This window comes from Arvicola amphibius, chromosome 2, assembly GCF_903992535.2.
Source record: "Arvicola amphibius chromosome 2, mArvAmp1.2, whole genome shotgun sequence".
Classification (NCBI taxonomy): Eukaryota; Metazoa; Chordata; class Mammalia; order Rodentia; family Cricetidae; genus Arvicola; species Arvicola amphibius.
Genome location: NC_052048.2, coordinates 109,892,360 through 109,964,448, shown reverse-complemented (window position 1 = coordinate 109,964,448; position 72,089 = coordinate 109,892,360).

Here is a 72,089-nt window from a genome sequence, read left to right as displayed (position 1 = left end):
CTTTTTCAGCATCTAATGTGTTTATTTTTATAATCACAGCATCATGTAGTTTTTATTTTTTAGTTTGTTTATATGGTAGATAATGTTGACAGATTTTTGTATATTGAACCATCCCTGCATCTCTGGGATAAAGATGACTTGATCATGGTGGATTATGGTTCTGATGTGTTCTTGAATTTAATTTGCCAGTATTTTGTTGAGTATTTTTGCATCAATATTCATGAATCAGATTGGTCTATAATTCTCTTTCTTAGTAATGTCTTCATGTAGCTTGCGTATCATGGTAATTGTAGCTTCATAAAAAGAGTTTGGCAATGTTCCTTCTGTTTCTATTGTGTGTAATAATTTGAGGAGTACTGGAATTAGTTCTTTGAAAATCTTGTAGAATTCTAGGCTGAAACCATCTGGTCCTGGACATTTTTTGTTGGGAGACTTTTGATGTCTGTTTCTATTCCTTCAGCAGTTATAGGACTATTTAATTTGCTTTTCTGGCCTTGATTTAATTTTGGTAAGTGAGATTTATCCATAAAGTTGTCAATTTCTTTTAAGTTTTCCAATTTTGTGGAGTACAGGTGTTTTGAAATATGACTTGATGATTCTCTGTATTTCCTCCATTTGTGGTGTTATATCCCTTTTTCATTTTTGATTTTGTTATTTTAGGATATTCTCTCTCTGCCCTTTGGTTAGTTTGGTTAAAGGTTTGTCTATTTCATTGATTTTCTCAAAGAACCAAAGCTTTATATCATTGCTTCTTTGTATTGTTTTCTTTGTTTCTATTTTGTTAATTTTGACTCCCAGTTTGATTATTTTCACCATCTAATATTTTAGGTGAGTTTGCTTCTTTTTATTCTAAAGTTTTCAAGTGTTATGTTAATTCACTAGTGTTGGATTTTTTCTGGCTTTTTATCTAGGCATATAGTGTTTTGAATTTTCCTCTCAAATACTGTTTTCATCATGTCCCATAAATTTTGGTATGTTGTGTGGTAATTTTCACTGAATTTTAGGAAATCTGTAATTTCTCCCTTTATTTCTTCCTTGACCCATTGATGATTCAGGTGAGCAATGTTTAATTTCTATCTGTTTGTGGGCTTTCTGGAATTAGTATTGCTGTTGAATTTTAGCTTTAAGTGATAGTGATCTGTTAAAATATATGGAGTTATTCTATTTTTTAATCTGTAGTGGTTTGTTTTGTTATTGAGTTAGTGGTCAATTTTTGAGAAGGTTCCATGTGGTGCTGAAAAGAAGATATATGCTTTTCTGTTTGGATGGATTATTCTTTTTTTGTTTTTTTCGAGAAAGTGTTTCCCTGTAGTTTCTAGAGCCTGTCCTGGAACTAGCTCTTGTAGACCAGGCTGGCCTCAAACTCAGAGATCTGCCTGCCTCTGCCTCCCCACTGCTGGGGTTAAAGGCATGTGCCACCAACGCCCGGCATGGATGGATTATTCTATAGCTGTCTGATAAATTCATTTGAGACATAACATCTGTTAGTTCCTTTATTTGTCTGCTAATTTCTTTTTTTAATTTTTTTTGTTTTTGTTTTTGATTTTTTTATTTAATTTTTTTCTCATTTTTTTAATTAAAGATTTCCATCTCCTCCCCTCCTCCTCCCCCTACCTTCCCTTCCCTTCCACCCATACTCCCACTCCCTCCCTCTCCAGGTCAAAGAGCCATCAGGGTTCCCTTCACTATGTTAAGTCCAAGGTCCTCCCAACTCCCCCTAAGTCCAGGAAGGTGAGCAACCAAGCTGACAAGGCTCACAGTGAGCCCGTCCATGCTGTAGAGTTCATGTTCATTGCCATTGTCCTTGGTTTCTCAGTCCTCCTTCACCGTCAGCCACATTCAGAGAGTCCGGTTTTGTCTCCTATTCCATCAGTCCCATTCCAACTGGACTTGGTGGTCTCCCGTTAGTTCAGTCCCACCGTCTCAATGGGTGAACACACCCCTCATGGCCCTGACTTCCATGCTCATGATCTCCCTCCATTTGCTCCTCTTCAGGTCCTTGGGAGCTCAGTCCAGTGCTCCTATGTGGGGCTCTGTCATTTTCTCCATCCAATGCCAGGTGAAGGTTCTATGGTGATATGCAAGATATTCATGAGTATGGCAATAGGATCTGTACATTTATGGCTCCCTCTCCTCAGCTGCCCAAGGAACTAGCTGGGGGCATCTTCCTGGATACCTGGGAACCCCTCTAGAGTCAAGTCTCTGCCAACCCTAGAATGGCTCCCTTAATTAAGATATATAATTCCTTGTTCCCATATCCACCCTTCCTATATCCCAACCATCCTATTCCCCCAAGCTCTCCCCATCCTCCACTTCACACTTTTCTCTCCCCATCCTCCCATCCCCCATCACACCCCACCCCCAAGTTCCCATTTTTTGTCCGGCAATCTTGTCTACTTCCAATATCCAGGAGTATAACTATATGTTTTTCTTTGGATTAACCTTCTTATTTAGCTTCTCTAGGATCACGAATTATAGGCTTGATTTTCTTTATTTATGGCTAGAAACCAATTATGAGTGAGTACATCCCATGTTGATCTTTTTGGGCCTGGGTTACCTCACTCAGGATGGTGTTTTCTATTTCCATCCATTTGCATGCAAAATTCAGAGATGTCATTTTTTTTTAACCGCTGAGTAGTAGTCTAATATGTATATATTCCACACTTTCTTCATCCATTCTTCCACTGAAGGGCATCTAGGTTGTTTCCAGGTTCTGGCTATTACAAATAATGCTGCTATAAACATAGTTGAACAAATGCTTTTGTAATATGATTGGGCATCTCTTGGGTAAATTCCCAAGAGTGGGATTGCTGGGTCCTGGGGTAGGTTGATCCCAAATTTCCTGAGAAACCGCCACACTGCTTTCCAAAGTGGTTGCACAAGTTTTCCCACCAGCAATGGATGAGTGTACCCCTTATTCCACAACCTCTCCAGCAAAGGCTATCATTGGTGTTTTTGATTTTAGCCATTCTGACAGGTATAAGATGGTATCTCAAAGTTGTTTTGATTTGCATTTCCCTGATAGCTAAGGAGGCTGAGCATACCCTTAAGTGTCTTTTGGCTGTTCAAACTTCTTCTGTTGTGATTTCTCTGTTCAGATGAGTGCCCCATTTTTTATATGGGTTAATTAGCATTTTAAAGTCTAGTCTCTTGAGTTTCTTATATATTTTGGAGATCAGACCTTTGTCTGTTGCAGGGTTGGTGAAGATCTTTTCCCAGTCAGTAGGCTGCCTTTTTGTCTTAGTGACAGTGTCCTTTGCTTTACAGAAGCTGCTCAGCTTCAGGAGGTCCCATTTATTCAATGTTGCCCTTAATGTTTGTGCTGCTGGGGCTATACATAGGAAGCGTTCTCCTGTGCCCAAATGTTGTAAAGTACTTCCCACTTTCTCCTCTAATAGGTTCAGTGTGTTCAGATTGATATTGAGGTCTTTAATCCATTTGGACTTGAGTTTTGTGCATGGTGATAGACACGGATCTACTTTCATTCTTCTACAGGTTGACATCGAGTTCTGCCAGCACCATTTGTTGAAGATGCTTTCTTTCTTCCATTGTGTACTTTCAGCTCATTAATCAAAAATTAGGTGTTCATAGGTTTGTGGGTTAAGATCCGGGTCTTCTATTCGATTCCATTGGTCGACTTTTCTGTTTTTATGCCAGTACCAAGCTGTTTTCAATACTGTAGCTCTGTAATAGAGTTTGAAGTAAGGGATGGTAATGCCTCCAGAAGTACCTTTATTGTATAAGATTGTTTTGGCTATCCTAGGTTTCTTGTTCTTCCATATAAAGTTGATTATTGTCCTCTCAAGATCTGTGAAGAATTTTGATGGGACCTTTAAAGGGATTGCATTGAATCTATAGATTGCCTTTGGTAGAATTGCCATTTTTACTATGTTGATCCTCCCAATCCAAGAGCAAGGGAGATCTTTCCATTGTCTGGTATCCTCTTCAATTTCTTTCTTCAAGGACTTAAAGTTCTTGTCAAATAGATTTTTCACTTCCTTGGTTAGAGTTACCCCAAGATATTTTATGCTATTTGTGGCTATCGTGAAAGGTGATGCTTCTCTGATTTCCTTCTCTGCTTCCTTATCCTTTGTATATAGAAGGGCAACTGATTTTTTGGAGTTGATCTTGTATCCCGCCACAATACTAAAGGAGTTTATCAGCTGTAGGAGTTCTTTGGTGGAGTTTTTCGGGTCGCTTATGTACACTATCATATCATCTGCAAATAACGAAAGTTTAACTTCTTCCTTTCCTATTCGAATCCCCTTGATCCCCTTGTGTTGTCTTATTGCTATTGCTAGAACTTCAAGCACTATATTGAAGAGATAAGGAGAGAGTGGACAGCCTTGTCGTGTTCCTTAATTTAGTGGGATGGCCTTGAGTTTCTCTCCATTTAATTTGATGTTAGCTGTCAGCTTGCTGTAAATAGCCCTTATTATATTTAGCAATGACCCCTGTATCCCTAATCTCTCCAAGACCTTTATCATAAAGGGGTGTTGAATTTTGTCAAATGCTTTTTCAGCATCTAATGAGATGATCATATGGTTTTTATCCTTCAGTTTATTTATTTATATGATGGATTACATTGATAGATTTTCGTATGTTGAACCAGCCCTGCATCTCTGGGATGAAGCCTACTTGATCATAGTGGATAATTTTTCTAATGTGTTCTTGGATTCGGTTTGCCAGTATTTTATTGAGAATTTTTGCATCGATGTTCATGAGTGAGATTGGCCTGTAATTCTCTTTTCTGGTTGAGTCTTTGTATGATTTAGGTATCAGGATAATTGTAGCTTCATAAAAGGAATTTGGCAATGACTGTTCTGTTTCTATATTATGAAATACCTTAAGGAGTATAGGTATTAGGTCTTCTTGGAAGTTCTGGTACAATTCTGCATTGAAGCCATCTGGTCCTGTGCTTTTTTTGATAGGGAGGTTTCTGATAACAGTTTCCAATTCTTCGCGACTAACAGGACTATTTAGATTTTTCACCTGGTCCTGGTTTAACTTTGGTATATGGTACTTATCTAAAAAAGTGTCCATTTCTTTTACATTTTCCAATTTTGTGGCATACAGGCTTTTGTAGTAAGATCTAATAATTCTCTGAATTTTCTCTGTCTTGGTTATGTCCCCCTTTCATTTCTAATCTTATTAGTTTTTTTGTTCTCTCTCTGCCGCTTGATTAATTTGACTAGGGGTTTGTCAATCTTGTTGATTTTCTCCAAGAACCAGCTTTAGTTTCATTGATTCTTGGATTGTTTTCTGTGTTTCTATTTTGTTGATTTCTGCCCTCAGTTTGATAATTTCCAGTCTTCTACTCCTCCTAGGTGAGTCTGCTTCTTTCTTTTCTAGAGCTTTCAGGTGTGCTGTTAAGTCTCCAATGTGTGCTTTCTCCATTTTTTTAAGTGGGCACTTAGTGCTATGAATTTTCCTCTTAGCACTGCTTTCATAGTGTCCCACAGGTTTGAGTATGTTGTGTCTTTATTTTCATTAAATTCAAGAAAGACTTTAATTTCTTTCTTTATTTCTTCCTTGACCCAGGTGTGGGTCAGTAGTTGACTATTCAGTTTCCATGAGTTTGTAGGCTTCTGGGGTAGCATTGTTGTTGAATTCTAATTTTAATCCATGGTGATCCGATAGGATGCAGGTGGTTATTAATATTTTTTTGTAACTGTGGAAGTTTGCTTTGTTACCGAGTATGTGGTCAATTTTTGAAAAGGTTCCATGAGCCGCAGAGAAGAAGGTATATTCTTTCCTGTTTGGGTGGAATGTTCTATAGATGTCTGTTAAGTCCATTTGGTTCATTACCTCCATTAAGTCTCTTAATTCTCTGTTAGGTTTCTGTCGGATTGACCTGTCCATTGGTGAGAGAGGAGTGTTGAAGTCTCCCACAATCAGTGTGTTTGGTTTGATTGCTGCCTTGAGTTCTAGTAATGTTTCTTTTACATAAGTGGGTGCTTTTATATTAGGGGCATAGATATTCAGGATTGAGACTTCATTCTGATGGATTTTTCCTGTTATGAGTATAAAGTGTCCCTTTCCATCTTTTCTGATTGATTTTAGTTTAAAGTCAACTTTGTTAGAAATTAGTATGGCCACACCGGCTTGTTTCTTAGGACCATTTGCTTGATAAACCTTTTCCCAACCCTTTACTCTGAGTAGATGTCTGTCTTTGTGGTTGAGGTGTGTTTCTTGTAAACAGCAGAATGCTGGATCCTGTTTTCGTAACCAATCTCTTAGCCTGTGCCTTTTTATAGGTGAATTGAGTCCATTGATATTAAGTGATATTAATGACCAGTGGTTGCTAAGTCCGGTTGTCATTTTTTATTTGGTAGTAGAGATTGTGTGTTTCCTTTCTTTGAGATGTGCTGGTGAAGGGTTGCTAGATGTCTGAGTTATTTTGGGTAGTGCTGGACTCCTTTGTTTGTGAATTTCCTTCTATTACTTTCTGTAAGGCTGGATTTGTGGCTTCGTATTGTTTAAATTTGTTTTTATCTTGGAATATTTTGTTTTCTCCATTTATAGTGAACGAAAGCTTGGCTGGGTATAGTAATCTGGGCTTGCATCCATGGTTTCTTAGTTTCTGCAAAACATCTATACAGGACCTTCTGGCTTTCATGGTTTCCATGGAGAAGTCAGGTGTTAGTCTGATAGGTTTACATTTATAAGTTATTTGACCTTTTTCCTTTGCAGCTCTTAATATTCTTTCTTTATTCTGTATGTTTTGTGTTTTGATTATAATATGGCGAGGGGAATGATTTTTTTTTTTTTGATCCAGTCTATTTGGTGTTCTGTAAGCTTCTTGAACTTTAATAGGAATATCTTGCTTTAGGTTTGGGAAGTTTTCTTCTATAATTTTATTAAATATAATTTCTGGACCATTGAGCTGTAATTCTTCTCCTTCTTCTACACCTATTATTCTTAGGTTTGGTCTTTTTATTGTGTCCCAGATTTCCTGAATGTTTTATGATGAGAATTTGTTGGATTTGCTGTTTTCTTTGATCAGTGCATTTATTTTCTCTATGGTATCTTCAGAATCTGAGGTTCTTTCTTCTATCTCTTGTATTCTGTTGGTTATGCTTGTTTCTGTAGTCTCTGTTCGTTTACATAGATTTTCCATATCCAGCTGGCCCTCGGTTTGTGTTTTCTTCCTTGCTTCCATTTCAGTTTTCAAGTCTTGTACTGTTTCCATTATCTGTTTGATTGTTTTTTCTTGGTTTCCAAGGATATCATTTACGGATTTACTGAATTCTTTAAACTTTTTTTTATTCTTCTCATCCATTTCTTTAAGAGAGCTTTTCACCTCCTGTTTAAGGGACTCTATTACTTTCATAAAGTCAATTTTTTCTACTTCTTGATTAGTGTGTTCAAGTCCTCCTGTTGTAAGTTCGATGGGTTCTGGTGCGTTCATGTTGTTTTTCAAATTGTTGGAATTCTTGCATTATCGCCTGCCCATTTCTTCCTCTGAATAATCCCCTTTGGGTCTTCTTTTAGAAGTTCAATTCACCCCAATGCATTCAATTCACTTACCCCTATGAATGATGGATCTTCTGGTAGACAGTCAGGTCTCCTTGCTGGCCAAGTGGCTCGGTGACAAAGGGCCTACCCTGCTGCAGACAGGCTATTGAAACAGGGGACCTCCCACAGGCTTGGGTGCACTCAATTCCTGGTCCCAGGGCCCAAACAGGCTGAGCTGTGGGATTTTGTGGCCCCAAAGATGGGAGGATGAAGCTGGGGTTGGGGAGTTCTGGGTGCAAGCTGGGAAGGGACAGGAAGAGAGAGGCAGTATCCGGGGAGAATAACCCCTGCAGGAAGAGCAGGAAGTGTGTGGGGGGGTTTGGGGAATGTCGGTGGTCCCTCTCTCTGCTAATTTCTTGTCGGACCTACCTGTCCAGTCGTGAGAGTGGAGTGTTGAAGTATCCTACTATTATTGTGTGGTGTTTAATGTGTGATTTAAGCTTTAGGAGGGTTTCTTTACATATGAGAGTGCCCTTCTATTTGGGCCTAGATGTTCATTATTGATATTTCCTCTTGATGGATTTTTTTCTGTGACTAATTTGAAATGTCCTTCTTTGTCTCTTTTGATTGATTTTAGTTTGAAGTCTATATTGTTAGATATTAGAATAGCTAAAACAGCAATTTTAGATTACTTTATTGGAGTTCTTGTTTAGTTCTGTACTCCTTTTTTAAATTGGATTATTTGTTCTTTTGAAGAACAGTTTCTTAAATTCTTTGTATATTTTGGAGATTGGACTTGGTATTGCCATAAAAACAGACTGGAGGACTAGTGGAACTGAATCAAGGATTCCGATTAATCCACACCTTTGAACACCTGACTTTTTACAAAGAAGTAAACAACATCAAATGGAAAAAAGAAAGCATATTTAACAAATTGTGCTGGGATGACTGGATATCAACATGTAGAAGAACGAAAAGAGACCCATATCTCTCACTGTGCACAAAACTCAGGTCAAATGGACCAAAGACCTCAACATAAACCTAACCATACTGAACCTTTCATAAGAGAAAGTGGGAAGTACACTTGAACACATTGACACCTGAGATCACTTCCTAAATATAACCCCAGCAGTACAGACACTGAGAGAAACAACTGATAAATGGGATCTCTTGAAACCAAAAAGCTTCTATAAAGCAAAGTATATGGTCAACAAGGTAAAACAACAGCCTACAGAATGGCAAAATTTCTTATCTTTTCTACTTATCTTTTATTCGAATAAGTTGGTTGAGGCTTTCTGTGATTCTGTTGACTAAGCTTCTAGGTGCCAGTGAATCCAAAGCTCAGGTGGTTGTTCCTCGCGGGCAGTCAGTGCCACAGTTCTAGTTAACCCTTTGGTCAGTTTGCATTCCTGAAGATGGCTCAACTTTTCTCTGCTTCCTTTGAGTTTGCTGTTTCAGGCCTACTTTGGCCCAGGTTACCGGCTTAGACCTATTTCTCTAAATCCTGGTCTGGATCCTTTCCTGCACCGGTTTCTGGCTTGGAGTTGGTCCTGCAAAGGTCTCTGTCTCCAGCCTATTATTCCCTTGGCATTCCCATGCTCAGGTGCACCCAAACCCACAAAGTACCTGGCTCAGGCTAACTCCCTCAGAGTTCCCAGATTCACGATTGGACCCTCAGAGGTTTTTGGGTTCTGCCTATTTCCTTTCATGTCCCAGACCAATACCCAAGCCCATAGATGTCCTGGCTCAGGCCTACTCTCTCTGAGGTCCCAGACTTAAACTTGGACCCACAGAAATCTCTGGTTCCTGCCTACTCCCTTGGAGGTCCCAGATTCATAACCAGACTAGCAGAGGTCCTGGCTCAGGCCTTTTTCCTCGGAGGTCCTAAACTCATGCCCAGAACCACAGGGGTCCTGGATTAGGTCTATTCCCTTGAAGGTTCCAGATTCATATCTGGAACCACAGCAGTCTCTGACTCTGGCTCACACATCAGCAGTTACTCCCCTGTACTTGTTCCTGTGGAGTTTGCTATCTCAGGTCTGTCTGGACCAGGTTGCTGGCTCAATCCTGATCCACCAGTTTTCTGGGACTGGATCAGCTCTGGGTTTCCACTCTCATGGAGCTTGTTTTCTTAGGCTCAATCTGGTTTAGGTAACTGGTTCAGTTCCACTCCTGTGGAATTTGTTTCATTAATCCCATTCCACCCTAAGGTGGAGTTTATTGCCTCAGGCCTACTTTGGCCTAGAATACTGGCTTTAACCTGTTTCTGTAAATTCTGGTCTGGATCCACTCCTGCAGAGTGAGTTACCTGGATTAGAGTTGGTCCTACAAAATTCTCTGGCTCTGGTCTACTCCCTCAGAGTTCCCAGGCTTGGGTGCACCCAGATCTGCAGAGGATCTGGCCCAGGCTTACTCTCTCAGAGGTCCCAGAATCATGCTCAGACCTGCAAAGATTTCTGGTTCTTGCCTATTCCCTTTGATGTCCCAGACCAATTCCCAGGCCCACAGGCTCAGGGCTACTCTTTCTGAAGTTGCAGACTCATGCCTTGACACACAGAGATCTCTGGTTTCTCCAAAGTTTAACTATTACAGATGAATATCTACTAATTTCTATTTTTAAAATATACATTACATGTTTAAATGAGTTACACAAACACAATACCTTAAATAAGAGCAAAAATACATATACACAGTGTAAGAAAATCTACCTTAAATTTATATCAATAGACCAAGCTCCATACCAATGCAAAGTATTCATATCTACATCATATGTCTCTTATATTTTTTTAGAAATTTTCTGTGACAATCATTTATAACCAACCCTTTTAAAATAAAAATAAACATTTATAAACAATCATTTTGGGAATTTGGACATAGTTTTCTCCAAACTGCTTTCTGCTGTTTGATGGGAAAAGTATTTTTAGGTTGATGGAAACTTTTCAAGGGGTTTTGTTCCATCACACTGAATTAGTCTGAAAGAAATCCATTGGTTCCCATCATTGTGGAGGCAAATGCAGAACTTCTTTTACAAAGTAACGTATCCTTAGACTCAGATTTTGATGTCAAGATACCTTTAAAATATGGTGTAGCTTAGCTACCCTAAGAATAAAACGTCTCTCTGCTTTCAAGAAATTCAAAGAAAGCACAATAATATACCTAATCTATACTCTCTATGTATTTTCTGTCTTTATATGGCTTAACATGCATATATTTTATTATTCTTTTTTTAAGAATTTATACCATTATGTTAATTTATGATGGTTTCTACTCTTTCTATTCTATTTTCTAAGCCTATGTACATTTATCACAACACTGTGACCCATTAGAAGTTGTCTTCTTGTCTATTTAAAATTTTTTTCTGAGAAGGAGCATTTTTAACAAGGTAAACAGTGTGTTTGCAGTGGCTCTGGATGTTGGTTCCACCTCTCTCAGCCTTTTAACATGGCAGAGATACATTCATTGCCAGTTCTGGGGCTGCCAGGTGGGAGCCATGTTCATCACCTCAATTCTGGGATGCAGCATGCAACACATAAACCCTCTTTGTTTGAGTAAAATCCAAGTCTGCTGCACGGCCTTGAAGTTGCTCTGTGTAAGGTAGCAGGAATCTGCCCTGCTCTCCTCCCTGTGCATGCCTAACAGACCTGATCTGGCCCATTTCCCAGGCAGGAAGTGCTGAGTTGCTGACAAATTCTCGGTTACTTTCCTCCTAAACCCGAGAAGACAAATAAGCACTTGGAAAGAAGTGGGTAGCCAGCTAGATAGGTTAGCCCCACATTGAGTGCCAGATGTGGATACAAATGTTCTCCATTCTGATTTTCCTCCTGGATTGGTTTTTCTCCATCCACTGGATCCGGCTCACTAGTTCCTATAGTCGCTTGTCAAATAAACATTCTGAGGCTTAATATTAATTGCATACTCTTTGGCCTATTAGCTCAGGTCTCTTATTGACTAATTCTTACATCTTAAATTAACTCATTTCTATTATTTATATTTTACTACAGAGCTCATGGTTTGTTAGCTCTTGCTTCTTGGGAAGTTACATGGCATCTGTCTGACTCTATTTTCTTTTCTCATCTATCTCTACTTGGATTTTCCACCTTATTATATTTTGCACTGTCACAGGCCAAAGAAGCTTCTTTATTAACCTGCATTAATAAAAACATATTCACAGCATACAGAGGAGAATTCTATATCACTCTGCTCATTTCTGAAAAATGCTAACAATTTTGTTAACCACTTTAAATGGAATTTTCAAACATTTACTCTCTAATTAGACAAATACAAAGCATATAAATAATATCTTACCTGGTGCTCCAGCCTGAACCTGCTTTGGCAAGTCATGTATCTGTCTTTCTAACTAAAAGTTTCATCTGTCCCTCAGAGCTACAAGGTTTTTGAGTGCCTGGATATAATTTATGAAAGAAAAGGTCAAAAGATATTTAAATAATATCTCCTGATTCTGAACTGGAAATGGGGGAGAAATATGGAGATTCCACAACTTTTAAAAAGTTATAAACCAATGTGTTCATTGTAGCATTCATCAATTTGTAACCACTGCTGCAAGACGTGCAGAAATCAATTATTCCCTGGCTCTCTAAAGTACTCAAAGCTATCCCTGATATAAACTAAAAATCAATTTTCCTGCCTTATGGCTAATTCTAAATATGCTTTCTCTCAACACATTTTAAATAAATAAGGTTAGAATTTAACTTTTTCTTATACAGTAATTTTTAGATAATTTCTCAGCACATAAACTTTTAAAAATGTAAGTGAGAAATGAATTTTAGATTCTTGCACCTGGCATCCATCCTCCTTTCTCAGTAGTACAAATTGAACATTTTTGTCCTCTTTTGGTCTTATACAAAAGTGATTTATAATTGATAGATATAGTTATTAGACTGATGTCTTTCTTCATTAGACTGGTGTCAAATGCTGCACAGATGGATATTTGGTAGGTTGAACAATTTTGTAGAGTTTGGTTATCATAGTAACTGTCACCAAGTATGTGACCTGTAATAATGCTAGACAAAGGCATATAAAGATGGCATCAAACTATACTTTGCATATCTTGTATTTTCCTTTAGCTGTAATTTCTTGCTTTCCATTACAGTAACAGAGCACATAAAATCAAATGATAATAAGAAATCAAAATAACTGATGATACTCAAAGGAAACATGAAATTTTTCTTAGTGGACAATGACAAAATAAAACAGAAAATGTCTTTTTTAATACTAATTTTATTATAGATTTTGAAAGTCTCATTGTTTGATGATAAAAAAGAAAACTAAATTTTGTTGGAACGTGTTGATTAAGCCACCTCCTCAAGTTATGTTTCCATGTACTACAAGCTAGTTCTAACAAAGAGAATAAACTTTATAATAGAGCATTTTGACAGGGGACAACTTAATTAAGAAAACAATAATGAGTGAAAACAGCACGATACTTATTCGCTACTCAAGATAAGATATTTAATACTATTTTGATATAAATATTTTCTTTAACAAGAACCTAATGATAATTTGTGGGATTGTAGTATCCTGAAATATCTGGATTCACATTCTTAAATTTACTTGAGGTTAAAAAAGAAATTAAGAAAAGGAGGAAAGGGGACAGAGATAGTATCTTTGTTAGGGTTTCTATTGTGTGATGAAATACCATGACCAAAATTAAGTTGGGGAGGAGAATATGAGAATATTCCTTTGCTGAGGTCACAGAGAGGTATGCTTAAATGTTTTCTCCAAAAAACTTCATCAGCCTTATTTTTTTTTCTTTTTAACTGTGAACACAGCAGTCCATGGATGGCACCCCTCACAATGGGCCAAGCCTTTCCCCATTAATCACTATTTAAGAAAATGTTTTTACAGACCCAATCTTATTGACACATTTTCTTCATTGATGTTTCTCCTCTTTGATTTTAGTTTGTGTAAATTTGACATAAAACTATCCTGCATAAATAGGTAGATGATAAATATAGAAATAAATGCAAGCTTTCTCTCAAGCCTTTCTGTATGAGATTAAATTAGCATTGTTTATGAGCCAAGGTGCCTTCTTATTTCCTAGCCTCTCAGAAATATGGTTCATTACCTATAGAATGAAGATAATGGAATAGAGATGTAGCATAGGCGTAGAGCTCACAAACCCTTGGTTACATTCTTAGTATTACAAATATATATTATTAATAAAAATTTAGATAGTAACTATCCATTTTTACACTAAGAAATAACTATATTAGCATTCTGGGTGCTTAATATTAGATGATATATTCAGAGCCTGAAGTTCAGTGAAAATTTTCCATAAACCTGAAAATGTAATATAATCATTAATAGAACACTAGGAAGTTCATTATGGTGTCAAAAGCACAGGTAGATAGTATTTTTTAAAAAGGCATTAACAGATAGTAAGAAAAAATAGGGTAATGGTCAGTCCTATAATTGTAGAAATATTGAAGAATGAGAATTACAAATGTAAGGCCAGTCTGGGTTACAGAGTGAATATGTATGTATATATACAGTTCCTTTGAAGTATTGTAAGCCAGGTATAAACCATTTTTTTTCTTTTAAGACAGGGTTTCTCTGTAGTTTGGGGGCATGTCCTGGAACTAGCTCTTGTAGGCTAGGCTGATCTCAAATTCCTGCCTCTGCCTCTGCCTCTGCCTCCAAAGTGCTGGGATTGAAGTCAGGTGCTACCACTACTTGGCCACCATTTTAAAAGACGAATGTAATTTTTTCTTTGGGTAGAAAGTTTTGGAAGCATTCTTCAGATATCAGTGAGCACATACATCAACACCTGTTTGTCTGCTTTTTTGTTGGTTTTCTTGAGTTATTTTGAGAGATTTATTAATTTCTTCTTTTGTTTATTTTTTCTGTTTCTTTAAGACAATTTTTTATTTCCTCTTTAAATGTCTTCATTATACTATTATGTTTAAAATTGTTTTCTTCTGCTTCTACCAGGTTAGAATGATCAATTCTTCATGTTGTATGCCCATTTGGTTCTGGTTTTACTACGTTGCCTTTTAGGTTATTGAATAAATTCTTACTTTGGGCCTACTCATCTTTTCCTCCAATTGGTGCTGTCAGTGTCTTTGCCTGTTGGTTCAATCCTTGCAGTGACTATCGATGTCTTTAGGAACTATTCTTTGTATGCTCTGTACTGTTACTGTGTGTGTCTCAGGGTGCCACTGAGGTCTCTCTTGTCCCACTCTCTTGGCCTCTTCTCTTGTTCTTTTCTCTTGTTTTATACTCTTGGTTTGCTCTCTTGATTCACTCTCTTGGTCAAGTCTGTGCAGTCACATCCTGTGCTTCAGAGTTTCTTTCTTAATCCTCTCTGTGTAATTGCAGGCTCTTGGTCCTCTCTATGATTCTATAATTTTATTTGCTTTTTGGCATAACCATTGAAGGAAAAAATATTAAAATAAAATCCAAAGAGATGACATCTTAAAACCTTCTAGGAGGAAAACCTATATCTTATTGATTCTATATAATAAATTGTTTACAAATTATGATTCAATTTGTACAAATAAGACTGAGAATAAGAAATTTCTTGATAAATAGTACATTGTAACATAAAGCTTTTTATTTGAAAATAACATAAAATGAATACACTTATCAGATTCTCACTCAAATCAAAGATGAGAAACAAAGTTTTCCTTTTGTTTCTAGAGAATAATTTTTAAAAGTTTCCCCCAAAATATTTTAAGCTATAGATTTTATCATCATGTAAATAATAAACATTCCTTTCTTAACTGATATGCATAGAAACTGGATAATTTTTTTCAAGCATTGGTTTGTAGCCCCACTTGAACTTAATCATATTGTTATTCTGCCTATAAGTGCTACAAATAGAAGTAACTCCTTTACAGTTTCTAGAGTTGTTCTCAATATGGTGTACTATTTATGTATCATATCTTTTAATCACAAAGTATCAGAAGGATGAAGTAAGAAAACCAAATTATTCATTATATCAAATAAAAACAGCCTACTAGAATTTAATATAACTGAATTAAAACACTCTAGCCTCATAGCCAGAGATGGGTCATAACAGTGGGAGATGAGACAGTTACCAGAATACTCAAATAAATCATTTCTGGAATGATATTATTATACAGACTTTTGTCTATTCAGTTCAGGGACTAAGCTTATTGTAGGCTGTGCTCAAAAGTTCAGTTGTCATTAGTGATATTGGTTGGCTGAATAATTTTGCGTAACAAATTTTTGCTAGAAGTCTATGAGGTAGAAATGAAGACAAACTGTAGGGATGTGAATATGGGAAAGAATAAAATAAAACAGAAACATTGGCTTCATCTTTATCAGGAAGTTAATTAATTTTTTTCAGATAGTCCACAACATGTAAATATAAAATCAGCTAAAAGACTTGTTTCATTAAAAGATGAATTCTAATGCTCTATTTACACATACATTGAAGACCACCTATTTGTGGTTTCCTTTGCTGTCCTGGTGTCTTTTAGTAATAGTCATAGATAGTGTTCAACCTCTTTTTGGTCCTTGAGGACCTTTTTTCTTCTTTGTATGTGTCCTGCACGTTTACTCTTGTCATTTACTTTTCCACTTTGAACTGTGAATTTGTGAGACAACTTTAACAAAGGGAACACTATACACAAAGCAATATCTAAGCAATGGTAAATAGTAATACTTCTATCTTGTTATTGTTGTCTGTGCTAGTGTCCTAAAATCAAAACTCAAAACTCAGGAAACAGGTATGTTTTATGGTAGGCATAATTCCAAACACTTTTTAATTGTGATTAAAAGTTTATCAATTATAGTCAAGCAGCATCAAATATAAAGCCAGGAGAAAGTCCTGGATTCAGATTTTACTTGCAAGAGGAGACAATGTAAACAGGTATTAAGAGAGAGCTTCTTTTACTGGTTTACAAAAGAAGTATAGAGAATGCATCATTGTGTGAAGAATCTGCTTATACACTATAGCCCTGAACAGGAGTAGCCACTGCCCAGTCTCCTGGATCAGGGTAATCACAGAAGAAACCTCCTATAAAATGATAGTTTGGGAAAGGTTTGGGCAAAGAGAGATTTTTACACTTATCTTTTTCAGAACCTCTGTGTAATTTAATATAAATAAAAATAGAAAATAAACTAAATATACTACAGTCGACTAATAAAGTCCCTTGAAATCAGATTGGTTTATATTTAATTCTAAGAATATTTGTTTAAATTACTATGCATTCAAGATCATAGCTTTGCAGTTTGTTGTAGTTACCTAATCAGGAAATTTCTTCTGTGTTTATATGTAAAGCAGAGTTTTCCTAAAGAGTGATGTCAAGTTGCAATCCAGAAAACAAGCTTTAACGCAGCAATTGGGCACAAACAACACCTGTTTCCCTTTTCACCATTGTTCAATTATCACTTCTGCACAAAGGCCAATGTCATACGACTTATTGGATTTTTAGCATTGTGCTGTGATGCAAAAAGAGGCCTAGGGACCAAAAGCAATACTTCATTTTCCTTGAATTTAATTTATTTGTAAGAAAGACAATTTATGGTGAAGTAGGAGACAAATAGAATTTGCCAAAACCCCTGAAAACCTTGTAACTTCAGGAGGCCGTTTGTTTAAATGGGTGTAACCCATGCAGAATAGTTCCAAAAGGGTAGTTTAAAGATGACGGCAGAGTAGAACAAATAGAGCAGGCTACAGAATATGCAAAATGATGAGCCAATGGATCCATATATAATTTAGTAATATAATGACTAGCACTTAAAGGTATACTATTTTTATACATCATTAATAAATATAGCTGATCATTTGTCTATTGCATTTTAAAGTATAATTGCATTTATTCATACTAAATAAAATGATAAGTACTTTTTGCTAGGTGTCACATATTTATATGTCTAAACAATTGAGAATGGAAGGCTAAATTTTATGTTAATTCTAGAAAAATATTCAGACACTATGTAAGAAAATATTTTCATAGTACTACTGTTGTTCTTAGAAATTTTTCATGATTTCCTTTAAGTATTTTGGATTTTGTGTGAAAGTTCAACATTTCTGTTGTGACTAGGGATTTAAAACATATTCTTTCAAATTTCTAGGTTTTGTTTTTAACATTCAGGTACAGGAGACTTTTGATATTTACATTTTTACTTGTATGCGACAAGAGAATTTAAAATTAATGTATCAAAAAGGTTGCCTGCTAAGTAACCTAATTCTTTCAAGTTCTAATGTCTCTTAAAAAAAGAAAATATTTTCAAAGCTAAAATTGAATGTAGGGTAAATTTATTTTTATGCAGTTATTTTAGAGATGAAACAAATCTACCCAGTGGGATAAAGTAAGTTAATTAAAAATCACATATAATATTTAAATTTAAAAATTATGGTATGAATTTCTATGAATTTGTTTCATTTGTCACTAAATTTTACATCACAATAAATATATAAGTAAGCTTCTTGTCTTCTTCTTGTCTCTCATCAGTCACTGCCTGTGAATTCTTTCCATTAACAGAGCCTGACTGTTAAAATAGTAGTTTGGAAATGAATCACTAGTGATATTCAAGCCCTTGCAAATGTGGAGGTAGGGATAGGATTTTTATACAGATACCCCAAAACAGAATTTTTATATGGATCCAACGAAAAAGCAATCCAGTGGAAAACTACTCTTAAATCCATGCTTTCATGTACTCATTCATGTCATAAATTACATTCATGTTAACTTCAACTTTGATATCATCCCATTAACCTGAGCTACACAGCAATCTATTTGCTTTCCATTCTCTCACCTCTCATGAATTCCTACTTTCTTTTCTAGACAGCATTTCATCTAGCTATATCAAGAAGATAGTTAAGGAATGGAAAGCAGCTAAGTTACCCAGAAGGATGGAATAATCAATTCAAGGTAAGTACTCACTGTTCAGAAAATACATTTGTGGATGTCAGGAATGCTTTCCTTAGAAAGCATTGGAAAGAACTTGTTGGGAAATTCTAAATTCCTTCATGTCTGTGCTCTTGTTTGGAGACAAATGTATTATATGTCATAAAAACTAAGAAAAAGATATAAGGATGCATGTGCATTCATTAAGGGGAGCTAATTTGTCCTTTGTATAATGTGATGTTGGATTTCAAGAATGGAGTACCTCTTAAGTTTCCTGTTTTATATTTTGTTTCACAAAAAATTAGTTGAATAAATATGATTATACACATAATAAACACACATACAACATTCTTCTTCCCCACCACCACAGTGTGTGAAAGCTATCAATAAGGAACTTCTAAAGGCTTGAAGCTTCCCTTCCTCAATTTTGGATGGAACAAATTTTTCTTTAGGAAAAGTCAAGACCCATCATTAACAATATCATGTAATCAAAGGGCCATATTCTATTGGCCTCTATTTACCATGACTTTGCTTTTAATACTGTCCTTAGAATCTCTGAGTGCCATATTTAAGCTGGAAGCACAAAATAAAAGTTCTAATCTCTCTGTCCAAAATGCTTGTTTTTCTACAGTTCTCATTGATTCAAAGTACTCAGCTCTTCAAAATTTAAGTGATGAATATGTCCTTAGCTGCTGCATGTGACTTTTAATAGATATAAAGATTAAAGAAAAAAATATTTCTTAAAATTTTCTGAAAATAAATTGAACAACACCACAAATTTGTTTTATGTTTTTAAAGTTAAAGCACAATTGCTGTGAAACAATACTTTGTACCTTGTCACTCATATTGTTTTAATAAAATGATGATTGGCCAGTAACCAGGCTGGAAGTACAGGCAGGGTGACCAGGCAGGAAGTAGAGGCAGGGCAATGAGAACAGAAGAATTATGGGAAAAGGAATGATTCAGTCTGGAATTGTCACCCAGACACAGAGCAAGCAAGATGAGGATGTTTCACTGATAAAAGATACCAAGCTATCCCAACCAGTCAAACACATATGGAGATCCTGAGCCCTGGAGGGAAGGGGGAATGAAAGGGACAAAAGACACAAGAAATGGAGAGCAAGTCTGTATTTCTGATCAAGCTTCCAATTTTATTTTTTCTAGGGAACATTATATATAAACAGGCAGGGGGAGGATAGGCTGCTGGAATGCCAGGCGACTAGCAAAAATATATATGCTGGTTTAGCTTAGCAGCCCATAAAAAGAAATGTCTCTCTGTACTTTGCTCCCTCACAGTCAAAAAATTCAAAGAAGACACAATAATATACATAATCCATACTCTGTGAATTTTCTATTTTTTACTTGACTTATTTTTCTTTATTCCTTTTAATCTACGACGATCTGTACTCTGTCAATTTACAGAATTTACCTTTTTTAAACCATTAACTTTCTTTTAGGTCTTTCTATACTCTTTCTTTTCTCTCTACCAAACCTACATACATTTATCCAACACTGTGACCCATTTATAGTTGTTTTGTTTTATGTCTGAATATGTCATTATTTAATTATCTGTAATTCTTTACTATTCAGGAGTGCTTTTGATTTGTGCTTTCAAAATGTTAAGTGCTTAAGAATCTAAGCTGCAACATTACTAGGTCAAATATAGCACTTCCTGCTCTCTCCACACAGTCTAGCATGGCAGAACTGCTTGGGCCTCTGAGCCACACATACTGCCCCAGTTCCAGGCACAAAGTTGGTCCATGTTGCCATTAAGCAAACTGTAGCAGTCTCCTTACAAACCTAATTCAAATGCTCTGTAGCCAGACCTTCTGTCTGAAAGAGTCAGAGTTTGCACCTGCAGTAGCCCAGAAAGCTGGCATTTTAAAATGGTTGCACCTTTTTTTTTGCTACGGCTGAGTCAGGAAAATCTCTCTTAAAGGAGTTTTGGCATGCCATCAGCTACCACAAGAAGCTGTGTTAAACTCTGTGTTTTTATTTTTTTCTAGAACTATATTTTAAGCTCTCTTAGGTTTTACATGGATTTAGATAGCCACATGGGTGCCAATCTGTTGGAGGAGACAGCTCTCTTGTCACAGTCTTCCAGAACCAAAATAACCACACAGAACCTATATTATTTAAAATACAGTTTGGCCCATTAGCTCTACCTTCTTATTGTCTAACACTTATATTAATTTAACCCATTTCTATTAATCTGTATACCATCACGAGGTTGTGGCCTACCAGCAAAGTTCCTGCAAGTCTGGCTCTGGCAGTGGCTCCATAGTATCTTTCTCTGACTCTACCATCTTCCTCCCAAAAGTCCCTTTAGTTTTCCTCACCTAGCTCTGTTCCCCAACATCTCTGCTATAGGCCCAAAGTAGTTCCTTTATTAACCAATGAAAGCAACATATAGACAGGACATCCTATACCAGATAAAATCCAGAGAGGGGGGGACAGATGTTGGGTGTGGTAGTACACCACCTTTAATCTCAGCACTTGGGAGACAGAGGCAGGTAGATCTCTGTGAGTTCAAGAGTTCAAGGAGAGCTTGGTCTACAGAGTGAGTTTCAGGACAGCCAAAGATACACAGAGAAACCCTATCTCAGAAAAAATAATTAAAAATAAAAATAAAAGAAATAAAGTTTAAAATAAAGTCATATAAATATGAAAAATACAAAGACAATCTAGATAATGAATGATATTGTCTTGAATTGTTTGAGAGCTGAGGAAGGAGCAACAGCTGCTAAATGCCATTTGATTATAAATGCTGCAGGATTAATCCAACATATATATATATATTAAAAATGCCTTAACTTCAAAATTTAAGTCAAAAGATATGTTTCTTTGGATAAGAGGATTTGCTTTTGTTTTCACAGGGACGGAGGGGCTTTGGATTTATTCTGTGTTAATAAAAATCAGGTTTGATAAAGGAAGAACCCCTGAGAAATCTCTGATAGATGCAGATAGCCTAGATGTCTGTGTTCTACATTCAGAACAGAATCTAGACTGCTGGCTGAGATGATCAAGCCTTAAAGAATATTCCAGTCAGTACTTGGCCATAATTCTAACTTTTTTTAGGTCCCCATAAGATTCTCAATGCTCGAGTCAGCAGGAAGTATCCTGGAAAACTATGCCCACATTCCATTGATTATGAAAATTTATCTTTGTTTAGAATGTTGGTTATAAGTTTTTATGGATAATGGTCTTAAAAATATTAAACAATAGATATTAGATTCTAAGTTATTGTTTTGAAAAAAGGGGAGAGTGTTGTGGGATAATGATCTTATATCCTGTCACTTGCTTTAATAAAATACTGATTGGCTAGTAGACAGGCAGGAAGTATAGGTGGGGTGATCAGGCAGGATGTAGAAGTGGGGTAACAAGAACAGGAACATTCTAGGGAAAGGAAATACTTAATCTGCAGTCATCACCCAGACATAGAGAAAGAAAGATGAGAATGTTTTATTGATAAAAGTTACCAAACCACGTAGCTAATTCAGACAAGAATTTTGGGTTAATGTAGGATATAAGAGTTAATAAGAAGCCTGAGCTAATAGGCCAGTAAGTTTATAATTAATGTAGACCTCTGTGTGTTTCTTTGGGTCTGAACGACTTCAGTACTGGGTGGGACAGAAACCTCTGTCAACACATAAGCATCTCATTTCCTCCCTTCTCTTTCTTCCGGCTAATCATTCATGTCTCTTCTTAAGTTCCTCTCAAATTCATGGCTCTTCTTTAATTTTTATCCTTAAACACACACACACACACACACACACACACACACACATTCCAGCACACATACATACAAACAGACCGAGACATGAATAAATACATAAATAAAACCCACATTTCCTTTATTGTTATTTGTGTGTATATAGTTTCTGCACTGATGAATCAATTTGTAGAATCAATTGTGAGCTTCCCCCAAGGAAGACCATTTTCTCCTTCTCTCAGAATTCCTTAGTTGCCTGTAGCTCTTTGTTTATAGGGTGTTCCTCTGAAATTTCCCCTTCCCTGTGAGCATTCTTATTGTTGTTGTAATTCAAGTAGGTTTAGGCAGTCATGCTTTTGAGATATCATGGTGAAAGCTTCCTTGTAACTTCTAGAAGACACAATCTTGTGGCACCTTGCCTGATCCTTGAGGTCTTGTTTCATCAACATAGTATTTTTATTGATTCTTTTGGATTTTTACATAATACACCCAGACCACCCTCACTTCCATTCTCTCCCATCCTTGTTACACCCTCCAATTAACAATGTCCAATTTGTGTTATCTATATACTCACTGTAGCATGGTTAAACTCTCAGTGGCCTCTCCCTTAAATAGAATTGATTTCTTCCTGTACTTTACCAGCAATGGAAGCCATAAATTGTGGAGAGCTACATTCCTCAAACTTATCACATTTTTTAAGACTTATCTTCAACAGTTGCCTGTTTAGGCTATTATTTGGGGAGGGGGAAGGGAGTTTAGGTAAGGATAGTAGTTGTCATAAAATCCTTTCGTGTTCTTCTTGCTTAGCTGTGCACATGCAATCATCAATATCCCTCCAAAAGTAGCTTCTTTTGTCTTTAAAGTCAGTGGACGCACCAATCATGGGCTTCCACATGATTTCTAGTGACAGCACAAACCAGAAATATGACCTCTGTCTGTAGTAGGACCATGGACCCAGATGAGGCCCTCGTAGTCAGCTTGGACTATGGAAATGCCCGTGTCCTCAGGCAGTAGAACAAGCCACTCAGATCAATATGACCCACTGTGGCAGCATGGCCCATGGACATTTACATGGCTTCAGGTGTCAGCATAGACTATAGACAGTCACATGGCCTTTGGTGGTAACATGGACATGGGCATCAATGCAGGCCCTAGCTGCAATAGCACCACAGAGACAGACATGACCCTCAGCAGCAGAACAGACCTGGACATTACCACTGCCTCTATAGAATCTTCTGAGATGTTTCCTGAACCTTAGGTGCAGGAGTTGAATACCCATGCTTAATTAGCATGAATTCCTGAATGATATAATATTTGAAATGTCGTGAAATTTAAGAATACAAAATCACTCAAGCTCAGAACACTGTCTAGATTAGGAAAAATGTCTTTTATGACATTTTTAGGGGGATATTACAGGCTGTTTCAAAAAGTTACAGTCTATCATGAGTTCTCTCTATTCATCCCACAATCCACACTCTAACTCTGCCCTGACAATAGTGGATGGAAGTTCCTTTGTTCACTGCCTCAGGAATATCAATCTCATGAAGGAATTTATGAAGGAATTTTGGTTATTTTCTTGTGTCCTCTTTGCTCTGTGTGATTTCCTCGGGCTGTTTTCTTAACACAACTCAGGGCTACATGTCCAGGAATAACAAGACCCATAGAGGGGGCATGGTCCTCCCACATGAAGCAAGAAACATCAAGATGCTGCAAAAGGGTACAAATAAAAAAAAATCCCTCAGAATTCCAGTTCTTTTCATATAGCCTAGTTGCTGGAAAATGTCAAAATGTCTACAGACTATTTATGATATAAATGGAAAATCTCACCTACAGCCATATAAGGCTATGTGACATGTAGCTAATGAATAGTTTCTTAAGCCCCATCACAAGGAAAATATAGTTTTTTTCCCCTTATGAACAATTATTGTCAAGATCCATGACTTCAATAAATGAGAAAGACAAATCTCTCTATAGGGAAGTCCTACTCTCCTATTTAGTGTTTTAGCAACTTGATACAAGCTTGATATTCTTTTTGTTCATCTGCATAGAGAGAATTTCAATTGAGTTGAGACTATATCTCCATCACATTGTAGACAATTGTTAGGACATTTTTTGTTGTTATTCTTTAATGATCAATGTGACAAATGTACAGAACACTATGGTCATTGTCATCCCTAGGCAGGTAGTTGGTCAAGCCATGGAGAGAAGGGAAGACACAAGACAGAAAGCAACATTCTTCTGTTCTCTCTGCTTTAGCTCCTGCTTCTAGATTCCTGCCCTGACTTGCCTCAATAGTAGACTATGTGCTGTAAGAAGAAATAAACCTTTTCCTCCCTTGGTTGCTTTTTGTTCTTGGTGTTTCTCATAGCAACTGAGGGTAAATGAGGAAAATTATTATACAGTTTTTGAGTATTTTTCCTATTTTCTTCACCTCTCTTTGAAAAATCCTGGATGAAAATCACTCCCTCAGGGAGTCAGCTTTTAGAAGTAATTGTGTATTGTGGCAGAAGGTAGCATTAACTTAGGTCACACTCAATTTGAAATAAACACAGCACACAGGTGTATAGAGACTCACAGACAGAAATCAAAACTAGGGAAATTTCATCTCTTTCTGTTTTTAGGAGGAAATAAAAGGGCAGAGTGGTCACTTGAGACTGGGAACTTTTGTGATTTCTCTGTCTGATTAAACTTAAAGTGGTGTGTCACTGGGCCAAGGAGCTTAAGGGCAAATGAGAAACTCACTGTGCATTGTTACAGAACAGAGCTAAATCCCATCTCAAGAAACAGACTTGGGAACTTTCTAATAGAAGCCTGCTCAGCTGCAAACAACCCCTAAAATACAGAATAAACTCTTTTCAAATTGACAAAGCCTGGACAGTTTTCAATTACTTAGCTGTACATAAATCACATTTAGGTGCAAGAGCAGAAAATGAGGGAAAAATAAAACAAGATAGAATTGTACATATAAGGATGTTAAGGTTTGCTGGAACCATATGAAGAAAAAGAGTTCATTCGTTGCCTTCAAGCTACTATTTGGTAGGGTTACCTGTTAATCTGCAGAACAAAAGTTTGAAAGAAAAATTTTGAGACAGGAAGTAAAAAGAAATGAAAGGGAAAGAGAAAATAAACAGAAGCACTTTTAAAAAATTTCTCCTTCAACATGACCTCTTTTTATTTCCCTGCTTGAACTCCCTGGTTTTGGTAAAGTGAATCACCTGCAGTTTAATAGGCTTATGATTATCTAATTTTCTTCTGGGTCCTTGCCTAAGCTATTCTGTATATGGCACCCTTGCTTTTCCTCTTGAGAGGCTCATATTCCTTCTTTGCACCCTGAAGGTTATCTAATCTTGCTAATCTTGGAGAAGTGTTCCCTGATGTACCAAAATATTGATTCATAGGTCATGAAATGCACTAAATAAGAGATAACATTTTATTTTATTTTACATAACCTTCTATTTTCCTAGATTAGTTCATTGTGCAGAAGAATCATCGAATCATCACATATATTTGAACTGGTTAGTTCAATAAAAACTTTTTTCTTTCTTTCTTTTTTTTTTTTTTTTTTTTTTGAGACAGGGTTTCTCTATAGCTTTGAAACCTGTGCTGGAACTAGCTCTTGTAGCCCAGGCTGGCCTCGAACTCACAGAGATCTGCCTGCCTCTGTCCCCCGAATGCTGGTATTAAAGGCATGAACCACCACTGCCCAGCCAATAAAACCTTTTTCTAATTACCCTATATTAATTACTCATCTCATCATAATTACCCTCATAACGTAGGGAGAAATAACAAAAGTGTATCATAGCATCAGTGTAAACCTATTGCTAATAATTAAAAAATAATATACAGCTTCCACATACACTTAACAAAGATGGATTTGTTTTGTTCAAAGATGAGTAAATATAAAATAAATAAAACAGAAAGAGATACAATAGCAAAGACGATGTACACTGTTTTTCAGTAGCAGCAAGACAGTAGCTGACAAAATGAAGTAATCAATGAATGTTATTTAATTCTCGCAGCTCTGAACCAATCATATTGTCAAAACACCTTGTTCTACAATTCTGACAAATGCAATACTTATTTATTTCTGGAAACCTCATGTTTTACCCACTAATCAAAACTCAAACACATTTCATTAGCTATTTACTTCTAGGGAATTATCAAGGAGAGAGTCAATGCTGAACTCATTGAATATAAAATCACTTAAAATTGCAAATGTTTATGTTTAATGAAAAGAATTACCACTGAATAGATTTTTCAAATATTAAAAGTTATTTCCAGTTATTTTTAAAAGTTTCATTAGCCGGGCGATGGTGGCGCATGCCTTTAATCCCAGCACTCGGGAGGCAGAGGCAGGCAGATCTCTGAGTTTGAGGCCACCCTGGTCTACAAGAGCTAGTTCCAGGACAGGCTCTAAAAAAGCTGCAGAGAAACCCTGTCTCGAAAAACAAAACAAAACAAAACAAAACAAAACAAAACAAAAAGTTTCATTAATAAGTTTTATTCTTGGGATGTAGACTGCCTTTCCTTTGCGGTTACATACTAAGACACACATAAGATTAAAGGAAAATGGGTAAAAATTTATTTCAGACCTACAGCATTTCAGAAATTGTTTATTGTGATTAAAGAATCTCAGAAATTCTTGGGATCATTTGACTATAAGGGCATTATAGGTTTGTTCACAATATATTTACAATTGATCCTTTAACTGTAGGTTTATGAAATGACAGGTTAGTGTTCATATACAAACTGGTATTACTTAGTACTCAATGTGAGTAATGAGAGGCAGCAGGAACATTCAATCTGCTATGACACCTGAAAAATATATAAACAAACTTTAAGACACATTGATTCACATTTTGGGGGTAGGTAAACCATTAATAAATAATAGATTTTTTTTTTTTTTTGGTTTTTCGAGACAGGGTTTCTCTGTAGTTTCTAGAGCCTGTCCTGGAACTAGCTCTTGTAGACCAGGCTGGCCTCGAACTCACAGAGATCCGCCTGCCTCTGCCTCCCGAGTGCTGGGATTAAAGGCGTGCGCCACCACCGCCCGGCTTTAAATAATAGATTTGTAAGAAAAAAATTCCGTACCTAGGTGCTAGATAGAAGGAGATATGTCAATAGATTTCTAAATAGAATCTATGTTTTTAATGCTTTGCAAACAAATAAGTGCACTTATCATTATACTCTTTTAAATACTTGGTATTTGCACATGTGGTTATAAAATGCTATCATCATTGAACATTAACTACTCACATAAATCCAAAAATATGAATGCATATATATTTCAGACAAGCTATCACTATATGTCTTGGTTACTTGGAAATTTCTATGTAAACCAGGATCATGGAGATCTACCTACCTCAGCTTCCCAAGTATTACTATTAATGTTGTATACTACTGAGCTTGGAATATAGATTATATAGTTAAAATAACCAGTTCAGTGGACTTTTTCCATAATATTACTCAATAACTATTCTAGTAGTGGAAGGTTGATTTCCTCGCCTTGAATGTCATATCCCACTGATTAATTGGGAAGAAGCATACACAAAGTAGTTCAATGTTGAATATATGAAATGTCGTTTCTTTGTGGTTCGAAAGATATGATCATACTGTCTACAGATTGATGAACAGATTTAACTTCTGAGTCTAATTAAGAATTGGAACGATAGGGTATCAAAAATATCTTGAGAGTTGTGACTGGATTTTGATTTGTGATCCTCATTGCTAAATAAAGGCTACTGAGACATCTGCCCCTTACAACAACTATAGGTAGTCCCCTAAATACCCAAAATATTTTGCTTATTCTTCAATCTATACCTTTCTTTTCTGTAAAACTTTGTACTCTAAATAAATGTTTAATATTTTCATTAAACAATAAAGGCTATACTACATATGTCATTAAACTTCACTTTTAAGATCAGTTTAATTTTATTGGTGTGCTTCTATACATTCTTCAAAAACTAAGCATTAGTATTACAAAATTTCCAAGCTCTTATTTGGTAATATTTCAAAGTCACTGTAATTAAATTTCCCCACTAAATTTCTATTCATTTGTCTTTTTACTTACTTGTGAAAGGGCCACTTATATTAAATGCTGCATAAATCCCTGAATTTGAAAATATAATTTTGTAGGTCCTAAATCACGGGAATTTGGCCCTTCACTCAGTCAGTGTACCATGTCTGTGTCTAGGGAGATGGAGGGAAGAAATATCCTCTCTGCTGCAGAATGCACAGTACCTTTGACTCGAGACCACAATGTATGTTTATCTAAGGTGTCTGCTGTTTATGAATTAAATCCTCATCCATTCAAGTATCTTTCTTTCAGCTTTTCAAACTACTTGAGTTATTGACTTATGACATTTGAACAATGGCTGTAGTGTGGTAGTGGTGCAGCAATCTTTGGTGATTTCTGCTCATAAATTTACTTAATAACAGCTCAATCGCATTTTGTCTTTATGTAAATGGCTCTATTGACCTGTGTTCCTCTGAGCCAGTCATGTAATTCCTACCTACTAATCAAGATCAACCTCTGGTCTTTTCTCATACACTAAAAAATCTTACTCACAGATGTATCTTTATTCCAAAATTTTAAACTTGGAATAAAAATTGTTTTTTGTAGTTTCATTGCATTCAAAATAGGGAGGAGGCAAAAGAAAGGTCATCAAACTATGTACATCATAAAAAAGAGAAAGGACGATTACCAGGGTATAGGACAAAACAGCTACAGAGTACAGAAGTGGCAACAAGGGAAGGGAACAATCAGAACAAGCTGTTATGACACATATATAAAATTACTAAAAGTATTACTTACTTAAAATTAAACTAATTAAAAATTTTGAAATTGTATTCTCCATACTTATAATTTTTAATTACACTAAAAATTCCAGTTAGCCATCTGAATTATAGTCTATGAAGTTTACAAACCATGGTATCACAATGGACATAAGTATTGAATGTGTCTTTTGACTGAAAAATTTCATTGTCTTTAACATTTACACTGAAATTTCATTCTAACCAATTATTAACTCTATGATTCAACTCATATTGAATAAGGGTATATTATGTTAAACTGTCATACCCTAAACACTCTGAGCATATAAAATTATACAGAATGAGATTTCAAATTGCATCATTTCTCAACTGACAAGCAAAGATAAAATAAGTATTTGCATAGGACAATATATTTGATAAAGTATAATCTGCTACTTTACAGATAAATGTATATTAGAGTTTTTTCCTTTTTCCTATTTTATAGGAAATATTTAATTCCAAAGAGAGAAAAATTGGTGGAATATATTCTTTATACTGAGCTTCAGAAGATGAGTAAAATATTGACAGATGTTCACTGAAGAAAGGCTTCCTGAATCTGATGGAAATATGAGCAAAGATGTTACTATTCTATTTCCAGTAAAATGATTGGGATGCACTTCTGTCTTCAGTGGTCACTGCTGTCAAGTGGCTCCAAAAGCTTCTTAACCTTTTTTCAAATGCATCAATCATCAACAACACCAACGATGCAGAAACAGATTTTACTCACAGTATAACAAAGCCATGGCCTGCAGAGTCCCATGAGAAGAACCCACAGCTCAGTCTTCAGTTTTACTTATTTTTAAACCTGATACACATTTTCTAAAGAAAACGTTTGACCTGAAATGTCTCTACTGAAAATTGGAAATTAAATTATGAATATTTCTGAAGAAGCATAGAATTCTTTTTGTTTAAAATTATAAAATTAATAAAGACCTCTATTTGTCAATGTGAGACATTTTCCATCAGAGACATTTTGCAAGAATGGAGAAATCACATTAAGAGACAGTGTTTAACCTGTCAAAGTAGGTCATTTTGACAACATGGTATTAAGAGATTCTCTGTACTACCAAAACTAAGAAGTGCTGTGCTTGAAAGAATTTTATTTTGATTTAATATCACACTCTTCTATCTTGCTAACCAAAAATTTGCTTAATATTTCAATCATCCTTTTCATGGAATGGTGTATTCTAGAAAACAAAATTTTAACTATTGCACTGGTATCCTGCTTAAAAGCCCCAAGCGACTTGCTTTCAACAGATTTTACCTCAAATTACCTCCATAAGATGGTTTTCAAAGGACTCAACTTACAAGATTTTTTTTGAAAAATATGAAGATTTATTATAATAGTGAAATATTTGAAATATTTGAAACAAAAATAAAATGATAAGTAGATACTATTTAGAATCTTGTAATTACCCTAAATTGAAAATTATAAAATTGTCAAGTGTTGGAAGTAATAAGGACCAATGACAGTTTCCACACATAAAGTTTCTTGTTAAGGTTTCTATTGCTATGAAGAGGCATCATAACCATGGCAATTCTTTTAAAGCAAAATATTTAATTGATACTGTTTTACACCTCCAGAGGTTTAGTTCATTATATTCATGGTGGCATGCAGGCAGAGACATGGTTCTGGAGAAAGAACTGAGCATTCTATGTCTTGATCCTCAGGTGATAGAAAGTGAACTGTGCTATACTCGTGTGTAGCCTGAGCATAGTAGACCTCAAATCTCTCCCCTACAGTGACACACTTCTTCCAATAGGGTCACACTTAACTCCAACAAAGCCATATCTCCTACTAGTGCTACTCCCTATGGAGATCATTTTCTTTCAAACCACCGGATTAAACAACAGCATCATCAGTAGCTTTGTTCATAACAAAAACAAGAAACAAGACAAATGTCAAAAATATGAAAATACAACTTTCTTATATATATTATAATGCAATGTTATATATTCTTGAAAATGACTGACCTTCTTTTATGTAATCATGAGTGACTTTTAGTAACTTCAGTAGTGAAGAAATAATTTTAGGAGATATTGAAATATGGTAGCTTTTTAAAACCTAAACAAAACTACTATGTTCTCCTAAAATTGCCCAGAGCTACTGAACTTTCTGTTTGTTAAATAGAAACCCTTCTTTATATGACAAGAATTTATTTCATTGAAGATTGTTTTGCTGAGATTAAAAAATATAGACACTGACTACTAGTGATTGGATATCTTTTCCTTCAAATTCCAATTTAATTGGTCAAAATCCTATTTTCTAAGGACAAAATATTTAAAATGGACTTGTTGAAATGTACATGAGTCATGGGAGTAAGTTCCTCATGTTTGGAAAAATATCCAGATAAGAAGAGACAGGGGTTATTGCTTTTCTTTCTGCTTTTTGTCATGTGAGGACACACACACACACAAAATTGGGTAACTGGAACCAGAAGTCTGCACATGAGAGTTGTATGACAGGCTCTATTTCAAATTAATGAAGAAACCCATCAATGAAAATTTATGTTTCACTGTAAACTGTGACATTGATTAAATATTGCCTAGTTTTGAAATCTCAGAAAACAATTATATTCTCTACAGTCAAGACAATTTAATTAACCATTATTAGGAGAGCCTGTTGCTATGGATATTCAGAAATAGTTTTCAAAGAAAAAACATAATTGGCAATTTGTCTCAATATGAAATGTTTGGATTGTTATTTTTGCTGTATAATATTAAACTAAAATTAAATAAAATTAGTAATCTCCTTGAGATTAATTTATTTACTACAAAATATTTTAAAAAGAAAATCAAAGCATGAGTGTAAAAAATCATAGACTGACAATGAAACCTATTTAAACTGGTAAAATAATACACTACATACAAGATAATGGAGAGGATTACTTAAGGTCAATATAATGCTATTATTTACTACTCTTTTAAGCATTCCTGGAATTTTATAATATGTTTATTTTTATAAGGGACAGGATGGTATTAAAGTGAGAAAGGAAGTGAAAGGAAATGGAGATAAAAGTGTAAGGAGTGAAGAGGTGAGGAGGCAAGATGAGGGGAAGGAGAGAAGGATCAAAGACAAGTAAACTGCAAAAGACAAAATAATGTAATACATGTATATATGAACTCAGATCATGCATACACTTTTAATTATAGCTCTGAATACATAAACTTTTGTTTTGATTAGTTTTTAGATGTTATTTTCTTTGTATCATGAATATGTTTCTGTAGGTCCACTGCATCAGTATATAAAATTGAAAATTAAACTACAAGTCAGTTGATTAGAAATGTATTTTAAATATGTTAAAGTCCTAGCATAAAATATGCATTCAATAAAACAAGCCCTTACAAGATATATACATTGATAAGCCATATAATAGGGAAAAAAAGATGCATATGACCATGAATTCTGTGGCAATAAGCTCAATGAAAAAGAATAATCCTAGTTACATTATATTCACTTTAATCATTAGAAGTCTATAAGCAAGTAACATATGGCTACTTAAGAAGAAAGAGTGTTAAATTGGCTGAAGCATATTAGTGAATATAAAGGCTCTAAGTTCATTTTGCAGCAGGAGTTGGAGAATAAGGAAGATGTTTTAAAAAGGAGGTAAGGTGCTGCATTTGTCATTCATAGAAGGAATATAATGTCAGAGTTATTGAAGGTGTAATAAACAAGATGAGGACTTGATCCCAGAAAAAGACAGAAATCACTTTTATTGGTACTGATGCAAAAGTAAGGATTAGTAAAATCAGAGGAAAATTACTTGTATATGTGGCAATTTTTAAAACCATAGTTTTGTATAACAACATTATCTATTGTTACACCTTCTTTCAATAGAAAGTGTATATATATATATGTGTGTGTGTGTGTGTGTGTGTACATATATATGTATAAATCTTCATATTTTCAAAGCATCACAGTGTTAATTGTTTCATGAGCTATTGGTAGTTGAATAATGCATGTTAAAGAATCCCAAGCTTAGCCGGGCGGTGGTGGCGCACGCCTTTAATCCCAGCACTCGGGAGGCAGAGGCAGGCGGATCTCTGTGAGTTCGAGACCAGCCTGGTCTACAAGAGCTAGTTCCAGGACAGGCTCCAAAGCCACAGAGAAACCCTGTCTCGAAAAACCAAAAAAAAAAGAATCCCAATCTATGACAAGATAAACCAATTATATATGCTTTATTATAAGGGGAAAACTCACAACACAGGAATGATAAGTCCAACTACAGCTGTGAAACTTGGGAACCACAGAGAGTACAAACCCTAGGTCACCTGGCATTTTTCTCTGGGTGCCCAGAAGATCATGCCTTATCTTGGTCCCACCTCTTAAAAATCACTGGCTGACAGAGACTCCCCTTCACCTCTCCCTTTTCTAAAACTAAGATGGATCCAAGCCCAATACAAAACTATATACAATAAAAACAGATATCAAGTATAAAATTACAAACAACATAAACAATATTAAGCAAGGAATACATGAAAATGTTTTAATATTCTATTCTAAAGAGTCTAAGTCTTGCATTGGAAATAGCTTGGCTAAACCATAAGAGAATGGTAACTGTGATTATCTAATCTTCACCCCCATCAAAGGCCTGAGAAGGGAGAAATATTACTTGAGTAGTCAGGAGGAGCACTCAAACAGCTTCCAAAGCATAATCATACAGTATGTGATGAAGAGAACTGACTACCTGATTCCTCAAAGTCTCATTTGCATGAAGCAACCAACTTTGACTAACTAGAGTAACTGATAGACCATTTTTAGAGGCAAGAAAATTTTCAGAACTATCTTACCAAGTCTTGGCAAGATTTGTCAGTCTTTTTCCTTGTGCCCTGCTTATACAGTCCGGATACCATGTATTTTGTTAGTGGTTGAGGCATGGGCAGTTTCTTGCCCAAAAGCCAATTGTACCAAAAAGAGAACAAATACTAAGTGGAGTGTCTTTGGTTCTCAACCTTCTCTCAGGAATAGATTGGTGCTGTCAGGAGCAATCATGTCTCATGTCAACAGAACCCCAAATTATTTAAATGTCATTTTCTACATATCCTTGAAGTGGTTGAAGATTATCTGTCTACATAGAGTACAATCTCTATGTATCTAAACAACTGAAATGAATAACTATTGATCTATAATACTTAATACCTGTATAACTTAAAGACTAAGATTCATATCAGAATATTAAACAATCTGTAAACAACTGTGCAGTAAAGGAAGGAAATGACCTCAAAATGTAAGCAACATATAAGTATCTTTATCAGAAAGAGGATTATATAATGCAATATGAAAATATACACTAAAATTGTATCAATATACAAAATGTCTGACATAGAGGTAGAAACATGCATATAATCTGACAAAATAACTTTGCATAGGTGTACATATATTGTAAACAGAACTAACAAATATAATCTGAACTTAAATAAATATACAAGAAACTATACCAATGTAATTGTCCATAAATAATAGCTCACAAGTATTTATTCTATTACTTACTATTAGTAGTAGTAGTAGTATGAGTAATTTCACACTAATATACCACTTATCTCATTCTATTTTCCTCTTTTTTGGAAATCTCTGGGCCTAGATAGTATCCACCCAAATTCTGTACCCTACACAAGTAATAAACAACTCCTAAATAGTGTCCCTAACCCTAGGACAAATTTTGTTTGGAGAGGGTATGTCATCTTCTACAATTGCTTTCTGTAACATGAGGGCCTGCTTGTTGGGTTTTCTGTCCTGCCCAGTTACCACATCCGGAAAGCCCCAAAGAAATTACACAAAATTCTATATAAGTTATAAACTGATTGTCCCATTAGCTCAGGCTTCTTATTAACTGTTATAACTTACATTATCCAATTACTCTTATCTGTGTTAGCCACATGGCTCAGTACCTTTTTCAGTGGGACAGGTTACATCCTGCTTCTTCAGTGTCTGTACAGGAATGCAAGAAGAGCTTCCTTTATCCAGATTACTGCTGTTCTCATTGCCCTGCCTCTACTTCCTGTCTGTTTGTCCCATCTATACTTCCTGCGTAGCTACTGGCCAATCAGCATTTATTTAAAATAAAATTGACAGAATATAGACAATTTTTCCACACCACTTCCCACAAGCCATTCTGTAATATGAGGAGTGGGCTTGTTGGGATTTCTGTCCTGCCCAGTCGTTAGGTCCCAAAGAATCACACAGAAGGTATACATGAGTTATAACACTGACTGGCCCATTAGATCAGGCTTTGTATTAGCTCTTATAACTTATATTAACCCATTATTCTTATCTATGTTAGCCACATGGCTTAGTACCTTTTTTTTTGCCAGGGCAGGTCACTTTTTCCTTCTTCCATGTCTGGACAGGACTGTGGAGGGAAATTCCTGCTTCCCAAAATTCTTCTGTTTTCATTGCCCCACCTATACTTCCTGCCTGGCTCGTTTATTTAAAGTATAATTGACAGAATATAGAATTGTCTGGTACCAGCTTCCAGATGTTATGAGGGCATTGTTCTTTTTGTGGGATTCTGTAAAATAAAGTGATGGTTAAGTTTCAAGACTACTGTCTAGTATAATTTCTTATTTGGATTTCTGGCTAGAATATTGTGAGAATATGTACCATTTCAGCAGCTCATATCCCAAAACTGGTCTTATCGTAGCACTATCAGTGTCATGATATCATCTCAATCAGATGAAGTCATTGCTGTGGGGCTCCATTTGGAAACTTCAAATATTTCTTTAGTAAAAGGATCTGTAGGAAAGAAAATCTACTGTTTATTGTAAAAAGTATAAACATTATTCATATAGACATATATTGAATGAAAAATATGACATAGATAAAATAAGCATGCAGAAAGTAAAATTTTTAATAAAACATTTTTATTTATTAAAAATTTCCACCTTCTCCCCTCCTCCCATTTACCTTCCCTTCCCCCCTCTTGCTCCAGTCCTAAGAGAAGTCAGAGTGCCCTCCCCTGTGGAAAGTCCAAGGCCCTCCTCCCTCCATCCAGGTCTCAGAAGGTGTGCATCCAAACAGATTAGGCTTCTAAAAAGCCACTACATGCAGTAAAATCAAAACCTAGTGACATTATCATTGACTTCTCAGTCAGCCCTCATTGTCAGCCACATTCAGAGAGTCTGGTCTGATCACATGCTCTATCAGTGACAGTCCAGCTGGCCTTGGTGAGCTCCCATTAGAACGGTCACACCATCTCAGTGGGTGGATGCACCCCTCACAGTACTGACTTCCTTGCTCATGTTCTCCCTTCTTCTGCTCTTCATCTGGACCTTGGGAGCTCAGTCCAGTGCCCCAATGTTGGTCTATGTCTCTATCTTCGTCCATCACTGGATAAAGGTTCTATGGTAATATGCAAGATATTCATCAGTGTGGCTATGGGAGAAGGCCAGTTCAGGCACTCTCTCCTCCGCTGCCCAAAAACATAGCTGGGAACATCTCCTTGGACACCTGGGAACCCCTCTAGAGTCAAGTCTCTTGCCAACCCTAAAATGGCTTCCTTAATGTAGATATCTTATTCCCTGATCCCATATTAACCCTTCCTCCAACTCAACCATGCCAGTCCCCCAAGCTCTGTCCAATTATTCCCTGCTCCATTCTCTCTCCCCATTTCCCTTTTCCTCTACCCCCACCCCCATGCTCCCAACCTTTGCCTGGCAATCTTGTCTACTTCCAATATCCAGGAGGAGAAATATATGTTTTCCTTTGGGTTCACCTTCTTATTTAGCTTCTCTAGGATCACAAACTATAGGCTCCATGTCTTTTATTTATGGCTGGAATCCACTTATGAGTGAGTACATACCATATTCCTCCTTTTGGGCCTGGGTTACCTCACTCAGGATGGTGTTTTCTATTTCCATCCATTTGCATACAAAATTCAACATGTCATTGTTTTTTTTTACCGCTGAGTAGTACTCTAAAGTGTATATGTGCCACACCTTCTTTATCCATTCTTCTATTGAGGGGCATCTAGGTTGTTTCCAGGTTCTGGCTATAACAAATAGTGCTGCTAAGAACATAGTTGAACAAATGCTTTTGTAGTATGATTGGGCAACTTTTGGGTATATTCCCAAGAGAGCAATTGCTAGATCTTGAGGTAGGTTGACTACCCAGTTTCCTGAGAAACTACCACACTGATTTCCAAAGTGGTTGCACAAGTTTGCATTCCCACCAGCAATGGATGATTGTTCCCTTTACTCCACAACCTCTCCAGCAAAGGTTACATTGGTGGTTTTGATTTTAGCCATTCTGACACGTGTAAGATGGTATCTCAAAGCTGTTTTGATTTGCATTTCCCTGATTACTAGGGAAGTTAAACATGACCTTAAGTGTCTTTTGGCCATTTGAACATTTTCTGTTGAGAATTCTCTCTTCAGTTTAGTAACCCATTTTTAATTGGCTTATTCAGAAATTTAAAGTCTAGTTTCTTGAGTTCTTTATATAGTTTGGAGATCAGGCCTTTGTCTGATGCGGGGTTGGTGAAGAGCTTCTCCTATTCAGTAGGTTGCTTTTTTTCTTAATGACAGTGTCTTTTGCTTTACAGAAGCTTCTCAGTTTCAGGAGGACCCATTTATACATTGTTGCTCTTATTGTCTGTGCTACTAGAGTTATATGTAGAAAGTGGTCTCCTGTGCCCATGTATTGCAGACTACTTCCCACTTTCTCTTCTATGAGGTTCAGTATGATCAGATTTACATTGAGGTCTTTAATCCATTTGGACTCAAGTTTTTTGCATTGTGATGAATATAGATCTATTTTTCATTCTTCTACAGGTTGACATTCAATTATGCCAGCACCATTTGTTGAATATGTTTCTTTCTTGCATTGTATAATTTTAGCTCCTTTGTTGAAAATCAGGTGTTCATAGGTTTGTTGATTAATATCCGGGTCTTTGATTTAATTCCATTGGTCATCATCTCTATTTTTATGCCAATACCAAGCTGTTTTCAATACTGTAGCTCTGTAATAGAGTTTGAAGTCAGGAATGGTAATGCCTGCAGAAGTACTTTTATTGTATAGGATTGTTTTGACTATCCTGGTTTTTTTTCCATATGGAGTTGATTACTTTTCTCTCAAGGTCTGTGAAGAATTTTCTTGGGATTTTGAGTGGGATTGCATTAAATTTATAGATTGCTTTTGGTAGAATTGCCATGTTTCTATGTTGATCCTCCCAATCCAAGCGCATGGGAGATCCTTCCATTTTTTGGTATCCTCATCAATTTCTTTCTTCAAAGACTTAAAGTTCTTGTCAAATAGATCTTTCACTTCCTTCGTTAGAGTTACCCCAAAATACTTCATGCTCTTTGTGGCTATCATGAAAGGTAAAGTTTCTCTGATATCCCTCTCTGATTTCTTTTTCTTTGTGTATAGATGGGCAACTGATTTGTTTAGTTGATCTTGTATCCTTTCACATTACTAAAGGTGTTTATCAGCTGTAGGAGTTCTTTGGTAGAGTTTTTGTGGTCGCTTATGTACACTATCATATTATCGTCAAATAACAAAAGTTTCACTTTTTCCTTCCCAACTTGAATCCCCTTGATCTCCTTATGTTGTCTTATTGCTATTGCTAGAATTTCAATCATTATATTGAAGAGGTGTGGAGGGAGTGAACAGCTTTGTCTTGTTCCTGATTTTAGTGGAATGACTTTAAGTTTCTCTCCATTTAACCTGATGTTAGCTGTCAGTTTGCTGTATATTGCTTTTTATATTTAGGTATAAACCTTGTATCTCTAATATCTCCAAGACCTTTAGCAGAAAAAGGTGTTGAATTTTGTCAAATGCTTTTTTAGCATCTAATTAAATGATCATATTGTTTTTTTTTCTTTTTGTCCCTTACCATATGGATCCTAACATGAGACAGAAACTTTGATTTTTTTATTAAACAACACGATTGGATCTAGAGAAAGATAGCTATTGTCCTACTCCAAAGCCAAGCTTTACATATTTATAAATATGTATATACTTTGATCACCTGTTTTCATAAGTCATATTTCTTTTTTCTTGGCAATCCTTTCTGAATAGCTATCTTTTCCTCTTTCAGCATCAAAATTTCTAGGATCTATTGACTTTTTAAAGATGTGTATTTTCCTATAAAGAAAAGAACAGAACCCTGCCCACACACTATATGGTTTTCTTGCCACCTCTATTGTTGTCATCTTTGTTAATGAGCTGTCATTTCTAGCTCAAGAAGTTTCTCTTTTTTAAAATGAACCTTTATTAATTTTTATGGTATCCATAGCCTTTCTTCTCCTTTGGAAATAAGACTGAAATCCTTTCCCCAACTTAACACACCTCCTGATATCCATTTTGAGGTCACCATATCCTTGAAATACACTGGCTCATTTAATTCAGAAGTTTTTCTATTAACCAGTGTTTCTCTTCTCCCATTGTTACTTTCTTATTAGCACTAAGAAACTTCAAGGTTATTAAAGCAGTATGCAATCTATTTCTGGGAGTATTTTCCATCCTTTTCTCTTTTTTTCAGAATATCATTTATAGTACAATTTGACCTTTCTATAACTGCTTCACCAGTAGGATTGTTTGGTATACATGTAATATTGTTTATATTATAATAAGTAGAAAACCTGTTTCATTTTCTTAGATACATATGCTGGACAACTGACTGTCTTTATTTGCACAGGAATATCAATGATGGTTATAACTTCTAATAAATGCATGATTACTGAATCAGCCTTTTCTGATTTCTCAAGTGAGTTGCCCATTGAAAACCTGAAAAAGTGTTTATGGTGTTTTGCACATATTTTAATTTTCAAAATTCTGTAAAGTAGAACACATCACTCTGCCAGATATATTCCTTTGATTTCCCTTTGGGTTACTCCCTGCAGTTAACAGTATTTGGTTATAGTAAAAGCAAGTAGGACATCTCTTTATAATCTCCTTAGCTTGTTTATCATGTAATAGGAATCTCATTAAACCTTTGAATTGACATAATATTTTTCATAAAATCCAGAGACCTTTAGCACACTTCCAATCAATAATTGATCAGTTTCTGCATTACATTGTGCCATAGGATCTGGCATGGATCATATGGGATCTGATATGTTATGTATACAGGACAAAACCAATTCCTGATTATGCATTGAAGATATATGAATAATGAAGCCAGTTATGTATCCCCTGGTATAAATTCAGCAGTTTCAATATGCAAGACAACTCTTTTGGCATATTGTGAATCAGTAACTATATTGAGAGAATCTTTAAAATCCTTTAGTGCCATAAGAATAGCATATAACTCTGTCTTCTGGACAGAATTATAAGGTCTTTGTTTCAACTTGCTTAATTCTTCTGCTTTGTAACATGCCTTTCCTGATTTATTTGCATTAGTATAAAATATACAGGCTCTAGTTATTGGCACATAACATACAATTCGGGGAAGAATCCAAGAATATCTCTTTACAACATTAAGCCTAATACTTTTTGGATAATTGCTATTAATCTCTCCCAAAAACTTAGCACATGTTCTTTGCCATGGTTCATTGTCTTCCTATAACATTTTAATTTTATCAGTAGTAAAAGGCACTATAATTTTTGATGCATCTATACCTTCTAATTTATGATGTCTCAATTGTACTTTTATAATTCATTCAGAGAATTTTCTACATAAGTTTTTAAGTTTTTACTTGGTTTATGTGGTAAAAAGAGTCATTATTAGATAATAACTTCCCTCTGCATTAAACTTCCTGTAGGAGAAAATTCTGGAAGGAAATCTGACTAGAATACAAATAAGATTTAGATTCACCCTATCGATATGTGCTTCCTGTAATTTCTCCTCAATGATCATCAATTATTCTTTATTCTTTTTTTTTCCTTTTTTTTTTTGGTTCTTTCGAGACAGGGTTTCTCTGCAGCTTTTTTTTTAGAGCCTGTCCTGGAACTAGCTCTTGTAGACCAGGCTGGCCTCGAACTCACAGAGATCCGCTTGCCTCTGCCTCCCGAGTGCTGGGATTAAAGGCGTGCGCCACCACCGCCCGGCTCGTCATCAATTATTCTTTCACTTCAACTGTCCCAAAGAATTGACAGTCTACAATCCTATTATACCACAATTAACCATTGGAAATTGCTTCTCTTATCCAAGCTTCAGTACTATAGTCAAATGTCTCCATATTCATTGCATATAAGAGCCATTCATCTATTGATATTGATCTGCCCTTTAAAGGCCCAAGGTTCTTTTTGCATTCTAAGTTGGCATTTTCAAAAGGAGTACATCTAACTTCTGGGGCTGTTACTCCTACTTGTACAGCATTAGTTAATCTTTGTAAAAGTCAATGAAGGGTTATCTCTGAATGTATTTAACCATAATATATGATCCAATTCTCTATTCTGGTTCCTGAATACTGTCCCAAGAATTTGAAGCTTCTGTGCTACATAGGGACAAGGTGGGTGTGTTTGTCATAAAAAGCCATATCCTGAGGATCAGAGTAATGCCCTTCACCCAGAATTTGATCTTGGGAAATCTCAAGTCCTCTTGCTTTTCCTTATTTTTCTAAAATTTTTGCATATTTTCTTCAATAAAACTTCCAAAAAAGCTGAGGTCATTTTTTTAGGACTTCTGAGATTAATTGAAGCCAATTTTCTGGGGTTGCCTTATTGCTTGAAGCCCATGTTTTTACCATTTCCCTAATAAATGTTGAATGTAAGCCATAATTAATTATTGCGTTTTTAATTTGTATTAGATCACTCATTTGTATAGGTTCTCATGTATATTCTTCATAACCTTTGGGTACTTGGTGCCAGATGGTCTTTCCAAGGAGAACACTGAATAGGCAGTTAGAACTCTGGGTAAGCTATCCTAGAGTTTGGTATATACTGATGAGTCTAAATACAGTCTTTGTACATTTTGTCCCTGGTCATCAAATTTGATAAATTCCTCAATCTTTTCAAATCTTTTTACTACTGCCTTTTGTAAGTCTGGATCCCCTGTCCGGTGTTCCATTCTAATGCACTCATTGAGGATTCTAAGCTATGCAGTCTGTCCAGTAAAGATAATGTCTCATCTTTAGACATAATTTTATAGCATATATATTAGCTTTGTGAAGAGACATCCTATCAGTCAATCTATCATAACTGTTCAACAGATTCTGATTAATACATTAAACAACACTAATTCTCTCAGACTATGTCTCAGCACCCTCTACCATTGATTTTGTTTTATCTCTGAAATTGTTCATATCCTTCTTCAGAGTGATGATTTTCCCTTTTAGCTGTATCATTTAGAAAAGTGCTCCATTCTTGGCTATATTATCAAATCATTTTTAAGCAGAAAATATGGAAGGCAACCTAATCCTTAGAATCAAATATAGTGATGGAGAAGGTAAATCACATAAGCCTTGCATAATACCATCAATGGTATAAGTTAAAAAGATTTTGAACTCTTGTATCATTAAATTATTTGTCATCTTGCCCTTTTAAATTATAAATTATAAATTTGACATTATAAATCTCACCTGTACTAAGTTGGTGAAGGTGCAATAACTGTTACTGGCCTGTAGGTGTATCAGTTATAGCCTCATGACGAGCCTAAACAGTTTGAATTGATTTTTGCATGTTAGATACTGAAAAAATACACTTAAATTAAGCTCAAATATTAATGCAATCAAAATTATTTTGGAAGTTGGTGATCAGGATAAAGAGAAAAGACAGAGCCTTGAGTCAGTGCAAGTCACAGACTGTGCACTCCAAGGAGATTTCTGACTCGGTAAGCCAGACTAAAGAGGGGCTCTGAGATGCCTCCAAGGCTAGAGGCTGCTGCTTCAGGGTCTCAGTGGAACTGAACTAAACGAAGCCCGGCGACAACTGGCTGAAACTACAGGCGACAAGGGTCAATGTCCAAATACCCAAATACCAAAGTGCACCAGGAGAAGCCTGGTGGCAGGTGGCTGGAGCCTCGGGGGACCAGAATCCCCGAGTCCCACAATTTTGTACCAAATGTTGAATGACATGGGCTAAAGAATCCCAGGCTATGCCAAGATAGACCAATTATATATTCTTTATTATAAGGGGCAAACTCACAAGACAATAATGATAAGTCCAACCTCAGCTGTGAAGTGTGGGAACTACAGAGAGAGTGAACCCTGGGCCACTTGGCATTTTTCTCTGGGTACCCAAAGGTCAGCCCTAACCTGGTCCCACCTCTTAAAGATCATTAGCTGATAGAGATTCCCCCATCACTAAGTGTTAAAACTAAAGTGGTATTGCCTAATCCTCTTTCACATTTTATCTGTAATCTTTTTCCAGTAATTTCCAGGGGCGCCACAGAGGCTCCAAAATCATACAGGCTTCTTTTATCCTTTTTGGTTATACACTAGAACTAAATGAAAATATCCTATGGCTGAAGATATCACAAAGCTTGATTCTAGAATATAAGAAAGTCAAGGCAGACCTGACTGACTTGGATACATACTCCCTGATGGTTGGCATTCATAGTGCCAGAAAGTTCTATAAAAGCTTCTTCAGTGAGGTGGGGAGACATCAGTAGTCTCATGTATCTATAAACTATATAAATGATGGTATCAGTGTGACAGTCAATAAGGGCAGACTTGTGAATATAACTCAGCTGTTATGTGGGTATATAAACATTCTCTCAATGGATTTGTGGTTCAATCTACACAAGGAAGCCCATGTTTTGGTAACATAAACCCATTAAAAAGCCTCATTTATGGGGTGATAATAGACCTTAGGGGTGAAATTAATTATGCTATTTAGCTATACTGATAGTCAAATGTTATTGTCAATCAATCTCAGAGGCTTCTTTTCCCAAGGAATAACAGTGAATGCAGAGTCTCATTACTGCTCTAAGTTTCAATAATAACTATTGATTAATTACTATAGTAGAACAGTAAGGAAGATAAGTCATAGAAAATAGGACAAATCTCTAAACAATGCCTTCTTCTGGGCAAGATACATTTCAGTAATGAACACATATAAGCAGTAGCTACTTCCGCTGAATCTGCACAAGAATGGGTTGGTCAACAGTCAGGCAAAGTTTGAGGAGGGAATTAAGAGGTCCTACTCCTCACTAGTGAGCTATAGGCTATGGGTTGTTCCTGGGAGCTGGAGAGGCATTGCCATCACTTGTCTACCCACAGGTGAACTAATGAATCTCCAGTGAGTATTTCAAAGCTAATGTTCACAGACATGGCCCTGCTTAGATACAATGGGTCACTCACATAGAAGGCCATGACACTGAAAAATGGATTTGTAGAAGGAAGGAAGGGTTGTGGGAGTTACGGGGGATACAGAATGTAGAGAAGGATGCAGCCAGAATGCATTAAGGCAGTTATTAAAGTATCAGGGAATAAACAATAAAATAAACTAACACTCAAATATATGCAAAAATCTAAAATAAAGTGAAACAAATGTTAATCCAGTTTTTCCCTTTCTCATAGAAAGCAACTTTATCTTTTTCAAAGTTGAAAGTATAAATATGAAGCTAAACCTTTTTATTTCCTTGAGATCATTCCAAACAAGCACTTTGAAGATGCATGTTCAAACACAAATCAACTCAAAATAATAGAGAAAACCTTCTATTTGTTCTCACATTTTCACTCAATTACTGGTGAAGTGAGCAGGATTGTAAACGTCAATCATCTCTCTCTTTCATGGAAAGTAGGGTGAGTTTGCCTAACAATAGCTTAAACAGCAGTGAAAGAGTTGCATTCATGAAATTCTTTCTTTATACTATGACTTCTAGTCCATTTTACAAAATATGTTTTGTACTATTTGTTGTTTTTGGTTTTGGTTTTTCCAGACAGAGTTTCTCTGAGTAACCACCCTGACTGTCCTGGAAGTCTCTGTAGACCAGCCTAGCCTCGAACTCATAAAAATCCACTTGCCTCTGTCTCTTGATAACATACGCCAACTATGCCCAGTTTCCAATTTCTTTTTGAGGCAGATGGAATTGAGACAAATTTGGGCCTAAATGATTTACACCCTGATATCTGCTAACAAAACTGTCAAAATTTGTTTATAAATAATCTAAATTTCAATGAATAAAATGATGATGTTACAGTAGCATGTGGTTTGATGAAGTAAAATTTCATGCACCAAAGTGGTAGGGATAGGAAAGTAGATGATATGATTTAGGTGAAAAGCACAAATATACTTTCTTTTTAAAAATATTAGGCTAACAAGCTGGGCGGTGGTGGCACACACCTTTAATCCCAGCACTCGGGAGGCAGAGGCAGGCAGATCTCTGAGTTCGAGGCCAGTCTGGTCTACAAGAGCTAGTTCCAGGACAAGCTCTAGAAACTACAGGGAAACCCTGTCTCAAAAAAAAAAAAAAAAATAGGCTAGATCAGAAATTTCACCCGGGTTCAAACTAGTGTTTGAAGGACAAGAAACTTCTATTAACCACATTATTAGAGTTCAACATCATTAATGGGCATGTACCCTAAAGTACCAAAATTCTCTTAAAAAACCTAGAACTGGATTACAGGTCAAGGTTTAATATAAAATCAATCAGGAAATTTCTGAAGGTAGCAATTAAAAATAATACATCAACAAACATTATGGAGAACTAAGAATGCCTGACCCTGTTTCAATGATGTAATTCTTGTTCACTCTAGAATAATAACATGCATACTTAGCAACGTAAGTAATAGTAACAGTAATAAAATTTTAGCATTTGTGATATATTGTCCATACTATCACATTGACTGATGTATCACAAGAATGATGCTGTTACATGAAATAACCAGAAATAACAAGGTACACTTAGATTCAACTTAAATGTATTATTATTTTTTACATCATTGTCAAACATTTTATTCACAATAATGTTCAGTTCCAAGATATACATTTTTTTAAACTGTGGAAAGGGAAAAAATATGTCAAAAGTTAGAAGTTTAGCTATTTTAAAAATTTAAATGTGTTTAAATTATCCAGAAAAAATATTTTTACATAAATCACTAAGAAACAATTTGTAAAAAATATGTCCATATATTTATGTTTGATATCTTGTATTTATTGAATTATATAGGTTTGTTTAAGTTGTTTATCTGGTCCTGACTTAATTTTAGTAAGTGGTACCTTTTGGGAAAATTGTCAATTTCTTTTAGATTTTCCAGTATGGTGGAAAATAGGTTTTTAATGTATGTTCTTATGCTTTTCTATATTTCCTCAAGGTCTTTGCTTTATCTCTCTTTATGTACCTGATTTTATTAACTTAGATATTTTCTCTCCACATTTTAGTTTAAATAGGGTTTGCCTATGTTGCTGATTTTCTCAAAAACCAAAACCAAGCAAACAACAATTCTGTGTTCCTTTATTCTTTATATTGTTCTCTTTTTTCTCTTTAATATTTCATTCCAGTTTGATTATTATTTGCCATCTGCTCTTGGGTGTGCTTATTGCTTTTTATTCAAGACATTTCATGTTTGCTGATAAGTTGCTACTATGAGATTGTTCCAATTTTTTATGTAGGTACTCAGTGCTATCAACTTTCTTCTTAAATCACTTTCATTTTGTCTCATAAGTTTGTTTGTGTACTCATTTTCATTGAATACTACAAATACTTTCTTTTGTGATGCAGTTTTTCATTCAGTGGATAGTTGTGTAGTTTCCATGAGTTTTTAAACTTTTTGTGGTTGATGATATCCATCTTTAAATCTGTGGTGGTCTAATAAAATGCAGGGAGTTATTCCAATTATCTTATAATTGCTTTGTGTCCATGTGTGTGGTCATTTTTGTAAAAAATTCCACAAGGTATGAAGTAGAAGTTATATTCTTTTGTGTTTTGATGAAATGTACTGCAAATTTCTGTGATTTCCGTTTAGTTATGTCATCTGTTTTGCTCATCATTTCTGTGTAGTTTTTGTCCAGTGACCTGTCCATTGATGGGAGTAGGATATTCAAGTTTCTCACTATCAGTGTGATTTAAGCTATAATAGTGTTTTTTTTTTTTCACAAACTTAAGTGCTCTTGCATTTGGGGCATATATGGTAAGAATTGAAATGTCATGTTGGTGGATTTTCCTTTGATAAATATGTATTGTTCTTCCCTATATCTTTTGATCAGTTTTCAGGTGACGTCAATTTTGTAGTATATTAAAATGCTACACCATGTTGCTTCTTAGGTCTATTTGCTTGGGATATCTTTTTTCAACCCTTTACCCTGATGTGATGTCTATCCTTGATATTAAGGTATGTTTCTTGAATGAAACAGAAGGATGGGTCTTGTTATCACATGCATTGTCTTAGTCTGTTTCTTTTTATTGGGGGAATGGAGATCATTGATATTCAGACCTGTCAATGAGCAATGATTGATGTTTCTAGACATTTTGTTGCTGTTAGTGGTAGTGGTATATTTATGTGAGTATGGTTTGTATTTGTGCATGTGAGTGTGTGTATATGAGTGTGTTTGTGAACATGCTTCTGGCCTTTAAATTTTGCTGTTAGGATATTTTTGTTTTCATATATATATATATATATACATATATATATATAACATTAAAATTTTACTTTGTCATGGAATATATTTTTTCTCTACTTATTGTGCTTGAAACTTGCTTTGTATAGTAGTCTTTCATGGCATCTGTAGTCTATTAGAATTTACGGCACATTTTTCTGGCCCATCTGATTTTTAGGATCTCCACTGAGAAGTCAGGTTTTTCTTTTCTAATAGGTCTGTTTTCATGTTACTTGATCACCTGAAGCTTTTAATATTATTTTTTGTTATTTTGTGTGCTTAGATTTTTGATTATTATTGGAGGATGAAATTTTCTTTTCTGGTGTAATCTACTTACTGTTCTGCTTGCGCCTTATACCTTTGTAATCCTTTCCTTCTTTTGCTTAGGAAAATTTGCTTCTATGATTTTGTTGAAAATATTTCCTGTGTCTTTCAGTTGGGCTTTGTCTTCTCTATACCTATTAATCTAAGGTTTCTATATTTAATAATCCTTTAGATTTCATATATTTGAGTTAGGTATTTTCAGATTTAATATTTTTTTGACCAATGAATCCATTTCTCTTGTTTTATCTTCAATGCTTAAAATTCTTTCTTCCATCTCTTGTATTCTGTAGTTCCTGTTTGAATTTCTAAATTTTTCTTTTCCATAAGTGAGTCTGGATTATTATTGTTTTATTTATTTTTTGACTGTGAAAGAGTTATTATTCAACGTATATACTCTAAAGGTATCTTGATTTCAAAATTTGGGTCTAAGGATATTTTGCTTTAGAAAAAAGATTCATCTTCTGTTTCCACAAAGAATGAGTACCTGTGTATTGCTTCCAGACTAATATGGTTTTATGTACCAAGACTCCCTGAAAGAACACCTTGAAGAGCCCTCAAAAAATTACTTTACACAATAAACAGCAGGAAGCATTTTAAAGAGAACTATGCCCATATTCCAAAATATTGTTTATAAATGCTTGTTGATATTTAAAGGGGGAGATCTTATAGAGATTTGCATTGGTATGGATCTTGTTCTATGAATAAAAATGTAATGTCAATTTTGTTATATGTATATTTCTGTTCTCTATTAAGACATTATGTTCACTCAGTTCATTTCAAAATGTAATGTATAATTAAAAGTATAGGTTAATAGATAGTCATCTATAATAGTCAAATGTAGTCATGTTAGGTTTTGTAAATATACAGAGATATATTTCAGATAGATAGGTATTTTTCAAACCTTTCAAGAACTACAGAATATATCATTTAAAATGTTTTAAGAATTTAGGAATTATCATGAAAATGAGACAGCTGCTCCTGGCAGCATCGATCTACTTCAAGAGGAAGATGAGCAATAAAGAGGTTCCTTATGGAGTTTGCTAGCCATTTGAGCAAGAAACTATTCTTGCCTGGACTTCTTGATGAACTGGACATGTAGGACCCACAGTGAAATGACTGTTCAACTTCCTTAAAAGTGAAACAAGGTGAAACAATTTTTCAGGTTTCCTGCTTCATGAAAGAGTCTGCTAGACATTCTGCAGGACACACACACACAAAAAAAACTGCTGACAAACTGCCAACATAGGCGGCACAGTCTTTGAAATTTTTCTTCATGAAAAAAGTTTGCTGGATACTATGGGTTATAGTCTGAAGATGCATGCCCCAACAATACAAAGAACTTTGGGTGACTGTCCAGGAAGTGAGAAGTCTATATCAATTCTAGAGTTTTGAAAGTTGCTTACAATGTACTTCCATTTACTTTGGTAATATTATATTCTTCTGGAGTCTTTAATGGAGTTGAAGAATTGATACTGTTTTCCTTACTTATGATAAAAGCTAAAGTCGATATAAATATTGTAACTGTAATTCTTGCTTGATACCTGTTTTGTTATATGTAATGTTTTACTATGTTAGAGTTTAAACGTTCCTTTTTTATTTAAACAAAAAAGGGGAGGTGATATAGGATTTCCCTCTGTATGCTGTGTATATCATTGGTGAATATAGGGCATAACTTAGGTAGTCAAGGCCTACTAAACTGAGTGCTATGAGAAAGGAATTAGAGAGGAGCCATATAGCCCCACTGGAGACAGATGCTAGAACATTTTCTGGTAAGCCACAGCCTTGTGGTGATACACAGATTAATAGGGATACATTAAATTTAGATGTAAAAGCTAGCCAATAGTTATCTAGAATTAAGGGGTCAAGTAGTGATTTAAACAATATAGTTTCTGGGTGATTATTTTGGGGCTGAGGAGCTACAAACAAGCAGCCTATTAAAATACAGAATTCCTAAAGTTTGGGTTTCCTTATTTATTCTAATTCTAATATCAGATCTTGAACAGTTTTTTTATTTCCTTAAACTGTATTTGTATTTTCCTCAAATCTTTAAGTGATTTATTAATTTCCTCTTTAAGAAACTCTATCATTTTGATAAAGGCAGTTTGAATGTCTTTTTCTTATTCTTCAGCTATGTTTGAATATTCATGGCCTCCTTACTATAACATATTGGAGACATATTGCCCTGGCTGTCATTGGTTGCTTTTAAGCTTTCTTCATGGTATCTGGGTTTGGAATGTTTGTAGACCTAGGTTCTGAATTCTGGATTTGTCATTGTTGGGTTGGTGTTTTGTTCCTTGGTTCATGTTTCCTCTATGGACTTTATAAAAGTCTGATGTTTGTTTGTTGCCAGTTTTCCTGGCCTATTCAGTTAATGTTTTGACAGAGAATGGCTGCTTGACTTGCATGCTGGAATATTGGGGAAGGTTTTTGTCATCCTTTGGTGATGAGGTCAGAGAAAGAAGAGAGACTATAGCAGGTATCCTGCTACAGAAAGTAGTAAGTTTCCTGATACATGGGACTGGGGGGATTGGATCTCAGAAAAAGTAGTAAATCTCTGTGTCTGTCTTCAGCCTGTTTCCCAGTAAGGAGTGGACCTTAGTTTGACAGGGAGTGTCTAGTGCAATTGTGGTCTATAAATCAACAAGTAGGTGAAGGAAGGTTATAAGGAGATGGGCTTTAGGAGTCACAGAAGATGTATGAATGTGGATGGAAAGGCTGAAGCTAGACTTTTGTTGCTGGGCTATGGATGAAATTTGGTCTGGGAAACTGAGAAAAAGAAGAATTTCTGTAGGCATTATTCCTGTTTCTCTGGCAGGCATGTCCTGTGGTTTACCAGTGGATACCTGTTAGAATTGGGGGACTGTAATATGTTGATAAGTTAGTGGAGGGAATTTTGGAGGGAATGGACTTTGGAACCCACAGGAACTGTGTGTAGGGGTGAACCAATGCTGCATCTGATGTTCTTTTTCAGAGTTAAGGAAGAAACTGGGTACTAAGTTTGGAGAAGTAGAAATAAAGCTATATATATATATATTATACTTAATATTCAACACAAACACATAAGTTGCATTCTAATCTGCTAATTCAAAGTAAATAAGGGGTTAAAGATTACAAAATCCTATACCATCATACAGCTTCCAGTCTGTAAGGTCTGTTTTGAACTGCATCAGCAAATCTTGTGGTTGTGGTTTTGTTATTGTTCTTATCTAAGATGTTCATGATTCATGTAAAATGATGTTCTATGGACACATGCAAACAGGCAAACAAAAAGATTCCTCACTCTTTTTTCAACTATTGTAGTATCAGTATCATGAAGAGGTTCCATGAAGTCAGAATTTTATTTTTGTAGCACTTATATTCTATTCCATTATTTATATAATCTTAACACCTTTTTGTAGCATGGATAATATAAACCCAGTGACATATTTTGGGGTTCAAGCTTGATGTGGGATTTCCCTCTGTATGCTGTGTATACTATTCGTTAATAAAGAAGCTGCTTTGGGCCTATTGCAGTACAAAATAGGGCAAGGCATGAATTACAAGCAAATAGATAAGAAAATAGACTGAGTCAAAGATACACCATGTTGCCACTGGAGGAGAAAGATGCCCACATGCCAGTACCAGTAAACCACAAGACTCATTGTAAAATATAAAATAATATGAATGGTTTAATTTAAGACATAAGAGTTAGCTGATAAGATGTATGAGCTAATAGGTCAAGCAATATTGTGATAATACAGTTTCTCTGTGATTATTTTAGGACTGGACAGGTGGGAAATGAACAAGCAGCCTCTGCCTACAAAAGTTAAAGATCAGAGAAACAAAGCAATCAAGACATTAGAGAGCATTTATCTCCACGAAGTCTTCAGACTGAAAAAGTGAGTTTCTATCTCATTCCACCTTATATTCCTCTTTAGTGCTAGGATTAGTAGTGTGCACCACCACTGCCTGGCCTCTATGGCTAACTATTGTGGTTGCTGGGATTAAAGTATATACAACCAACTGCCTAGCCTATATGGCTGACTAGTGTGGTTGCTTTGACTTGCCCTTCAGGAGAGCTTTATTTATTAAATACAAATAAAATACCACATTTTTATTTTATTACACACTTCTGCTGTCATTTTTTTTCACAAGCCAAAGTATATTGGGTGTTTTCTAATCATTGTTACTAAAAATAGAGTAAGCCCATATTCAACAGGGAGTTAGACGTGGTATGTTAAATAGATGTTTCTATTAACTGCACAGTAAAATGGAGAGTTAATAATACAACGTGTGGACTTTCAATAGTGATGTTAACATATGCACACTAATTTAAAACAAACCCTAGTATGTCATTATGACCTAAAAGTAGGCAGTCAGTATTTGAGCTTAAATATGACTATTGAAATGGCTTCAACGGAAACCTCTGTAGAGACTTTGGTGTCTTTGATTTAAATCTAAAATAATGAAAGCCAAGTGCCTTACAAAGAGAGCCTGAAGATGAAATCACATATATTATGTTTAAAATGATAACTGCTGTATATCTTACCAAATTATTATACTTACTTTGATTTACCACCATTTTTACTGGCATGGAACTTAATAAAATATATTGGAAATATTTTTTTAAAGGTTACTTTGTGAGTTGGTCTATTGAGCCAAGTTTCTGGTCAATGGAAAGGACACTCCTAAAATAGTTCACACCATTGAATCTACAAGTTATAAAGCAAAGAATTTCACTTTTATACATGTTTAACCCACTCTGCCTTTTAGTGCCAGTATCTCCTAAGCTCATCTGGTAGGTGTCTTCAGAACTCTAAAAGTAATAAAAATATAATGAGTTCACCTGTTGGATAACTAATTTTTTTGCCATGAAAATATCAATGTGCTTTGGGAGGGTTCGTGAAAAAGAAAGGAAACTGATTCTACTCACATGTCAGGGTGTGCTGAAACTATTCACATAGCACAATTTAACAAAGTAACATTACTTTTTTGTTTTTTTTTTAAGTTATAAACTGATTGGCCTGGTAGCTCAGACTTCTTATTAACTCTTATAACTTATAATAGCTCATTATTCTAGTCTATGTTAGCCACATTGCTCAGTACCTTTTTCCTCAAGACAGTCACATCTTGCTTGCTCTGTGTCTAGACCATGACTGCTGATTGTTCTTCCCTCTTCCCAGCATTCTCATTTTCCTGCTTCTACTTCCTGCCTGGTAACCCCACCTATATGTCCTGCCTGGCTACTGGCCAATTAGCACTTTATTAATAATAATACAAATGACAGGTTCCACAGCACCCCCCTATTTTTTAAAACAAGAACTCTGAGTCAAATCTCCTTTGTTCAGCTTTTTTACTGACCATTATCCATAACAACTTGCAATCAAAATTATAAACAAAGGCAAACATTCATAATCCATTTTGGGAGGGGGGGAAGTGGGCATAGTTTTTCCAGGCTACTTCTTGCTGATTGGGGCCACTTATAATCTTTTGGGGACCTAAAGAATATTTTGAATTATGATTAAGTCCTGAAAGGAGTATCCTGTGATGCTTGATCATCTCAGGCATTAGTCTTGAATATGTTTTGGATGTAGAACTGAGACATCTGGGCCATCTGCTCCTATCAGAGATTTTTCAGGAGTCTTCCTTGATGAAACCTGTTTTTTTTTTCCCAGAATGAATCTATAGTCTCTCATTTCCTATGGAAACAAAAACAAAATCTATCTTTACTGTATATATCTCTCTTTTTTTTGACCATATGTGTCTTTAATTTGCTAAGCAGTACAGCTAAGATTAAAGTCATGGCTTTGATGGCTGGATTCAGCATTTTTAATGGTTAGGAAATAAATGTTAGAACAAAGAAAAGTGGAAAAGAAGTAAAGATTTAGCGAACAAGTTTGGCATACTTTTTTAAGGATTACATGTATTTGTATCTTATTTTTAAGAGAATTTTTATATTTTATAATTTTTCATAAATTTTATAAACATTTTATATTTAGAATAATTTCTGTATTGAATCTTTGGAAATTTCACATCATGCTTCCCAATTTTGACCACCTTAAAGTCTCTTTATATTGTCTTCTACCACCCACAGTTGCACCCAAAATGAAAATCTTAAAAAAAAATAAATCAAACCAAACAAAAAACTTAAAGAAAATCAAAAACAAAACAAAAACCTTCTTTCAATCTGATCCTCAATATTTTCTGCCTGTCCTTTAGCTCTTCACTCATCTTAGTGACATTGGGTGCGATGGTGTGTCACACAATTTACTCCTTAGACCAATCGGCTTCACTTGCAAGTGTTCATTGTAATGAGTCTCTAGTCTGGTTCAAGGCCGCTGGTTTCTGGTACATCACTGTCTTTTCACCCTCAATGAAGTACCTCTGGGACATTCCAAACCTACTGAGCCATGAAGATCCTACAGTTACTGTTCACAGGTCCAGTCCCTTCAGGAGCACCAGCAGATTCTACACGTGTTTTAAGTCTAAAATTTTTATACTATCATTTTGAAATATTTTTCTTCCCCCTCTCTTCCTCCCTCCCTCCCTCCCTCCCTCCCTCCATTCCTCCCTCCTCTCTCTCCCTCTCTCTCTCCCTCTCTCTCTCTCTCTCTCTCTCTCTCTCTCTCTCTCTCTCTCTCTGTGTGTGTGTGTGTTTGTGCAATTTTATTACAAGGTTACTCCAAACTTGGTTTTCCTACTCTGTGCCTAACATATTTATACAACAGTTGTATTGATTCATATTTATAGAAGTCTGTATTTTACATTATGATCTTTAAACACATCACAAAAATTATTTAAATCTTTGAAATATACTGATTTCATGATGAGTGAAGTTAGAATAAGTCTATGAGTGAAATATGCACTTTCTATTTTTGTCAATTATTTTTATCTTGAGAAGTCAGTGTTCATCCAGAGGTTACAAACAAAAATAAGATTAAAAAATCTGCAAAAGCATGTAGACATGACTATGGCTTACTGGGTAAAGTTCTGTCATTTGTCTCTTGTGGGGATACAGAGCTTTTTTCTGAATCTGCCTTCTTTCTCTCAGCATTCAGTTTAGTTTTCCCTGCCTATTTAAGCTCTGCCTTGCTATAGGCCAAAGAAGTTCCTTTATTCACTAACCAATAAAAACAGCACATACACAAAAGGACCTCTCACACCACTTCTCCTTTTCTATTTAAGTAAAAATGAAGGTTTTAAATTTAGCATAGTAAAATTGCGTATAACAAAAGAGGTGTCAAGCAAGAATTACAGTTACAATATTTATATCTACTTTATCTTTTATTACAACTAAGCAAAACTATAACTATGTATTCTTCAACTTCATCAAAGACCCCAGAAGGATATAATATTACCCAAGTAAATAAGAAGTGCATTATAAGCAACTTCCAAAACTCTAGACTTGACAGAGATATCTTATTGCCTGGACAGTCACCAAAAGTACTTCTGTATAGATGAAGCATCTGTCTTTAGCCAATAGGCCCATAATACCTGGCAAACTTTTCCATGAAGCAGGAAATTTCAAAGACAGTTCCAATTATATTGGCAGTGTGTCAATCACATTTTTCTCTATCTTGCAAAATATCTGACAGAGTCTTTTATGAAACAGGAACCCCAAAGGAAACCTTTAGGCCAGTTTAGCAGTCATTTCTCTGTGGCTCCTGCATGTCCAGTTCATCAAGCAGTCCAGGCAGAAAGAGTTTCTTACCAAAATGGCTAGCAACATCCATGACAAACCCCATTGTTGCCCATCATCCTCTGGAAGTAATTGGTACTTCCAGGAGAAGATCTGTCTCATTGTCATGAAAAGTTTTAAGTTCTTAAACATTTTAAATGCCATATTCTATAGTCTTTGAAAGGTTTTAAGGATGCCTATCTATCTGAAATACATCTTTGTACCAAGAAAATCTAACTAACATGACTACTAGTTTGACTATTATAGATGATTATCTATTAATCTATATTTCTTAATTATATATCATACTCTAAATGATATACACAGACAATACCCCAGTCAAGAGAAGAAATACACTAATAACAATATTGACCTTATATTTGTATCAATAGATCAAGATTCATTCCAATGCATATCCCCCTTTAAATGTAAATAAACATTTATAAATAATAGTTGGGAATATGGGCATGTTCTCTCCAAACTGCTTCCCACTTTTTATGGGGTAAAGTATTTTCTTTTGGGGCATTTTCACAGAGATCTTTCAGGTGGTTTTGGTTGATAAAACCCCATTAGTCTGTCAGGATTCCACAGATTCTTATCCTCTGTGGAAACAAAAGCAGAACTTCTTTTCCAAAACAACAAATCCTTAAACCCAAATTTTAAAGTCAAGATACCTTTAGAATAAATATGTTGTTTAGTTTAGCAGTCTGTACAATGAAATGTTTCTCTGTTTTTAGCTCCTTAACAATAAAAAATTAAAAAAAATAATAGACATAATCCAGACTCTGTGTATATTCCATTTTACATGGCTTATTTCTTTCGACTCTATTACTTTTTAATATTTATTTTATTATCTTTATTCCTTTGATCTATGACTGTCTTTAAAAACTTTCTTTTATTTATTTTTTTTTTTTTTTTTTTTTTTTTGATTTTTTGAGACAGGGTTTCTCTGTGGCTTTGGAGCCTGTCCTGGAACTAGCTCTTGTAGACCAGGCTGGTCTCGAACTCACAGAGATCCGCCTGCCTCTGCCTCCCGAGTGCTAGGATTAAAGGCGTGCGCCACCACCGCCCGGCTCTTTTATTTATTTTATCAAACCATTTATTTCCTTTTATAACTCTATAATCTTTTTTCTCTCTCCCAAGCCTATGTACATTTATCTAACACTATGACCATTTTAGAGGTCTTTTCAATATGAATTTGTCTTTATTGTGTATCTGTAATCCTTCACTGATGACGACTTTCTCTTAAAATGCTAAGTGTTTCTTGAAAACCTAAGTGGTAGCATTGCTAGGGCAAATACAGCCCTTCCTGCTTCCTCTGCCCAGTCCAACATGATGCAAGTCTGTTCACTACCTCTGAGACTGCTGGGTGGGAGCATTCTTACCACCTCAACTCTGAAAACCTGTTGTCCCATGTTGCCACCAAGTAACTTGCAGCATACTGCCAAGAAACCCTATTTAAATGCTTAGTCTCCTGAAAGAATCATGTCTTGTGCTGGTAGCATGGCCCAGATAGTCACAGTTTCAAAATTGTACCACTTATATTCTGCTACCACTGAATTAGTTAAATCTCTTTTAAAGAAGCTGCAGCACACTGCCAGCAAACAGATCCTATGTGAAAAAGATATGTGGGTAAACTTAGCTTTTTAGAGTGTGGAATTCCTTTCTAAGCCCTTTAAGATTTTATGTGGATTTAGCTAATACATGTTGGAGTGCCAATTTGTAGTGTCTAGTTTGCCCCAAAAATGTATGTTCAGGTACAGACCTGTAAATGACCAAAATATATCAACTAGATTCTAGACAATGACACATCCAGTAATTATTATACAGGTATATGCATCAAAGTGGGAGCAGAAGATGATGTCATCTACTTATATCTACACAATGAGGTCAGAAGTATACATAAGAATGTCATACTAATCATTACAGGTGACTTCAATGCAGGATTGGGATCAGAGAAAGCATAAACTGTAGTGTCATGGGAACATATGGATTTAGACAAAGGAATGAGTCATGAGTTGTCTTCTTCATAAACCTGAAACCTAGATAATGAAAGGTTTGTCACAATAGCAGCAGAATGTGTTTGAGATGGCATGTCTCAGGAAGATTCTAGGTGTCATATGCAGAGATAGATTGCTCAGTGGTGACATTAAGAAATCTCTCCATCTATAGGAGGAAGTAAACAATATGATACAGAAACAGTGCTTGAGATACTTCATCCATATTATGAGAAAGAATGATGGCAGATTCCTGAAGATAACACTGCTTGAAGGAGTGTATTGGGTAAGGCAAAGAGGAAACCCTAAAAATGCTGTAAAGGTAGAAGAAAGGAAGACTTTGGAATCATGTATATGATAACAATACAAGCATCAAGAATTGGACAGGATATGACCAACTGGATTACCCCATAAATGGGCTTCCCGTGAATGCTTAAGCATTACTGGGGCATAAATGATGATGATGATGATGATGATGATGATGATGATGATGATATTGTTTTTACCTTTAAGAGTTAAAATGATATATCAGATAATTTTGGGCTACTGTCAGATGTGGGGTTGTTTGTGTTTTCTCATCAGCCTTATTTTTGGATAACACTTATTCTTAATTATGTCTCTTTGTGATTAGGTCTAAATTCAGAGAGTATGGATTTAAAACTTTCTAAAATATCCTACTGATTAATTAATGAAAAGTTCATTTCTGGTACAGGTCTTTAGTATTTACAGTTTAAGAATACTAAAATGATACAAATCAGAATAATTGAAATGGCTACAGTCATATTTTACCCATATTTTATTTCTTTTTTTCCTTATTTTTTATTAAAAATGTCTATCTCCTCCCCTCCTTCTTCCCCTTCCCTCCCCTCCCTTCCACCCATACCCCCACTCCCTCCCTCTCCAAGCCAAAGAGCCATCAGGGTTCCCTTCACTATGTTAAGTCCAAGGTCCTCCCAGCTCCCCCTAAGTCCAGGAAGGTGACAAGTTGAAGAAGACAACTCATGACTCATTCCTTTGTCCAAACTGACAAGGGTCACACAGAGCCCATCCATGCCGTAGAGTCCAAGCCCATTGCCATTGTCCTTGGTTTCTCAGTCATCCTCCACCGCCAACCACATTCAGAGAGTCCAATTTGGTCGCATGTTTCATCAGTCCCATTCCAACTGGACTTGGTGATCTCCCGTTAGTTCTGTCCCACCGTCTCAGTGGGTGAACGCACCCTTCACGGTCCTGACTTTCTTGCTCATGTTCTCCCTCCTTCTGCTCCACATCAGTACCTTGGGAGCTCAGTCCGGTTCTCCAATATGGGGCTCTGACTCTATCTCCATCCATTGCCAGGTGAAGGTTCTATGGTGATATGCAAGATATTCATGAGTATGGCTATAGCATCTGGCCTTTTCCGGCTCCCTCTCCTCAGCTGCCCAAGGAACTAGCTGGGGGCATCTCCCTGGATACCTGGGATACCTCTAGAGTTGAGTCTCTTGACAACCCTAAGATGGCTCCCTTAATTAAGATATATGCTTCCCTGCTCCCATATCCACCCTTTCTGATCTCCTGAGTGACAGAAACTACTACCAAACTATCATTTAGCAGCCAAAAAGGCAGTAATTGTAATACTCATAATTTTCTCTATGTTTTCTACTCACTATAAATAATCAGTGAGCAAGCTAATACATAATAGCCAGTCTTGAAAGAATGCAAGGAAGAAACTGTTGCAAATGAGAAAAGATTTACTGTCAGCATCAATTGTTAATGAGACAGTTAATCACAGGTTTAAAAACTGAGATGGACTGTACGAATAAACTCTATGGGCAAGATGAAGCTGTGTAGCCCAAGTGATGGCTTTGCACACACAAATCCCTAGACTTGATTCATACCCTCAAATAAAAAGGGCATGGTCACAGATGTTTTAAATCCCAGATATTAGAAAGTAGAGGCAAAGGGTTATAATTTCAAGATTGTCTTATTTACAAAACAAGTGCAAGGCTAACATTAACTATATAATCGGTTTTTATTTTTCCTCTACAGACACTTAAAAACAGCAAACAAACCAATAAAAGTTTGCTTACTCCAACATGAGAGAGGTTTTATAGCCTTGGTGGATTACATAAGCAAAGCTTACCTTAGGTAGTGATATGGAGACTTGTGGTGGGAGTGGTGGAAAATGATCTACATTCTCACTGAATCATTCCTGCATGTGCTTTCTCTTTTAGTGTATTATTTGCTATTTATAAATAACTAAAATACATATGTGTTCTGTGACACTAATGAGCTTAGTGAGATGGTAACCCTCAAAGAAATGAACTCATGAGATGTTAGCCCTCAAAGAAAAAGAAATAGACACCCCACAGTGCCTAACCCATATACCTTACTTAGTTTATTGTCTCTGGATCAACAATGGAATACTATCCTGGACTTAAAGGATGCCTTTTTTCAGTCTTCTTTTGGCCCCCCAAAAGCCACCGTACTTTACCTTTGAAGGGCATGACCCAGAGATTGGGGTCAACAGTCAGCTGACCTGAACCAAATTACCACAAGAACTCCAAAACTCTCTCACCATCTGATGTCCATTGTTGAAGGAGGTTGATGACCTTCTGTTTGCAGTCAGAGATGGGGAGATCTGCTTAACTGGGACTGAATTGCTACTGTAATACCTGGGGAACATAGGGTACCATGCCTCAGTCAAGAAAGTCCAAACTTGCAAGCAGCTGGTAATGTACCTGGGGTCCATTCTGAAGAGAGGACACTGGTGGCTCTTAGATACATGAAAAGAGACAATTCTTAAGATCACAACCCCTGCCATAGCTAGAAAAGTCAAAGTTTCTAGGTATGGTGAGCTTTTGCCGCTTATGAATTCCAGCTTCAATGAACTGGTGAAATCCTGATATAAGACCACCAAGGAAGGACATGACATTTTATTGACAGAATACCGTCAGGAAGCTTTTGGCAAAGTCAAACAAATCCTTCTTTTGGCCCTAGTGCTGAACCTGCCAGATTCTACTAAGCATATTAACTTATTTGTGGATGAGCACAAAGAAAATCTAAAGGTGTCCTGATCCAGAACTTGAGTCCAGTAATGACCTGTAGTATTTCTGTAAAAGAAATTAGAGCCCATGGCAGCTGGATGGCCTCCCTTTCTCCACAAAATAGTGGCTGTGGCCTTATGCGTAAAAGATGCTGAGAAATTGACTTTGAGACAAAAATCTCACCATAATTGCCGCTCATGCTTTAGAAGGCATTAGTAAGTAGCCACTGACAGATGGCCAAGCAATGCCAGAATGATCCACTCTGTTACTCAACTTTGCCAGAATGTTTCAAATGGTCACAACTCTGAATACAGCCACCTTTCTATCTGACTCAGACCTGGAGGTGCCCTTATATGACTGCTCCAGAATCTTGGGGCAGGCACACAGTTTATGACCTAATCTGAGGAGCACTCCTATGTATAGGCTACCTGGTAAACTGACAGGAGAAGCTTTGTTCAGGATGGACAGTGACCTTCAAGTCACCATCTTGGAGGAAGTGTAGTATGGGCTGAACCAATGCCTATTGTCACCTTTGCTCAAAGTGCAGAATTGATGGCCTTGACAAAGGCCCTAGAACTGGGACAAGGATGGAAAATTAATATTTACACTGATAGCTGCTATGCATTTGCTACCACCCATGTACATGTGACAATGTATAAAGAGAGAGGATCATTGTTTGAAAAGAGAAAGATTATCAAAAATATAATAAATTCGGTCCATTCTCAAAACCCTTTGGAAACCCAAGAAAGTGGCCATCATACATTTTCCAGAGTGTCAGAAGGGGCATGGGCCTATTCCCAGGTTTAACAAATTTGGCAGATAAAACCTCCTAGGAGGTAGCAGAAAAGACCAGCCTGATCATGGCTTTGATCCTGGTAGATCAAGACACTCTGCCTTACCTGAAACTCCCAAATACACCCGAGAGGGCCTGGCCTGAATAAAGTCCCCACACACACCATGGTACAGTGCTTTGGAAGGTACAGTGCTTTGGAAGGATGGTGAAAATTAGCAGACAGCAAAATTATTCTACCTGATCGATCATCTGGGGCAAAAACTGTTTCAAAAGAGCCATTGCTTCTCTTACATGGGGATCTGCAGAATGCAGAACCTATTGAGGCACTCTGGAGTTAAAAATCAGAGATGGGCAGCAGAAAATTACAGACATAGTCTCTAAATGCAAGGCCTGTCATTTAAGACATGCTGTTGCTAATCCTAAAAATCCAGGGACCCAACTCATGAAAGCCTAGTGCAAATTATGAGGTACATTTTACTGTAGTTAAGCATAGAAAATATGGATATAAATATTTGCTAGGGTTTAAAGACATCTTCTCAGGCTGAACAAATGTATTCCTCACCAAATGTGAAATACTGCAGATGTTGGCGAAGAAACTCCTTGAAGACATTCTGCCTAGGTATGGATTTCCTACTATGACAGGATCAGACATTGGACTGACTTTTGTGTTCCAGGAGTGTTAAAGTTTAACCACTGTCCTGGGGAATGATTGGAATTACATTGTGCTTATAGACCCCAGAATTCAGGACAGGTAGAATTATGACCAGACCTCTAAAAGAGACCCTTACACAATTAGTCCTAGAGATTGGCATGGACTGGGTACTCCTCCTCCCTATTGCCTTGTTCAGGGTTAGAAATTCCCCCTATCAAATGGGACTGGCACCCTTTGAGATTATGTTTGGTGCCCTATTGTTATTATTCCCAGGCAGCAGATTGACCTCCTGGTGGAGATGGCTGTGCAGTGCAAGGGGCACATAAGCATGTATGACTAAAGCTTAGGGTCCTTTATGAATTTGGTGTCCCTCCCAAAGCCTACTGATTCCAACCAGGAAACTGGGTCTATGTTAGAAGACATCACCAAGGAACACTAGAACACAGGTGGAAGGGACTCTTTGTCATCCTGTTGACTATACCCACCACCATTAAGGTTGACAGCATAGCCACCTGGATCCACTACACCCATGACAGGCCTGCAGATCCCTTCAACTTTAGGGAAGACTACAGAGGAGAAGGATGGGAGGTTCCAAAAACCCAAGCAATCTGTTCAAACTCCAGGCTGGACAAATAAAAAGAGAGAAGTCATTATCTAAGGTGGCCCAATTTGGAACTTGGTTCCACAATATCACTGTGTATCTCTGCCAGATCTATTTCTCTTATGATTCAAATATGATTCAGAGTCCCCATTTACCCTACTATTCTGTAGATTTGCAGATAAGAGAATCATATTTCTATGTGCGTTCAAAACAAGCTGCTGATAGGGCCTGGAAGGATCATCTAAAATATGGGGGAGCAAATGATCACTTGTGCACCAGCTGGTTGTGTGTCTACTGGACATTTATGGTGGAACCCTCCCCATAAGACATATTTTATTTCCTTTAAAACTCTTACCCTTCCAACATGTACTAAAAAGCAGCCGTTGCCTGTGTAGTGCTCCCGGGAGCATTAATGTAACCTCATGAATATGACTTTTCCTTCTTTAGGATGAAAGAATGAAGTCAACTGGATATCAAAGGATACATTTGGGGATTACACATTACAATGAACGTCATGTTTTTGGAAGGAGACAAGACCCAGGGTGTTGTGCCCAAGTTGAGACCACCCCCCGAAAGACCTCCAGAATCGTCAAGTCAAGAATGCAAAAGCAAGGTTTATTCTTTCCAGCTTTCCCCATTACATGCAATGCAGTACAGTAGGGAAAGCTCCCATTCCTCATTTGGGCTTGACATATATAGGCAAAAACCACATGCCACGTTTACTCGGGGTCAAAGGGCTTGGTTTTGCTGAGTACAGGTTATAGACTCCTTCTACATACCTTCTTCCTCCTTTAAGCAGCTACTTCTACTTTTGTGAATTGCTCCCCTGTCCTTCCCCCACCCCCTGAACAGTTACTCTTGCTTCTTTCTAGACCACAAATCTGGGTGTTGACAGGTGGCTAGCTATTAGAAACATTTTATGGTTTATACTTTTGTAGAGGTTCCTGTTTTCAACTAGCTGTTGATATTGCAAAGTAACTTGAACCCAGTGCCTTAACCAGCTCCTGATCAAGCAAAGTTTCTTAAAATTTTCCATGTCTTTACAAGGGCTTTATTCACCATAAGACTCTAACAGAATGCCCCAGCTTATGGCAGTAGGTTCTGAAAAAGAGACTAAGTCTAGGTTCAAGACCAAACCCAGATCTATGCCTATCACCAAGTTCACATTGCCCCAGATCTAAACCTCTACCACAAACACAGGACCATCTAAAATGGACCCACTCCTTGGTTTGATGCAGAAATCATTCTTGGTCTTGAACTTTACTGAGCCAGACTTCACTTCCTATTGGCTTTCTTTGTTATGACACTGCAGCCCCTTATTATGAAGTCACTGGTGTTATGGACAATTATACCTTGTTGACTGAGCATAAAGAGTGCTGCTGGCAGTCTGAGGCCAGCCTGAACTTTAAGGAAATAATGAGCCAAGGGCTCTGTATAGGTGCAAATACCCAGAAAACAATGGGTATTATGTATAGACCCTAGCCTTTCCAACCTCCCAAAGATATTTAAATACTCACAATGAAACTTGGTGGGCATGCTCCTTTGGATTGACACCATGCTTGTACACAATAACAGCAAGGGATCCTATATTTTGATATGCTTAATCCCCAGGCTAATCTATCATGCTGCAAACTAGAAGCCCCTGCCTTGGGTCATGGTGGCTGCTCTCACCATAAGTATGTTTTTGCAGGGCCAACTTAGGTGGTTTGGGATCTGGGACAGTTTCCCTAATTACCTGAAAACAACATTATTCTTGCCTATGTGCTGCCATAGACATTCACATAGAGCAGATGTAGGATTCAGTCTCTCACCTGCAGGAATTCCTAACATCATTGGCAGAGGTTGTTTTACAGAATAGAAAGGAACTGGTCCTAATTTTTCTCCACCAAGGGGGCTTTGTATTTCCTCAAGGGAAGAATGTTGCTTCTATATAGACCATTCTGAAATGATAAAAAAACAAACAAATAAAAAAAAACCCAACCTGGCTAAAGTGAGGAAGGACTAGCAAAGCACAAGAGAACAAGAAGTGAATCAAGGATGGTTAACGTCCTGGTTTAATATCTCCCCCTGGCTGACTATTTTAATCTCTACCAAATTTGGCCCCCTTCTCATATTAATTTTACTCCTGACCTTTGGTCCTTGCATTTTAAAAAGGCTAGTACAATTTATAAGAGACTTGGGACTATCCAGCTGTTGGTTGCCAGGTATCAACTAGAGGAAACAAATGCTTTAGTGGAAGCTTATCATCAACCATTGTCTGAGAGGGGCCAGGGAACATTGATGGAATTAGATAAATTGGTGCAGAACCAAGAACCATGATTTTGTTTTCACAGGCACAAGTAGGAGGAGGGAATTAAGGAGTAGGACGAATTCCATTTTGAGAAAGAACTCCATTTTAGGCAGGGCCTAACCAGAGAATGAACTCAACTTTAGCAAAATCATAAACATTTTCAAGAAAAGCTATTACCTGCAAAGGCTCAGGCCAATGTGACCCCACCTAGGTGAGCCAGCCCATGAAAAACTTCAGTAAACAAAATCTGTTGGCTCCAGATGTCCTTGTTTTTCCTTGTTTGTTTTTTGTTTTTGTTTTTGATAACCAATGCTTGAACATTCTCCTAGACCCCAGGCAATGAATTCAAGTGTCGCACACCCTTAACAAATCCTGAAACGTCAAGGCTTGTACCACCCTTGCAGGTTTTCCCTTAAAAACTCCCAACCCCAAAGGCTCTGGACCATTTCTTCCATCCCTATATTTGAGTGCTGAATGATGGTCCAGTCTTGAGCTTGTAATCAATAAACCCCAATGTGTTTTCACTGGACATCAGCTTTCTGGTGTTCTTGATTGGGATTTTCATGACATGACAACAACAATGCAGCAGAGGAAAGCTAGAAGAGGGGACGATGGTCTTTTTCCAGGAAGAGCATACGATTGGTTTCGAGAAATTTTATTCTTAAGTAAAGATAAGTTGTATCAAACTGACAAATGCTTTGCTTATAATTACACATAAATGATGAAATAACTTAAGATTGGTGAAAATTAAAAGAAAATTCTTTTAAAGAAAATATGGGGAAAATGCCAGGTATTAGAAGTAAGTCTATTATAAAGTAATGGAAATTTAGATGCTTAATTTTATATTTTCAAAAAATAAGATATATAATAACATACAAAATAGTTTTAACTGAGCCATAATATATTTGTAATTGAAACAGAAAGAAAAGTCCATTCTGTGCAGGGAAGTGTGCCTCCTATTTCTAGTAAGCATTCCCAAGGTAACTCACAGGCCACTCAAACCTGAGAAAATAGTCAGCTAAGAGAGCATCTTCACTTTTTCAGCTCCTCTAAATCCAGTACCCCAAACTCTTTTCTGGATCTCCAGCAGACCACCTGCAATATCTTCCCTTCTCCCTGACCTCAGCTTCAATGGACTACGCAGATTTTCCTCTAATACTACTTCCAAACCCATTGCCTTATTCTAGTCCTCAACTCCAGTGTCCATTCCCTGGGAATATAAAGAAAACTGCCACTGCAGTTGCGCATATTGTAGATCTTGATCTCTTTCTCTGTTTCTCCAAATCCAATTTCTCAGTCTCATTTCCAGCTCTATATCAACATACCTGCTGTAGTCTATATCCCTCCAGCACTGAAATCCAGTAGGTCATACATCTTCCCCTCAAAGATTTCTTTTCCTCACACATGGATTTATCCTACTCCCTAACTCCAGCAGGCACTCCCTACCTTATCAAGGAATCAAGTAGGCTAACTGCAGATATTCACCTCTCCCTCCATTACTCCAAGTCCAGTATTCCTGGCTTATTCTGAGCTCTGTACCAGACCTTCTACTATAGCCTTTCCTCACTCTCTGAACTATTCCTAAAAAGCCTAGGTATGGATATATTGGTTAAAAAAAAATGCTAAATCTAAAGAAAAAAATCCAAGCACAAAACATCCAAGAAATCTGGGACACTATGAAAAGAAAAAAATAACAATAATAGGAATAAAGGAAAGAGAAGAAACCCAAGTGAAAGACACAGAAAACATTTAAAAAAAATAATAGAAGAAAATCTTACAAATCTGAAGAAGGAGTTGTCTATCAGGATATCAAAGGTATATAGAAGTCCAAATAGACTTGACAATATAAGGAAGTACTGTTGGCACATAATGCTCAAAACACTAAACTTGAAAGAAAGAATATTAAAAGTAGTAAGGGAAAAAGACCATGTTACATGTAAAGGCTTATTAGAATAAAAATTGACTTCTCAAAAAGGACTCTAAAAGTTAGAAGATATTCTAGAATTGAATAAAAAGAATATAGAACAAATCAATCTTGTGTTATATAATGAAAGGAGTTCTAAGAGACAAGTTTACAGTACTAAGTTCCTATATTAAAAAATGGAGATATTTCATATAACCAACTTAATAGCATAACTGAAACCTTGAGAACAAAAAAGATTAAATCACATCACAAATAAGAGGATGGTATTAATAATAAAGCTTAAGACTGAAATTAATAAAATAGAAACAGCTGGGCGGTGGTGGCGCACGCCTTTAATCCCAGCACTCAGGAGGCAGAGGCAGGCGGATCTCTGTGAGTTCGAGACCAGCCTGGTCTACAAGAGCTAGCTCCAGGACAGGCTCTAAAGCTGCAGAGAAACCCTGTCTCTAAAAACCAAAAAAAAAATAAATAAATAAAATAAAATAGAAATAAACATGCAAATGAAACCCAATGGAACATAGAATTTGTGTTTTAAGACAATCAATAAGGCTATAAAACCTTATCCAAACTGACTAAAGGGCAACTAAAGAATATAGAAATAGACAAAATTAGAAATGAAATTGGTGACAAAGCAGCAGATACCAGAAAATCCAGAGAAGGTAAAGACATACTTTAAAAATCTGTACTCTAACAAACTGGAAAAACTAAAAGAAATGGATACCATTCTTGATACATAGCACTTATCAAAGTTAAATCAAAATCACAGAAGTTATTTAAGCATACCTATAATGTCTAGTGAAATAGAAGCAGTTATTAAAATTTTCCCAACTAAAAGGAGCCCAAGGAAACTGATGTTATTGCATAATTTTACCAGACTTTAAAAGAGCAATGCAAATACTTTTCAAAGTATTCCATAAAACAAAAATAGAAGGAAAATTTCTCAATTCACTTTAGGAGATCACTATTACCCTGATACCCAAACAATGTAAGACTCAGTAACGAGACTTACAGATCCACTTCCAGCATGAAAATAGATGCAAAAATATTTAATAAAATACTTGCAACAAAATTTAAGAATAACTCAAAAAGATTATTCACCATGATCAAATGATTTGGGATTTCCTTCTGTATACAATGATTACTATTGATTAATAAAGAACTGCTTTGAGCCTAATAATTACTATTGATTAATAAAGAACTACTTTTGGCAGGGCAGAACAGAACTAGGCATGGAAAGCTAGGATGAATGCTGGGAGTAAGAGGGTGGAGTCAGAGAGAAGCCATGGAGCCTCTGCCAGAGACAGACACATTGAAACTTTAGCCAGTAAGCCACAGCCACGTGACCATACACAGCTTAATAAAAATGGTTTAAATTCATACGTAAGAGTTAGCCAATAAGAAGTTATAGTTAATGAGCCAAGCAGTGACTTAATTAATACATTTTCTGTTTGATTATTTCTGGGCTAAGTGGTCAGGAACCAACAAGAGGCTCTATCCTCCTACAATCAAGTAAGTTTCATCCAAGAAATTCAGGGATGGTCCAATATAGGGAAATCAGAAGATGTAATCCACTTTATAAATATAGTGAAAGGAAATACTTATTTCCCTTCATAATATCTTCTTAGATGCAAAAGGGCCTTTAACAAAATCCCATACCCATTCATGGAAAAAAATACCTAAAGTGATTGGGAATAAAAGGGACATAGATAAACATAATAAAGGCAGTTTACAGAAGCCCATAGTCAACACCAACTTAAATGGAGCTAAACTCAAAGCAATTCCACTAAAATTTGGAGCAAGAAAATGTTGTCCACTCCCTCTATGTTTGTTAAGTATAGAGCTTGAAGTCTTAGCAAAAAAAAATTAGACAACTGAAGAAGATCCAAGGGATACACATTGTAAAGGAAGAAGTGAAAGTATCTTTATTTGCAGATGTTAATACAGTATGCAGAAGTGAAACAAAATATTCCAGGTGAGAACTGTCATAGCTGATAAACACTTTCAGCAAAGTGTCTAGATATAAGTTTCACTCACAAGAATCATTAACACTCCTATATAAATATACATTACATATATATACATATATATGTATATATATATATATATATATATATATATATATATATATATATGACAGACTGAGAAAGAAATAAGAAAAACAACACATTACAACAGCCTCAAATAGTATAAAAATCTTAGGGTAACTCTAACCAAGCCAATTAAAGACTTGTATTATAAAAACTTCAAGTCACTGAAAAAGAAATTGAAGAATATATAATAATATTGAAAAATCTCAGCTGGGCGGTGGTGGTGCATGCCTTTAATCCCAGCACTCGGGAGGCAGAGGCAGGCAGATCTCTGTGAGTTCAAGACCAGCCTGGTCTACAAGAGCTAGCTCCAGGACAAGGTCTAAAGCTGCAGAGAAACCCTGTCTCGAAAAACCAAAAAAAAAAAAAAAAAAAAAAAAAAAAAAAAAAAAACTCCATGTACCTAGATCAGTCAGTAAAATGTATAAAGCAAAATCTGCTATCATATACAAAGAAATCTACAGACTTAATTTAATCATCATCAAATTTCCAACAATTCCTTTTAAATTTCGAAGAATTATTTTCAGCTTCCTGTGAAAACATGCACACACACACACACACACACACACACACACACCATGATAGATATCCTAAATATTAAAAGATATGCTAGAGTTATCACCATCTCCAATCAAAAACAACTACAATTAAAAACAACAACATGTTATTCACAGAAAAACAGACACATTGATCAGTACAACTGAGTTGAAGACACAGTCATAAATCCATACACTTATGGGCACCTGATTTTGACAGGGAAGACAGAAATACACACTGAAAAAAGATACCTTTTTCACCAAATAGTGCTGGCCACATGGATATCTGAATATAGAAGAGTTAAAACAGATCTTTAAGTATTACCCTGCATAAGACCTAACTCCAAATGAAAAAAGACCTCAACATAAAACTAAATATACTTAATCTAATAGAAGATCAAGTGAGTAATAGCCTTGAACTTATTGACACAGGGTAAGTCTTTCTGAACAGAACAACATTAACAAAGGCACTAAGATCACCTTTACTTCACATCTTCATCAGAATATGCTAAGATCAATACAAGTAACAGCATACTCAGGTAAAGATGTGAAGTAAAGAAGAAAAACATCTATGGTAATATTTTTTTTTGTTTCTGACAAATAAAGCTTGCCTAGAGATCAGAGGGCAGAGCTAGCTACTACTTAAACATAGAATCCAGGCAGTGGTGGCACACACCTTTCATCCCAGCACTTGGGAAGATGCTCCCAGCACTAGGGAGGATGAAGCACCTGGAGGTCAAGGCAACCCTAGGATACATGAGATTGAGTCAGTCTCAAAGAGAAAGACAGCCAGGAGGTGTAGGTTCATGCCTTTTATCCCAGTACCAGGGACCTGGAGACAGGAATAAAAGGTGGGTAGAGACAGCATCTAGGTGCACACAGTATAAGAATTCATAGAGACTGGACCTTGTCCAATTTGGTTTAAAGTAAAAAGTCTTTCTAGTCGCTGTGACACTGCTTCTTTGATCTTTCAGCTTTCACCCTTGATATCTGACTGTAAGTTTCTATTAATAAGATTAATTAGGATTGTACTACACTCATTCATTGCTGCGGATAGTGCAAACTTTTACAGTCAATATGAAAACTAATGTCGTGGTTGCTCCAAAAATTGGGACTTGATCTAATTAAAATCTAGCTATACCACTCTTGGTTATTTACCTAAAGAATTCTTCCTTCTACCACAATGACATTTTCAATCATGTTTATTGCTCCTCTATTCATAATAGCCAGAAAATGGAAATAACCAATATGTCTCTCAACAAAAGAATAGATAAAGAAAATATACAATTACACAATGGTGTTATTGCTTTGTCACTTAAAACAAAATAAAATGAAATTTTCAGGTAAATGAAGGGAACTAGAAAAAATCACCCAAAATGTCATTTTTTGGCTAAAGAAAGATAAATATGGTGTGCACTCACTTATATGTGGATATTTGCTGTTTATTCAATGATAATCAACCCCTAAAACCACAGAGGGTAGGTAAAGGATAAGTGACTAGAAGGTAGAGATCTATTTTGTTTGTAAAGAGAAAAAGAATACATAGTCACGGATAGATGGGAACTGGGACAGGATTAAGTTAGGAAGGCAAAAAGATGGGAGTTAATAGGGGAAATATTGGGAGAGACAGCTATAATTCAGAGTCATCTGAGAGGTAGTTTAGAAATCTAATATAACAGAAACTTCTTAAAATATACACATATGTGATGGAGATACAAATGAAGTCACCAAATAATAAGAGAGATAGAAACCCAACTGGCTATCTCTTGTTACCAAACAGAACTTCCAGTACCAGGATTGAAACATATCTAATTGAACTGTTTGATACTATCAGAAGCCCCCACATATTCAGGCTGTTTCTAAGGCAAATGATTTCTCTACACAAAATGACATCATGGCTCCAGTGTTGAAAAAAACACCTATGTATCTCATTAAATGTGGAAAACTCTAGCTGGTGCCTACAAAGAGCTTTTTCCACGGTAGCCTAGAGTCTTTAATACAACATGGTATTTTGTATACTATGAAAAGGGGAACATAAACACCAAGTCAACCACAAATCCTTTATCTACAACAGTGTCCTGTCTGCAAGATATGTTAGGCCAATGATGGCACAAAGCTTGCAGGGATAATAAACCAATAACTGATTTGACTTAAGACCACTCTATGAGATAGAACCAAAACTCAACAATGTTTGTGTTACCCAAAACCAGACACTCAATGTCCCAGGGACTGTGGTAAAATTAAATACTACAAATCTAAAAAAGAGAAAAATGAAAAAAACAAAACAGTGATATTTTGCTATACTCATAGATCATTGCCTTATCTTCTATCATCATAGAAGCTTTCTACCACTGCATGTGTAAAATAAATACAAAGATACACAGGCAAACCTTAAACAGAAATTGAAGGACTTTAGAACACTCAGTCCTAAATGGGGTATCAAATACTTCACCTCAGAGCTCAGGGAACCCATTGAAGGGGGTGGAAAAAAAGGGATATAAAATGAAAAGAAATGAAGAACACCAAGAAAACATGGCCCTCTGAGTTAAAATGATTAAAACACATTTAAATTAATCATGTACACACCATGCATGAGTTTATACTAAGGCCTCTGCATATATATTATCACTTCCAGTTTTGTGTTCTTAAGGGATTCCTTGAGTGTTCAATCTATTGGTATCTGATTTTCGTGATTCCCCTTGGACTCTTTTCCTTCTCTTGCTTTTTCTTGTCCAACATTTATGTGATAGGTTTTTCATTATTCAATTATTGTTTTATATTATTATACCTTAGGAGCCTTAATTTTCTAATGAAAGAAAGAGAGAATCTGGGGAGGAGGGGAGGAGGAGATGAGGAAAGAACTTTGAGTGCTAGAATGAGGGGAACCATAATCAAAATATGTTATTTAAGAAAAGGTTTTTATATTTATTTTCAAAAGATGGAAAAAGAAGCATAAA